The sequence below is a fragment of the Papaver somniferum genome, chromosome 7 (assembly GCF_003573695.1).
Source record: "Papaver somniferum cultivar HN1 chromosome 7, ASM357369v1, whole genome shotgun sequence".
Taxonomy (NCBI): domain Eukaryota; kingdom Viridiplantae; phylum Streptophyta; class Magnoliopsida; order Ranunculales; family Papaveraceae; genus Papaver; species Papaver somniferum.
This window is the reverse complement of record NC_039364.1, coordinates 144,064,682-144,136,770: the sequence shown is the minus strand read 5'-3', so window position 1 is coordinate 144,136,770 and position 72,089 is coordinate 144,064,682. Positions and strand designations below refer to the sequence as shown.

At 42.7% G+C, this 72,089-nt stretch overlaps 1 pseudogene; it reads right to left on the bottom strand.

Annotated features, from left to right (window-relative positions):
- Positions 1-57,307: 57,307 nt before the first annotated feature.
- On the bottom strand, positions 57,308-57,407 carry LOC113300705 (annotated as a pseudogene).
- Between the last annotated feature and the right edge of the window lie 14,682 nt (positions 57,408-72,089).

The following is a 72,089-nucleotide window of genomic DNA, read 5'->3' as shown; positions in this document are numbered from 1 at the left end:
GCTTTACATCTCTAAGGCTATCTCACTTAGTGCATGGTCAGTATATGCACTTTCAACAAAGTACCCCTCCCTATATGTTAACTTGACATTACAACTTGAATTGGGGGACCAAAAATCATTCATAAACTCCCCATTTTACTATTCATGGCCGTTACCATATATTTACGAATAAGCGGCCAAGATGGTTGTCCACTGCCAATTCCAACTCCGATGTTCAGCCATGTTGGTTGTCCATTGCCAACCCGATGTGGAGCCATGTTGGTTGTGTTGGTTGTCCACTGCTAACCCGACGTTCAGCCATGTCGGATGTCCGCTGCCAACCCGATGTGAAGCCATGCTGGCTGTGTTGGCTGTCCGCTGCCAACCCGATCTGCAGCCATGTTGGATGTGTTGGTTGTCCGTGGCCAACCCGATGTCCAGCCATGTTGGCTGTCCACCGCCAACCCAATCTCCAACCATGTTGGCTGAACATTGCCAATGCATTGGCCAAGGGCCAATGTTCCTTTTTCTACTCAACTGAAGCTTTCGATGAAGCTTCATATCGGGTCATGGCGCATCCTTTAGCATGCTCCATGATAAAAAATATGGGGTGTTACATTATCACACCCTTCAAATAATTTTTTCCTCAAAATTCAAAATCAAAGCTATTGTGGACAATCTCTTCGGTTTGGATTCCTGAGCAAAAGTCCTATATCAGATGCTCAGAAATCACGGGTTTCTTCAAGTTATCGTGAACAACAATTTATCCCTTTTGGGAAGACGTCCCATACCGCCTGCCCAGGAATCCAAAAGTGCCCACAACAATACCAAGAATCGCAATTTTCCAGTGCCAAGAGGATATCTCGACCAGATACCCTAGATGGCATCCCATACTACCACCCAGGAATCCCTAAGGTTCACAAGTTGAAAGGTTTCATCCAAATGAAAAACTTCCAGTTTCCCACCTAGCCCAGGCAAACTCACAGTACTTAAACAAGCTCAACTCGATTCGCAAAGTAACTGGCATAACAGTTACAAACTTCTTTCCGCGCAAAATTTGGAATACTATCCAACTTTAAGTTTACATTAAAGAAAATACTCATGGACAAGCACAGACCGTAGTTCATCCCAAGGGACAGAAACTTAAGCCAACTCGTTTGCATGGTCGTGGCCAAGCTATAATAGTAATGGCCTAGTCCGTATAGGACGTTCCGTCAAAATGCATCCAAGTGATGAACACTAGGTCTGCGGCATGGCATAGTGATGACCATGCTTAACACGCTCCATTGGTAAGGATACACATCTATAAATAAGGACTAAGCATCATTTATACTCTTCCGGATAAGGTATGAAGCTTACTTGGTGCATAGTCCGCATAAGCACCATCAACCAACTACCCCTCCTTATATATGTTAATTTGACAGTTTTACAACTCAAATCGGGGGAGAAAAAATCATTCATTAACTCCCCAGGCCATGATGGCTGCACCTTACCATTCTGGCCAACTGTGATGTACGGACGTAATGGCTGTACATTCAGTTCTGGCTCACATGCCAGTTTCAATGTCCGTCCATGACGGCTGAACATTTACTGAGCAATGTCCCGTGCAGGGCCGTGATGGCTGTACTTCCGTCTTTGGCCCATAGGCCACTCCAATGTACAGCCGCGATGGCTTTACATCTCTAAGGCTAACTCACTTAATGCATGGTCTGTATATGCACCTTCAACAAAGTACCCCTCCCTATATGTTAACTTGACATTACAACTTGAATTGGGGGACCAAAAATCATTCATCAACTCCCCATTTTACTATTCATGGTCGTTACCATATATTTACGAATAAGCGGCCAAGATGGCTGTCCACTGCCAATTCCAACTCCGATGTTCAGCCATATTGGTTGTCCATTGCCAACCCGATGTGCATCCATGTTGGTTGTGTTGGCTGTCCACTGCTAACCCGACGTTCAGCCATGTTGGATGTCCGCTGCCAACCCGATGTGCATCCATGATGGATGTGTTGGCTGTCCGCTGCCAACCCGATCTGCAGCCATGTTGGCTGTGTTGGTTGTCCGTTGCCAACCCGATGTCCAGCCCTGTTGGCTGTCCACCGCCAACCCAGTCTCCAGCCATGTTGGATGAACATTGCCAACGCATTGGCCAAGGGCCAATGTTCCTTTTTCTACTCAACTGAAGCTTTGGATGAAGCTTCATATCGGGTCATGGCGCATCCTTTAGCATGCGCCATGCTAAAAAATATGGGGTGTTACATTATCACACCCTTCAAATAATTTTGTCCTCGAAATTCAAAATCAAAGCTATTGTGGACAATCTCTTCGGTTTGGATTTCCTGAGCAAAAGTCCCATATCATATGCTCCGAAATCACGGGTTTCTTCAAGTTATCGTGAACAACAAATTATCCCTTCTGGGAAACCGTCCCATACCGCCTGCCCAGGAATCCAAAAGTGCCCACAACAATACCAAGAATCGCAATTGGCCAGTGCCAAGAGGATATCTCGACCAGATACCCTAGATGGCATCCCATACTACCACCCAGGAATCCCTAAGGTTCACAAGTTGAAAGGTGTCATCCAAATGACAAGATTTTCACACAGTAATGTGTGAAAAAATTTCCAGTTTCCCACCGTCCCTGACGATCATCCAGGTTGCCACTCGTAAGCAGGATGCTAGTCGGGCCTGACAACGCACACCCTTGGACAGTGCCAACGTGTGGGGATGATCAGTCCCATTGTATACCCACCGTCCCATATGGTCTTCCGGATATCCAGTCGTAAGTGGGGTGCCACCTAGGCCAGGAAAACTCACAGTACTTAAACAAGCTCAACTCGATTTGCAAAGTAACTGGCATAGCAGTTACAAACTTCTTTCCGCGCAAAAGTTGGCCTACTCTCCAACTTTAAGTTTACATTAAGGAAAATACTCATGGACAAGCACAGACCGTAGTTCATCCCAAGGGACAGAAAATTAAGCCAACTCGTTTGCATGGTCGTGGCTAAGCTATAATAGTAATGGCCTAGTCCGTATAGGACGTTCCGTCAAAATGCATCCAAGTGATGAACACTAGGTCTGCGGCATGGCATAGTGATGACCATGCTTAACACGCTCCATTGGTAAGGATACACATCTATAAATGAGGACTAAGCATCATTTATACTCTTCCTGATAAGCTATGAAGCTTACTTGGTGCATAGTACGCATATGCACCATCAACCAACTACCCCTCCCTATATATGTTAGTTTGACATTTTTACAACTCAAATCGGGGGAGAAAAAATCATTCATTAACTCCCCAGGCCATGATGGTTGCACCTTACCATTCTGGCCAACTGTGATGTACGGACGTAATGGCTGTACATTCAGTTCTGGCTCACATGCCAGTTTCAATGTCCGTCCATGACGGCTGAACATTTACTGAGCCATGTCCCTTGAAGGGTCGTGATGGATGTACTTCCGTCTTTGGACCATAGGCCACTCCAATGTACATCCGCGATGGCTTTACATCTCTAAGGCTATCTCACTTAGTGAATGGTATGTATATGCACCTTCAACAAAGTACCCCTCCCTATATGTTAACTTGACATTACAACTTGAATTAGGGGACCAAAAATCATTCATCAACTCCCCGTTTTACTATTCATGGACGTTACCATATATTTACGAATAAGCGGCCAAGATGGTTGTCCACCGCCAATTCCAACTCCGATGTTCATCCATGTTGGTTGTCCATTGCCAAACCGATGTGCAGCCATGTTGATTGTGTTGGCTGTCCACTGCTAACCCGACGTTCATCGATGTTGGATGTCCGCTGCCAACCCGATCTGCAGCCATGTTGGCTGTGTTGGCTGTCCGTTGCCAACCCGATGTCCAGCCATGTTGGCTGTCCACCGCCAACCCAATCTCCATCCATGTTGGCTGAACATTGCCAACGCATTGGCCAAGGGCCAATGTTCCTTTTTCTACTCAACTGAAGCTTTGGATGAAGCTTCATATCGGGTCATGGCGCATCCATTAGCATGCTCCATGCTAAAAAATATGGGGTGTTACATTATCACACCCTTCAAATAATTTTGTCTTCGAAATTCAAAATCAAAGCTATGGTGGACAATCTCTTTGGTTTGGATTTCCTGAGCAAAAGTCCCATATCAGATGCTCAGAAATCACGGGTTTCTTCAAGTTATCGTGAACAACAATTTATCCCTTCTGGGCAACCGTCCCATACCGCCTGCCCAGGAATCCAAAAGTGCCCACAACAATACCAAGAATCGCAATTGGCCAGTGCCAAGAGGATATCTCGACCAGATACCCTAGATGACATCCCATACTACCACCCAGGAATCCCTAAGGTTCACAAGTTGAAAGGTGTCATCCAAATGACAATATTTTCACACTGTAATGTGTGAAAAATTTCCAGTTTACCACCGTCCCTGACGGTCATCCAGGTTGCCACTCGTAAGTGGGATGCTAGTCGGGCCTGACAAAGCACACCCTTGGACAGTGCCAACGTGTGGGGATGATCAGTCCCATTGTCTACCCACCGTCCCATATGGTCTTCCGGATATCCACTCGTAAGTGGGGTGCAACCTAGGCCAGGCAAACTCACAGTACTTAAACAAGCTCAACTAAATTCGCAAAGTAACTGGCATAGCAGTTACAAACTTCTTTCCGCGCAAAAGTTGGCCTACTCTCCAACTTTAATTTTACATTAAGGAAATTACTCATGGACAAGTCCACTCCGCATAGTCCCTAGAGTTTTCTCGGAACTTGCTCTGATACCAACTTTGACGGACCGGAAAATTACGCCTTTGGCGCGTTGCCCTGCTTGCCGTAACTTTCCTGATGCGCCATGATGAAGCTACGATCTGAGCCTCTAAGCTAAAAAAAGGAACGTCCATTTGCCCTCGCAGGCATGCTCGTGGAGCATGATGCAGCTAACTTAGCTTCCACACCGTTCCAACTTACCCTTGTTCCGCGAAGGGTTTATTAAGAAAACAAAAACCTTCCTAAAACGGCAAAAACGGCCTTTTGAGGCCCTAAACGATGGAATTTGGCTAAATTCTGGTGACCATGTGGATCTATATATCTTAATCTTTGGGCCGTTTTCCATCAAAATGGACTCCTCTTGAGCTAGATTACGACACTCGGCTTTTTAGCCTATGTCGAACGCCTTGATATGAAGTATGAGCATCCAAGGAATGGAATGCAACTAGCCTCATCAAGTTTGGACACAATCATCTCTTGCATCGAGTTACCGAGCCAGATGATATGAGAGGCCAGAATGTCGCAATCATCTCCCAATTAGATGATATGAGCAGCAAAGTGCTGGACCGTTAATGCGACAACTCATTGTGGCTGCCTATGTACCCTTCCCTACTCTAAAGGGATCAAACACAGACTGTAGTTCATCCCAAGGGACAGAAACTTAAGCCAACTCGTTTGCATGGTCGTGGTCAAGCTATAATAGTAATGGCCTAGTCCGAATAGGATGTTCCGTCAAAATGCATCCAAGTGATGAACACTAGGTCTGCGGCATGGCTCAGTGATGACTGATAGACGCATTTTTGTGTATAATTCGTCCTCAATGTTTCGTATTATTGGTACTTGTTTTTGTCCTTATTATAGTGTTTTGTGTGTTTTTAGGTATTTTTTGGAAATAAACAATTTTGGAAAAATCAGCTCGAAAAGTTGCCCGGGGCAACTTTGAAGGACAATTGTTATTCGGACTCTCACTATTGGTTAAGGGGCACCTCAGTTGGACACCTTCTATTCGCACCCCAGTTCAGGATAGGGGGACACCCTTCCTTCTTCTCAAATTCAAATAAACTTTTTGGAGGGAAAATATTTTTACTCTCTGAAAGATTTTCAATCAACAAAATGAAGGTGTTATAGGGAGATTAAATCGCTGAAAATTTGTGGTATTGTTTCTGGGACTTTAGAAATCTATTGCGAGTGTTGTGGTCGATTAAATTTGGCTAGAATTGGCTAGGGAAGCCACGAACTGGAAACAGGGGAGAACGTGCAGAGAAGAATTATTCACGGGATTTCTTGTGTTTGCGTATGGCTGAGATGATCTGGGAGAGTTATAACTATTGTTTGATGCGTATAAAGTCTAAAAAAGGGAAGAATCAGAGCTGGAAACGCGTGGAGAAAGAAAATATCTCAAAATATTCTCTCTTCACTGCCCGAGTAAAGAAGAATTATTTGGAGTTATTGTGAGGGATTTCAGCGTGCATGTGAGTATATAAAGGCTCTTTGGATCGAGTAGAGGGGCGGTCGAGAGTTGGGAGAAGATAGGAGAGCGCAGGAAGCAGAAATCACGAGTTGAGTTTCTGCTGCTTCTTCCACTGATGAAGGCCAAGAACACGAAGAACGGACTTGCATAGACAGTCTTTCTCCAACAGTGTTTACGACTCAGAGCAGTGGGTCGTAGTGTGGGTCGTAGTTTGGGTATTGCAACAGCATAACATTTGTATCGTTCTTCTTGTAACAGTTGAACAGTGCCTTTGCAACAGTTATTTCTGTTGCAATTTTTCTGTTCAATTGTTTTACTCCCTTTAATCAACTTTTGAGGTTTATACATGTATTTTGAGATTATGATTAATATGAGGAGCTAAACCCCAACACTGGGGCGACGGGGGAAGCCTTAATTCATCCATGTGGTAATTTTATTTAATTCTTTATTTACTTTTTGCACCAATTTTAATTGAATTAAGATTTTAATTAATTATTTGTGATTTCATTTGATGGTTTATGCTTAGTCCTAGGGATTTTTGATATGCCATGCTTAAGAAATACAAGTAATATTTTATAAAATCTATTTTGGCAAAGAATAGAGTTAATATTCATTTTGTTTTGAATTATAATTGCCTAGAATTAATTTCTGAACCATTTAAGAAATGAATTTGGCCGAATTCTAAGCCCCAGTTTCTCGCACCAGTGTTAATATTTTTTGTATATATTTTTATTTTTAAATCTTTACAAGTCCGAGCAACGAACTTTTACTACCACTTTCAAAACTATAACAATGACCATGCTTAACACGCTCCATTGGTAAGGCTACGCATCTATAAATGAGGACTAAGCATCATTTATACTCTTCCGGATAAGCTATGAAGCTTGCTTGGTGCATAGTCCGCATATTCACCATCAACCAACTACCCCTGCCTATATACGTTAATTTGACATTTTTATAACTCAAATCGGGGGAGAAAAAATCATTCATTAACTCCCCAGGCCATGATGGCTGCAACTTACCATTCTGGCCAACTGTGATGTACGGACGTAATGGTTGTACATTCAGTTCTGGCTCACATGCCAGTTTCAATCTCCGTCCATGACGGCTGAACATTTACTGAGCCATGTCCCGTGAAGGGCCGTGATGGTTGTACTTCCGTCTTTGGCCCATAAGCCACTCCAATGTACAGCCGCGATGGCTTTACATCTCTAAGGCTATCTCACTTAGTGCATGGTCCGTATATGAACCTTCAACAAAGTACCCCTCCCTATATGTTAACTTGACATTTTTACAACTTGAATTGGGGGACCAAAAATCATTCATCAACTCCCCATTTTACTATTCATGGCCGTTACCATATATTTACGAATAAGCGGCCAAGATGGCTGTCCACTGCCAATTCCAACTCTGATGTTCAGCCATGTTGGTTTTCCATCGCCAACCCGATGTGCATCCATGTTGGTTGTGTTGGCTTTCCACTGCTAACCCGACGTTCATCCATGTTTGATGTCCGCTGCCAACCCGATGTGCAGCCATGCTGGTTGTGTTGGATGTCCACTGCCAACCCGATATGCAGCCATGTTCGCTGTGTTGGATGTCCGCTTCCAACCCGATGTCCAACCATGTTGGATGTTCACCGCCAACCCAATCTCCATCCATGTTGGCTGAACATTGCCAACGCATTGGCCAAGGGCCAATGTTCCTTTTTCTACTCAACTGAAGCTTTGTATGAAGCTTCATATCGGGTCATGGCGCATCCTTTAGCATGCGCCATGCTAAAAAATATTGGGTGTTACATTATCACACCCTTCAAATAATTTTGTCCTCTAAATTCAAAATCAAAGCTATTGTGGACAATCTCTTCGGTTTGGATTTCCTGAGCAAAAGTCCCATATCAGATGCTCAGAAATCACGGGTTTCTTCAAGTTATCGTGAGAAACAATTTATCCCTTCTGGGCAACCGTACCATACCGCCTGTCCAGGAATCTAAAAGTGCCCACAACAATACCAAGAATCGTAATTGGCCAGTGCCAAGAGGATATCTCGACCAGATACCCTAGATGGCATCCCATACTACCACCCAGGAATCCCTAAGGTTCACAAGTTGAAAGGTGTCATATAAATGACAATATTTTCACACAGTAATGTGTGAAAAAATTTCCAGTTTCCCACCATCCCTGACGGTCATCCAGGTTGCCACTCGTAAGTGGGATGCTAGTCGGGCCTGACAACGCACACCCTTGGACAGTGCCAACGTGTGGGGATGATCAGTCCCATTGTCTACCCACCGTCCCATATGGTATTCCGGATATCCACTCGTAAGTGGGGTGCCACCTAGGCCAGGCAAACTCACAGTACTTAAACAAGCTCAACTCGATTCGCAAAGTAACTGGCATAGCAGTTACAAACTCCTTTCCACGCAAAAGTTGGCATACTCTCCATTTTTAAGTTTACATTAAGGAGAATACTCATGGACAAGTCCACTCCGCACAGTCCCTAGAGTTTTCTCGGAACTTGCTCTGATACCAACTGTGATGGACCGAAAAATTACGCATTTGGCGCGTTGCCCTGCTGGCCGTAACTTCCCCGATGCGCCATGATGAAGCTACGATCCGAGCCTCAAAGCTAGGAAAAGGAACGTCCATTTTCCCTCGCAGGCATGCTCGTGTAGCATGATGCAACTAACTTAGATTCCACACCGTTCCAACTTACCCTTGTTCCGCGAAGGGTTTATTAAGAAAACAAAACCCTTCCTAAAACGGCAAAAACGTCCTTTTGAGGCCCTAAACGATGGAATTTGGCTAAATTCTGGTGACCATGTGGATCTGTAGATCGACATGTCTTGATCGTTGGGTCGTTTCCCATCAAAATGGACTCCTCTAGAGCTAAATTACGACACTCGGGTTTTTAGCCTATGTCGAACGCCTTGATAGGAAGTATGAGCATCCAAGGAATGGAATGCAACTAGCCTCATCAAGTTTGGACACAATCATCTCTTGCATCGAGTTACCGAGCCAGATGATATGAAAGGCCAGAATGTCGCAATGATCTCCCAATTAGATGATATGAGCAACAAAGTGCTGGACCGGCAATGTAGCAACTCATTGCGGCTGCCTACGTACCCTTACATACTCTAAAGGGATCAAGCACAAACCGTAGTTCATCCCAGGGGACAGAAACTTAAGCCAACTCGTTTGCATGGTCGTGGCCAAGCTATAATAGTAATGGCTTAGTTCGTATAGGACGTTCCGTCAAAATGCATCCAAGTGATGAACACTAGCTCTGCGGCATGGCATAGTGATGACCGATATTAACACGCTCCATTGGTAAGGCTACACATCTATAAATGAGCACTAAGCATCATTTATACTCTTCCGGATAAGCTATGAAGCTTACTTGGTGCATAGTCCGTGTATGCAGCATCAACCAACTACCCCTCCCTATATACGTTAATTTGACATTTTTACAAATCAAATCGGGGGATAAAAAATCATTCATTAACTCCCCAGGCCATGATGGCCGCACCTTACCATTCTGGCCAACTCTGATGTACGGACGTAAAGGTTGTACCTTCAGTTCTGGCTCACATGCCAGTTTCAATGTCCGTCCATGACGGCTGAACATTTACTGAGCCATGTCCCGTGAAGGGCCGTGATGGCTATACTTCCGTCTTTGGCCCATAGGCCACTCCGATGTACAACCGCGATGGATTTACATCTCTAAGGCTATCTCACTTAGTGCATGGTCCGTATATGCACCTTCAACAATGTACCCCTCCCTATATGTTAACTTGACATTTTTACAACTTGAATTGGGGGACCAAAAATCATTCATCAACTCCCCATTTTACTATGCATGGTCGTTACCATATATTTACGAATAAGCGGCCAAGATGGCTGTCCACTACCAATTCCAACTCCGATGTTCAGCCATGTTGGTTGTCCATTGCCAACCCGATGTGCAGCCATGTTGGTTGTGTTCGATGTCCACTGCTAACCCGACGTTCAGCCATGTTGGATGTCCGCTGCCAACCCGATGTGCAGCCATGCTGGCTGTGTTGGTTGTCCGCTGCCAACCCGATGTGCAGCCATGTTGGCTGAGTTGGCTGTCCACTACCAACCCGATGTCCAGCCATGTTGGCTGTCCACCGCCAACCCAATCTCCAGCCATGTTGGCTGAACATTGCCAACGCATTGGCCAAGGGCCAATGTTCTTTTTTCTACTCAACTGAAGCTTTGGATGAAGCTTCATATCGGTTCATGGTGCATGATGCGCCATGCTAAAAAATATGGGGTGTTACATTATCACACCCTTCAAATAATTTTGTCCTCGAAATTCAAAATCAAAGCTATTGTGGACAATCTCTTCGGTTTGGATTTCCTGAGCAAAAGTCCCATATCAGATGCTCAAAAATCACGGGTTTCTTCAAGTTATCGTGAGAAACAATTTATCCCTTCTGGGCAACCGTCCCATACCACCTGCCCAGGAATCCAAAAGTGCCCACAACAATACCAAGAATCGCAATTGGCCAGTGCCAAGAGGATATCTCGACCAGATACCCTAGATGGCATCCCATACTACCACCCAGGAATCCCTAAGGTTCACAAGTTTAAAGGTGTCATCCAAATTACAAGATTTTCACACACTAATGTGTGAAAAATTTCCAGTTTCCCACCGTCCTTGACGGTCATCCAGGTTTCCACTCGTAAGTGGGATGCTAGTTGGGCCTGACAATGCACACCCTTGGACAGCGCCAACGTGTGGGGATGATCAGTCCCATTGTCTACCCACCGTCCCACATGGTATTCCGGATATCCACTCGTAAGTGGGGTGCCACCTAGTCCAGGAAAACTCACAGTACTTAAACAAGCTCAACTCGATTCGCAAAGTAACTGGCATATCAGTTACAAACTCCTTTCCGCGTAAAAGTTGACCTACTCTCCAACTGTAAGTTTACATTAAGGAAAATACTTATGGACAAGTCCTTTCCGCACAGTCCCTAGAGTTTTCTCGGAACTTGCTATGATACCAACTGTGACGGACCGGAAACTTACGCCTTTGGCGCGTTTCCCTGCTGGCCGTAACTTCCCCGATGCGCCATGATGAAGCTACGATCCGAGCCTTAAAGCTAGGAAAAGTAACGTCCATTTGCCCTCGCAGGCATGCTCGTGGAGCATGATGCATCTAACTTAGCTTCTACACTATTCCAACTTACCCTTGTTCCGCGAAGGGTTTATTAAGAAAACAAAAACCTTCCTAAAACGGAAAAAACGGCCTTTTGAGGCCCTAAACGATGGAATTTGGCTAAATTCTGGTGACCATGTGGATCTATATGTCTTGATCTTTGGGCCGTTTTCCATCAAAATGGACTCCTCTTGAGCTAGATTACGACACTCGGCTTTTTAGCCTATGTCGAACGCCTTGATAGGAAGTGTGAGCATCCAAGGAATGAAATGCAACTAGCCTCATCAAGTTTGGACACAATCATCTATTGCATCTCCGAGTCAGATGATATGAGAGGCCAAAATGTCGCAATCATCTCCCAATTAGATGATATGAGCAACAAAGTGCTGGACCGGCAATGGTGCAACTCATTGCGGCTGCCTACGTACGCTTCCCTACTCTAAAGGGATCAAGCACAGACCGTAGTTCATCCTAAGGGACAGAAACTTAAGCCAAATCGTTTGCATGGTCGTGGCCAAGCTATAATAGTAATGGCCTAGTCCGTATAGGACGTTCCGTCAAAATGCATCCAAGTGATGAACACTAGGTCTGCGGCATGGCATAGTGATAACCATGCTTAACACGCTCCATTGGTTAGGCTACGCATCTATAAATGAGGACTAAGCATCATTTATACTCTTCCGGATAAGCTATGAAGCTTACTTGGTGCATAGTCCGTATATGCACCATCAACCAACTACCCCTCCCTATATATGTTAATTTGACATTTTTACAACTCAAATCGGGGGAGAAAAAATCATTCATTAACTCCCCAGGCCATGATGGCTGCACCTTACCATTCTGGCCAACTGTGATATATGGACGTAATGGTTGTACATTCAGTTCGGTCTCACATGCCAGTTTCAATGTCCGTCCATGACGGCTGAACGTTTACTGATCCATGTCCCGTGAAGGGCCGTGATGGCTGTACTTCCGTCTTTGGCCCATAGGCCACTCCAATGTACAGCCGCGATGGCTTTACATCTCTAAGGCTATTTCACTTAGTGCATGGTCCGTATATGCACCTTCAACAAAGTACCCCTCCCTATATGTTAACTTGACATTTTTACAACTTGAATTGGGGGACCAAAAATCATTCATCAACTCCCCATTTTACTATTCATTGTAGTTACCATATATTTACGAATAAGCGGCCAAGATGGCTGTCCACTGCCAATTCCAACTCCGATGTTCATCCATGTTGGTTTTCCATTGCCAACCCGATGTGCAGCCATGTTGGTTGTGTTGGATATCCACTGCTAACCCGACGTTCAGCCATGTTGGATGTCCGCTGCCAACCCGATGTGCAGCCATGCTGGCTGTGTTGGATGTCCGCTGCCAACCCGATCTGCAGCCATGTTGGTTGTGTTGGCTGTCCGCTGCCAACCATATGTCCAGCCATGTTGGTTGTCCACCGCCAACCCAATCTCTAGCCATGTTGGCTGAACATTGCCAACGCATTGGCCAACGGCCAATGTTCCTTTTTCTACTCACCTTAATCTTTGGATGAAGCTTCATATCGGGTCATGGCGCATGATGCGCCATGCTAAAAAATATGGGGTGTTACATTATCACACCCTTCAAATAATTTTGTCCTCGAAATTCAAAATCAAAGCTATTGTGGACAATCCCTTCGGTTTGGATTTCCTGAGCAAAAGTCTCATATCAGAAGCTCAGAAATCACGGGTTTATTCAAGTTATCGTGAACAACAATTTATCCCTTCTAGGCAACCGTCCCATACCGCATGCCCAGAAATCCAAAAGTGCCCACAACAATACCAAGAATCGCAATTGGCCAGTGCCAAGAGGATATCTCGACCAGATACCCTAGATGTCATCCCATACTACCACCCAGGAATCCTTAAGGTTCACAAGTTGAAAGGTGTCATCCAAATGACAAGATTTTCACACAGTAATGTGCGAAAAAATTTCCAGTTTCCCACCGTCCCTGACGGTCATCCAGGTTTCCACTCGTAAGTGGGATGCTAGTCGGGCCTGACAACGCACACCCTTGGACAGTGCCAACGTGTGGGGATGATCAGTCTCATTGTCTACCCACCGTCCCATATGGTCTTCCGGATATCCAATCGTAAGTGGGGTGCCACCTAGGCCAGGCAAACTCACAGTACTTAAACAAGCTCACCTCGATTCGCAAAGTAAATGGCATAGCAGTTACAAACTCCTTTCCGTGCAAAAGTTGGCCTACTCTCAAACTTTAAGTTTACATTAAGGAAAATACTCATGGACAAGTCCACTCCCCAAATTCCCTAGAGTTTTCTCGGAACTTGCTCTGATACCAACTGTGACGGACCGGAAAATTACGCCTTTGGCGCGTTGCCCTGATGGCCGTAACTTCCCCGATGCGCCATGATGAAGCTACGATCCGAGCCTCAAATCTAGGAAAAGGAACGTCCATTTTCCCTCGCAGACATGCTCGTGGAGCATGATGCAGCTAACTTAGCTTCCACAACGTTCCAACTTACCCTTGTTCCGCGAAAGGTTTATTAAAAAAACAAAAACCTTCCTAAAACGGCAAAAACGGCCTTTTGAGGTCCTAAACGATGGATTTGGCTAAATTTTGGTGACCATGTGGATCTATAGATCGACATGTCTTGATCTTTGGGCCGTTTTCCATCAAAATGGACTCCTCTTGAGCTAGATTACGACACTCGGCTTTTTAGCCTATGTCGAACACCTTGATAGGAAGTATGAGCATCCAAGGAATGGAATGCAACTAGCCTCATCAAGTTTGGACACAATCATCTCTTGCATCGAGTTACCGAGCCATATGATATGAGAGGCCAGAATGTCGCAATCATCTCCCAATTAGATGATATGAGCAACAAAGTGCTGGACCGGCAATGCTGCAACTCATTGTGGCTGCCTACGTACCCTTCCCTACTCTAAAGGGATCAAGCACAGACCGTAGTTCATCCCAAGGGACAGAAACTTAAGCCAACTCGTTTGCATGGTCGTGGCCAAGCTATAATAATAATGGCCTAGTCCGTATAGGACGTTCTGTAAAAATGCATCCAAGTGATGAACACTAGGTCTGCGGCATGGCATAGTGATGACCATGCTTAACACGCTCCATTGGTAATGCTACGCATCTATAAATGAGGCCTAAGCATCATTTATACTCTTCCGGATAAGCTATGAAGCTTACTTGGTGCATAGTCCGCATATGCACCATCAACCAACTACCCCTCCCTATATATGTTAATTTGACATTTTTACAACTCAAATCGGGGAAGAAAAAATCATTCATTAACTCCCCAGGCCATGATGGCTGCACCTTACCATTCTGGCCAACTGTGATGTACGGACGTAATGGCTGTACATTCAGTTCTGGCTCACATGCCAGTTTCAATGTCCATCCATGACGGCTGAACATTTATTGATCCATGTCCCTTGAAGGGTTGTGATCGTTGTACTTCCGTCTTTGGCCCATAGGCCACTCCAATGTACAGCCGCGATGACTTTACATCTCTAAGGCTATCTCACTTAGTGCATGGTCCGTATATGCACCTTCAACAAAGTACCCCTCCCTATATGTTAACTTGACATTTTTACAACTTTAATTGGGAGACCAAAAATCATTCATCAACTCCCCATTTTACTATTCATGGCCGTTACCATATATTTACGAATAGGCGGCCAAGATGGCTGTCCACTGCCAATTCCAACTCCGATGTTCAGCCATATTGGTTGTCCATTGCCAACCCGATGTGCAGACATGTTGGTTGTGTTGGCTGTCCACTGCTAACCCGACGTTCAACCACGTTGGATGTCCGCTGCCAACCCGATGTGCAGCCATGCTGGCTGTATTGGCTGTCCGCTGCCAACCCGATCTGCAGCCATGTTGGCTGTGTTGGTTTTCCGCTGCCAACCCGATGTCCAACCATGTTGGCTGTCCACCGCCAACCCAATCTCCTGCCATGTTGGATGAACATTGCCAACGCATTGTCCAAGGGCCAATGTTCCTTTTTCGACTCAACTGAAGCTTTGGATGAAGCTTCATATCGGGTCATGGCGCATCCTTTAGCATGCGCCATGCTAAAAAATATGGGGTGTTACATTATCACACCCTTCAAATAATTTTGTCCTCGAAATTCAAAATCAAAGCTATTGTGAACGATCTCTTCGGTTTGGATTTCCTGAGCAAAAGTCCCATATCAGATGCTCAGAAATCATGGGTTTCTTCAAGTTATCGTGAACAAAAATTTATCCCTTCTGGGCAACCGTCTCATACCTCCTGCCCAGGAATCCAAAAGTTCCCACAACAATACCAAGAATCGCAATTGGCCAGTGCCAAGAGGATATCTCGACCAGATACGCTAGATGGCATCCCATACTACCACCCAGGAATCCCTAAGGTTCACAAGTTTAAAGGTGTCATCCAAATGACAATATTTTAACACAGTAATGTGTGAAAAAATTTCCAGTTTCCCACCGTCCCTGACAGTCATCCAAGTTGCCACTCGTAAGTGGGATGCTAGTCGGGCCTGACAACGCACACCCTTGGACAGTGCCGATGTGTGGGGATGATCAGTCCCATTGTCTACACACCGTCCCATATGGTCTTCCGGATATCCACTCGTAAGTGGGGTGCCACCTAGGCCAGGCTAACTCACAGTACTTAAACAAGCTCAACTCGATTCGCAAAGTAACTGGCATAGCATTTACAAACTCCTTTCCGCGCAAAAGTCGGCCTACTCTCCAACTTTAAGTTTCCATTAAGGGAAATACTCATGGACAAGTCCGCACAGTCCCTAGAGTTTTCTCGGAAATTGCTCTGATACCAACTGTGACAGACCGTAAAATTACGCCTTTGGCGCGTTTCCTCGCTGGCCGTAACTTCCCCGATGCGCCATGATGAAGCTACGATCCGAGCCTAAAATCTAGGAAAAGGAACGTCCATTTTCCCTCGCATGCATGCTCGTGAAGCATGATGCAGCTAACTTATCTTCCATACCGTTCCAACTTACCCTTGTTCCGCGAAAAATTTATTAAGAAAACAAAAACATTCCTAAAATGGCAAAAACGGCCTTTTGAGGCCCTAAACGATGCAATTTGGCTAAATTCTGGTGACCATGTGGGTCTATAAATCACATGTCTTGATCTTTGGGTCGTTTTCTATCAAAATGGACTCCTCTTGACCTAGATTACGACACTCGGGTTTTTAGCCTATGTCGAACGCCTTGATAGGAAGTATGAGCATCCAAGAAATGGAATGCAACTAGCCTCATCAAGTTTGGACACAATCATCTCTTGCATCGAGTTACCGAGCCAGATAATATGAGAGGCCAGAATGTCGCAATCATCTCCCAATTAGATGATATGAACAACAAAGTGTTGGACCGGCAATGCTGCAACTCATTGCGGTTGCCTACGTACCCTTCCCTACTCTAAAGGGATCAAGCAAAAACCGTAGTTCATCCCAACGGACAGAAACTTAAGCCAACTCGTTTGCATGGTCGTGGCCAAGCTATAATAGTAATGTCCTAGTCCGTATAGGACGTTCCGTCAAAATGCATCCAAGTGATGAACACTAGGTCTGCGGCATGGCATAATGATGACCATGATTAACACGCTCCGTTGGTAAGGATACGCATCCATAAATGAGGCCTAAACATCATTTATACTCTTCCGGATAAGCTATGAAGTTTACTTGGTGCATAGTCCGCATATGCACCATCAACCAACTACCCCTCCCTATATATGTTAATTTGACAATTTTACAACTCAAATCGGGGGAGCAAAAATCATTCATTAACTCCCCAAGCCATGATGGCTGCACCTTACCATTCTGGCCAATTATGGTGTACGGACGTAATGGATGTACATTCAGTTCTAGCTCACATGCCAGTTTTAATGTCCGTCCATGACGGCTGAACATTTACTGAGACATGTCCCGCGAAGGGCCGTGATGGTTGTACTTCCGTATTTGTCCCATAGGCCACTCCAATGTACAGCCGTGATGGCTTTACATCTCTAAGGCTATCTCACTTGTTGCATGGTCCATATATGCACCTTCAACCTAGTACCCCTCCCTATATGTTAACTTGACATTTTTACAACTTGAATTGGGGGACCAAAAATCATTCATCAACTCCCCATTTTACTATTCATGGTCGTTGCCATATATTTACGAATAAGCCTCCAAGAATGCTGTCCACTGCCAATGCCAACTCCGATGTTCATCCATGTAGGTTGTCCATTGCCAACCATATGTGAAGCCATGTTGGTTGTGTTGGTTGTCCACTACTAACCCGACGTTCAGCCATGTTGGATGTCCGCTGCCAACCCGATGTGCAGCCATGCTGGATGTGTTGGATGTCCGCTGCCAACCTGATCTGCATCCAATGTTGGTTGTTCGCTGCCAACCCGATGTCCATCCATGTTGGCTGTCCGCCGCCAACCCAATCTCCAGCCATGTTGGCTGAACATTGCCAACGCATTGGCCAAGGTCCAATGTTCCTTTTTCTACTCAACTGAAGCTTTGGATGAAGCTTCATATCGGGTCATGGCGCATCCTTTAGCATGCACCATGCTAAAAAATATGGGGTGATACATTATCACACCCTTCAAATAATTTTGTCCTCGAAATTCAAAATCAAAGCTATTGTGGAAAATCTCTTCGGTTTGGATTTTCTGAGCAAAAGTCCCATATCAGATGCTCAGAAATCACGGGTTTCTTCAAGTTATCGTGAACAAAAATTTATCCCTTCTGAGCAACCGTCCCATATAGCCTGCCCAGGAATCCAAAAGTGCCCACAACAATACCAAGAATCGCAATTGGCTAGCGCCAAAAGGATATCTCGACCAGATACCCTAGATGGCATCTCATACTACCACCCAGGAATCCCTAAGGTTCACAAGTTGAAAGGTGTCATACAAATGACAAGATTTTAACACAGTAATGTGTGAAAAAATTTCCAGTTTCCCACCGTCCCTGACTGTCATCCAGGTTGCCACTCGTAAGTGGGATGCTAGTCGGGCCTGACAACGCACACCCTTGGACAGTGCCAACGTGTGGGGATGATCAGTCCCATTGTCCACCCACCGTCCCATATGGTCTTCCGGATATCCACTCGTAAGTGGGGTGCCATGTAGGCCAGGCAAACTCGAAGTAGTTAAATAAGATCAACTCGATTCGCAAAGTAACTGGCAGAGCATTTACAAACTCCTTTCCGCGCAAAAGTTGGCCTACTCTCCAACTTTAAGTTTTCATTAAGGAAAATACTCGTGGACAAGTCCACTATTGCACAGTCCCTAGAGTTTTCTCGGAACTTGCTCTGGTACCAACTGTGACAGACCGGAAAATTACGCCTTTGGCGCGTTGCCCCGCTGGCCGTAACTTCCCCGATGCGCCATGATAAAGCTACGATCTGAGCCTGAAAGCTAGGAAAAGAAACGTCCATTTTCCCTCGCAGGCATGCTAGTGGAGCATGATGCATCTAACTTATATTCCCCACCGTTCCAACTTACCCTTGTTCCACGAAGGATTTATGAAGAAAACAAAAACCTTCCTAAAACGGCAAAAACGGCCTTTTGAGGCCCTAAACGATGGAATTTGGCTAAATTCTGGTGACCATGTGGATCTAAAGATCAACATGTCTTGATCTTTGGGCCATTTTCCATCAAAATTGACTCCTCTTGAGCTAGATTAAGACACTCGGGTTTTTAGCCTATGTCGAACGCCTTGATAGGAAGTATGAGCATCCAAGGAATGGAATGCAACTAGCCTCATCAAGTTTGGACACAATCATCTCTTGCATCGAGTTACCGAGCCAGATGATATGAGAGGCCAGAATGTCGCAATCATCTCTCAATTAGATGATATGAGCAACAAAGTGTTGGACCGACAATGCTGCAACTCATTGCGGCTGCCTACGTACACTTCCCTACTCTGAAGGGATCAAGCACAGACCATAGTTCATCCCAAGGGACAGAAACTTAAGCCAACTTGTTTGCATGGTCGTGGCCAAGCAATAATAGTAATGGCCTAGTCCGTATAGGACGTTCCGCCAAAATGCATCCAAGTGCCGAATACTAGGTTTGCGACATGGCATAGTGATGACCATGCTTAACACGCTCCATTGGTAAGGCTACGCATCCATAAATGAGGCCTAAGCATCATTTATACTCTTCCGGATAAGCTATGAATCTTACTTGGTGCATAGTACGCATATGCACCATCAACCAACTACCCCTCTCTATATATGTTAATTTGACATTTTTACAACTCAAATCGGGGGAGAAAAAATCATTCATTAACTCCCCAGGCCATGATGGCTGCACCTTACCATTCTGGCCAACTGTGATGTATGGACGTAATGGTTGTGCATTCAGTTCTGGATCACATTCCAGTTTCAATGTGCGTCCATGACGGTTGAACATTTACTTAGCCATGTCCCATGAAAGGCCGTGATGGTTGTACTTCCGTCTTTGGCCCATAGGCCACTCCAATGTACTGCCGTGAAGGCTTAACATCTCTAAGGCTATCTCACTTGGTGCATGGTCCGTATATGCACCTTCAACTTAGTACCCCTCCCTATATGTTAACTTGACATTTTTACAACTTTAATTGGGAGACTAAAAATCATTTATCAACTCCCAATTTTACTATTCATGGCCGTTCCATATATTTACGAATAAGCGTCCAAGATGGCTGTCCACTGACAATGCCAACTCCGATGTTCAGCCATGTATGTTGTCCATTGCCAACCCGATGTGCAACAATGTTGGTTGTGTTGGATGTCCACTGCTAACCCGACTTTCAGCCATGTTGGATGTCCGCTGCCAACCCTATGTGCAGCCACGCTGGCTGTGTTGGCTGTCCGCTGCCAACCCGATCTGCAACCATGTTGGCTGTCCGCTGCCAACCCGATGTCCAGCCTTGTTGGCTGTCCGCCGCCAACCCAATCTCCAGCCATGTTGGCTGAACATTGCCAACACATTGGCCAAGGTCCAATGTTCATTTTTCTACTCAACTGAATCTTTGGATGAAGCTTCAAATCGGGTCATGGTGAATCATTTAGCATGCGCCATGCTAAAAAATATGTGGTGTTACATTATCACACCCTTCAAATATCTTTGTCCTCGAAATTCAAAATCAAAGCTATTGTGGACAATCTCTTCGGTTTGGATTTCCTGAGAAAAAGTCTCATATCAGATGCTCACAAATCACGGGCTTCTTCAAGTTATCGTGAACAAAAATTTATCCCTTCTGAGCAACCTTCCCATACCGCCTGCCCAGGAATCCAAAAGTGCCCACAACAATACCAAGAATCGCAATTGGCCAGTGCCAAAAGGATATCTCGACCAGATACCCTAGATGGCATCCCATACTACCACCCAGGAATCCCTAAGGTTCACAAGTTGAAAGGTGTCATCCAAATGACAAGATTTTAACACGGTAATGTGTGAAAAAATTTCCAGTTTCCCACCGTCCCTGACTGTCATCCAGGTTGCCACTCGTAAATGGGATGCTAGTCGGGCCTGACAACGCACACCCTTGGACAGTGCCAACGTGTGGGGATGATCAGTCCCATTGTCTACCCACCGTCCCATATGGACTTCCGGATATCCAATCGTAAGTGGGGTGCAACCTATACCAGGCAAACTCAAAGTACTTCAATAAGATCAACTCGATTCGCAAAATAACTGGCAGAGCATTTACAAACTCCTTTCCGCGCAAAAGTTGGCCTACTCTCTAACTTTAAGTTTCCATTAAGGAAAATACTCGTGGACAAGTCTACTCTGCACAGTCCCTAGATTTTTCTCGGAACTTGCTCTGGTACCAACTGTGACGGACCGGAAAATTACGCCTTTGGCGCGTTGCCCCGCTGGCCGTAACTTCCCCGATGCTCCATGATAAAGCTACGATCCGAGCCTCAAAGCTAGGAAAAGGAATGTCAATTTTCCCTCGCAGGCATGCTAGTGGAGCATGATGCAGCTAACTTAGCTTCCACACCGTTCCAACTTACCCTTGTTCCGTGAAGGATTTATGAAGAAAACAAAAACCTTCATAAAACGGCAAAAACGTCCTTTTGAGGCCCTAAACGATGGAATTTGGCTAAATTCTGGTGACCATGTGGACCTATAGATCGACATGTCTTTATCTTTGGGTCGTTTTCCATCAAAATTGACTCCTCTTGAGCTAGATTACAACACTCGGGTTTTTAGCCTATGTCGAACGCCTTGATAGGAAGTATGAGCATCCAAGGAATGGAATGCAACTAGCCTCATCAAGTTTGGACACAATCATCTCTTGCATCGAGTTACCGAGCCAGATGATATGAGAGGCCAGAATGTCGCAATCATCTCTCAATTAGATGATATGATCAACAAAGTGTTGGACCTGCAATGCTGCAACTCATTGCGACTACCTACGTACCCTTCCCTAATCTAAAGGGATCAATCACAGACCGTAGTTCATCCCAAGGGACAAAAACTTAAGCCAACTCGTTTGCATGGTTGTGGCCAAGCTATAATAGTAATGGCCTAGTCCGTATAGGACGTTCCGTCAAAATGCATCCAAGTGATGAACACTAGGTCTGAGGCATGGCCTAATGATGACCATGCTTAACACACTCCATTGGTAAGGCTACGCATCCATAAATAAGGCCTAAGCATCATTTATACTCTTCCGGATAAGCTATGAAGCCTACTTGGTGCATAGTCCACATATGCACCATCAACCAACTACCCCTCCCTATATATGTTAATTTGACATTTTTACAACTCAAATCGGGGGAGCAAAAATCATTCATTAACTCCCCAGGCCATGATGGCTGTACCTTACCATTCTGGCCAACTGTGATGTACGGACGTAATGGCTGTACATTCAGTTCTGGCTCACATGCCAGTTTCAATGTCCGTCCATGACGGCTGAACATTTACTGAGCCATGTCCCGTGAAGGGCCGTGATGGCTGTACTTCCGTCTTTGGCCCATAGGCCACTCCAATGTACAGCCGTGATGGCTTTACATCTCTAAGGATATCTCACTTGGTGCATGGTCCTTATATGCACCTTCAACCAAGTACCCCTCCCTATATGTTAACTTGACATTTTCACAACTTGAATTGGGGGACCAAAAATCATTCATCAACTCCCAATTTTACTATTCATGGTTGTTGCCATATATTTACGAATAAGCGGCCAAGATGGTTGTCCACGGACAATGCCAACACTGATGTTCAGCCATGTAGGTTGTCCCTTCCCAACCTGATGTGCATCCATGTTGGTTGTGTTGGCTGTCCACTGCTAACCCGAAGTTCTGCCATGTTGGATGTCCGCTGCCAACCCGATGTGCAGCTATGCTGGCTGTGTTGGCTGTCCGCTGCCAACCTGATGTCCAGCCATGTTGGTTGTCCGCCGCCAACCCGATGTCCAGCCATGTTGTCTGAATATTGCCAACTCATTGGCCAAGGGCCAATGTTCCTTTTTCTACTCAACTGAATCTTTGGATGAAGCTTCATATCGGGTCACGGCGCATCCTTTAGCATGCGCCATGCTAAAAAATATGGGGTGTTACATTATCACACCCTTCAAATAATTTTGTCCTCGAAATTCAATATCAAAGCTATTGTGGACAATCTCTTCGGTTTGGATTTCCTGAGCAAAAGTCCCATATCAGATGCTCAGAAATCACGGGTGTTTTCAAGTTATCGTGAAAAAAAATTTACCCCTTCTGAGCAACCGTCCCATACCGCCTTCCCAGGAATCCAAAAGTGCCCACAACAATACCAAGAATCGCAATTGGCCAGTGCCAAGAGGATATCTCGACCAGATACCCTAGATGGCATCTCATACTACCACCCAGGAATCCCTAAGGTTCACAAGTTGAAAGGTGTCATCCAAATGACAAGATTTTAACACAGTAATGTGTGAAAAAATTTCAATTTTCCCACCGTCCTTGACGGTCATCCAGGTTGCCACTCGTAAGTGGGATGCTAGTCGGGCCTGAAAACGCACACCCTTGGACAGTGCCAACGTGTGGGGATGATCAGTCCCATTGTCTACCGACCGTCCCATATGGTCTTCCGGATATCCACTCGTAAGTGGGGTGCCACCTAGGCCAGGCAAACTCAAATTACTTAAATAAGATTAACTCGATTCGCAAAGTAACTGGCAGAGCATTTACAAACTCCTTTCCGCGCAAAAGTTGGTCTACTCTCCAACTTTAAGTTTCCATTAAGGAAAATACTCGTGGACAAGTCCACTCTGTACAGTCCTTATAGTTTTCTCGGAACTTGCTCTGGTACCAACTGTGACGGACCGGAAAATTACGCCTTTGGCGCGTTGCCCCGCTGGCCGTAACTTTCTCGATGCGCCATGATGAAGCTACGATCCGAGCCTCAAAGCTAGGAAAAGGAACGTCCATTTGCCCTCGCAGGCATGCTAGTGGAGCATGATGCACCTAACTTAGCTTCCACACCGTTCCAACTTACCATTGTTCCGCGAAGGATTTTTTAAGAAAACAAAAGCCTTCCTAAAACGAAAAAAAACGGTCTTTTGAGGCGCTAAACGATGGAATTTGGCTAAATTCTGGTGACCATCTGGAACTGTATATCCACATGTCTTGATCTTTGGGTCGTTTTCCATCAAAATTGACTCCTCTTGAGCTAGATTACGACACTCGGGTTTTCATCCTATGTCGAACGCCTTGATAGGAAGTATGAGCATCCAAGTAATGGAATGCAACTAGCCTCATCAAGTTTGGACACAATCATCTCTTGCATCGAGTTACCGAGCCAGATGATATGAGAGGCCAGAATGTCGCAATCATCTCCCAATTAGATGATATGAGCAACAAAGTGTTGGACCGGCAATGCTGCAACTCATTGCGGTTTCCTACGTACCCTTCCCTACTCTAACGGGATCAAGCACAGACCGTAGTTCATCCCAAGGGAAAAAAACTTAAGCCAACTCGTTTGCATGGTCGTGGCCAAGCTATAATAGTAATGGCCTAGTCCGTATAGGACGTTCCGTCAAAATGCATCCAAGTGATGAACATTAGTCTGAGGCATGGCATAGTGATGACCATGCTTAACACGTTCCATTGGTAAGGCTACGCATCCATGAATGAGGACTAAGCATCATTTATACTCTTCCGGATAAGCTATGAAGCCTACTTGGTGCATAGTCCACATATGCACCATCAACCAACTACCCCTACCTATATATGTTAATTTGACATTTTTACAACTCAAATCGGGGGAGCAAAAATCATTCATTAACTCCCCAGGCCATGATGGTAGCACCTTACCATTCTGGCCAACTGTAATGTACGGACGTAATGGCTGTACATTCAGTTCTAGCTCACATGCCAGTTTCAATGTCCGTCCATGACGCCTGAACATTTACTGAGCCATGTCCCGTGAAGGGCCGTGATGGCTGTACTTCCGTCTTTGGCCCATAGGCCACTCCAATGTACATCCGTGATGGATTTAAATCTCTAAGGCTATCTCACTTGGTGCATGGTCCTTATATGCACCTTCAACCAAGTATCCCTCCCTATATGTTAACTTGACATTTTTACAACTTGAATTTGGGGACCAAAAATCATTCATCAACTCCCAATTTTACTATTCATGGCCGATGCCATATATTTACGAATAAGCGGCCAAGATGGATGTCCACTGACAATGCCAACACCGATGTTCATCCATGTAGGTTGTCCATTGCCAACCCGATGTGCAGCCATGTTAGTTGTGTTGGCTTTCCACTGCTAACCCGACGTTCAGCCATGTTGGATGTCCGCTGCCAACCCGATGTGCATCCATGCTGGCTGTGTTGGCTGTCCACTGCGAACCCGATCTGCAACCATGTGGGCTGTACACTGCCAACCCGATGTCCAGCCATGTTGGCTGTCCGCCGCCAACCCAATCTCAAGACATATTGTCTGAACATTGCCAACGCATTGCCCAAGGGCCAATGTTCCTTTTTCTACTCAACTGAAGCTTTGGATGAAGATTCATATCGGGTCATGGCGCATCCTTTAGCATGCGCCATGCTAAAAAATATGGGGTGTTACATTATCACACCCTTCAAATAATTTTGTCCTCGAAATTCAAAATCAAAGCTATTGTGGACAATCTCTTCGGTTTGGATTTCCTGAGCAAAAGTCCCATATAAGATGCTCATAAATCACGGGTTTCTTCAAGTTATCGTGAACAAAAATTTATCCCTTCTGAGCAACCGTCCCATACCGCCTGCCCAGGAACCTAAAACTGCCCACAACTATACGAAGAATCGCAATTGGCCAGTGCCAAGAGGATATCTCGACCAGATATCCTAGATGGCATCCCATACTACCACCCAGAAATCCCTAAGGTTCACAAGTTGAAAAGTGTCATCCAATGAAAAGATTTTAACACAGTAATGTGTGAAATAATTTCCAGTTTCCCACCATCCTTGACTGTCATCCAGGTTTCCACTCGTAAGTGGGATGCTAGTCGGCCCTGACAACGCACATCCTTGGACAGTGCCAACGTGTGGGGATGATCATTCCCATTGTCTACCGACCGTCGCATATGGTCTTCCGGATATCCACTCGTAAGTGGGGTGCCACCTAGGCCAGGCAAACTCAAAGTACTTAAATAAGATTAACTCGATTCGCAAAGTAACTGGCAGAGAATTTACAAACTCCTTTCCGCGCAAAAATTGGCCTACTCTCCAACTTTAAGTTTCCATTAAAGAAAATACCCGTGGACAAGTCCACTCTGCACAATCCCTAGAGTTTTCTCCGAACTTGCTCTGGTACCAACTGTTACGGACCGGAAAATTACGCCTTTGGCGCGTTTCCCCACTGGCCGTAACTTTCCCGATGCGCCATGATGAAGCTACGATCCGAGCCTCAAAGCTAGGAAAAGGAACGTCCATTTGCCCTCGCAGGCATGCTAGTGGAGCATGATGCACCTAACTTAGCTTCCACACCGTTCCAACTTACCATTGTTCCGCGAAGGATTTTTTAAGAAAACAAAAGCCTTCCTAAAACGAAAAAAAACGGTCTTTTGAGGCGCTAAACGATGGAATTTGGCTAAATTCTGGTGACCATCTGGAACTGTATATCCACATGTCTTGATCTTTGGGTCGTTTTCCATCAAAATTGACTCCTCTTGAGCTAGATTACGACACTCGGGTTTTCATCCTATGTCGAACGCCTTGATAGGAAGTATGAGCATCCAAGTAATGGAATGCAACTAGCCTCATCAAGTTTGGACACAATCATCTCTTGCATCGAGTTACCGAGCCAGATGATATGAGAGGCCAGAATGTCGCAATCATCTCCCAATTAGATGATATGAGCAACAAAGTGTTGGACCGGCAATGCTGCAACTCATTGCGGTTTCCTACGTACCCTTCCCTACTCTAACGGGATCAAGCACAGACCGTAGTTCATCCCAAGGGAAAAAAACTTAAGCCAACTCGTTTGCATGGTCGTGGCCAAGCTATAATAGTAATGGCCTAGTCCGTATAGGACGTTCCGTCAAAATGCATCCAAGTGATGAACATTAGTCTGAGGCATGGCATAGTGATGACCATGCTTAACACGTTCCATTGGTAAGGCTACGCATCCATGAATGAGGACTAAGCATCATTTATACTCTTCCGGATAAGCTATGAAGCCTACTTGGTGCATAGTCCACATATGCACCATCAACCAACTACCCCTACCTATATATGTTAATTTGACATTTTTACAACTCAAATCGGGGGAGCAAAAATCATTCATTAACTCCCCAGGCCATGATGGTAGCACCTTACCATTCTGGCCAACTGTAATGTACGGACGTAATGGCTGTACATTCAGTTCTAGCTCACATGCCAGTTTCAATGTCCGTCCATGACGCCTGAACATTTACTGAGCCATGTCCCGTGAAGGGCCGTGATGGCTGTACTTCCGTCTTTGGCCCATAGGCCACTCCAATGTACATCCGTGATGGATTTAAATCTCTAAGGCTATCTCACTTGGTGCATGGTCCTTATATGCACCTTCAACCAAGTATCCCTCCCTATATGTTAACTTGACATTTTTACAACTTGAATTTGGGGACCAAAAATCATTCATCAACTCCCAATTTTACTATTCATGGCCGATGCCATATATTTACGAATAAGCGGCCAAGATGGATGTCCACTGACAATGCCAACACCGATGTTCATCCATGTAGGTTGTCCATTGCCAACCCGATGTGCAGCCATGTTAGTTGTGTTGGCTTTCCACTGCTAACCCGACGTTCAGCCATGTTGGATGTCCGCTGCCAACCCGATGTGCATCCATGCTGGCTGTGTTGGCTGTCCACTGCGAACCCGATCTGCAACCATGTGGGCTGTACACTGCCAACCCGATGTCCAGCCATGTTGGCTGTCCGCCGCCAACCCAATCTCAAGACATATTGTCTGAACATTGCCTTCCACTCGTAAGTGGGATGCTAGTCGGCCCTGACAACGCACATCCTTGGACAGTGCCAACGTGTGGGGATGATCATTCCCATTGTCTACCGACCGTCGCATATGGTCTTCCGGATATCCACTCGTAAGTGGGGTGCCACCTAGGCCAGGCAAACTCAAAGTACTTAAATAAGATTAACTCGATTCGCAAAGTAACTGGCAGAGAATTTACAAACTCCTTTCCGCGCAAAAATTGGCCTACTCTCCAACTTTAAGTTTCCATTAAAGAAAATACCCGTGGACAAGTCCACTCTGCACAATCCCTAGAGTTTTCTCCGAACTTGCTCTGGTACCAACTGTTACGGACCGGAAAATTACGCCTTTGGCGCGTTTCCCCACTGGCCGTAACTTTCCCGATGCGCCATGATGAAGTTACGATCCGTGCCTCAAATCTAGGAAAAGGAACGTCGATTTGCCCTCGCAGGCATGCTAGTGCAGCATGATGCAGCTAACTTAGCTTCCACACCGTTCCAATTTACCCTTGTTCCGCGAAGGATTTATTGAGAAAACAAAAACCTTCCTAAAACGGCCTTTTGAGGCCCTAAACGATGGAATTTGACTAAATTCTGGTGACCATGTGGATATATAGATCGACATGTCTTGATCTTTGGGTCGTTTTCCATCAAAATTGACTCCTCTTGAGCTAGATTACGACACTCGGGTTTTTAGCCTATGTCGAACGCCTTGATAGGAAGTATGAGCATCCAAGGAATAGAATGCAACTAGCCTCATCAAGTTTGGACACAATCATCTCTTGCATCTAGTTACCGAGCCAGATGATATGAGAGGCCAGAATGTCGCAATCATCTCCCAATTAGATGATATGAGCAACAAAGTGTTGGACCGGCAATGTTGCAACTCATTGCGGCTACCTACGTACCCTTCCCTACTCTAAAGGGATCAAGCACAGACCGTAGTTCATCCCAAGGGACAAAAACTTAAGCCAACTCGTTTGCATGGTCGTGATCAAGCTATAATAGTAATGGCCTAGTGTGTATAGGACGTTCCGTCAAAATACATCGAAGTGATGAACACTAGGTCTGCGGCATGGCATAGTGATGACCATGCTTAACACGCTCCATTGGTAAGGCTACGCATCCATAAATGAGGCCTAAGCATCATTTATACTCTTCCGGATAAGCTATGAAGCCTACTTGGTGCATAGTCCACATATGCACCATCAACCAACTACCCCTCCCTATATATGTTAATTTGACATTTTTACAACTCAAATCGGGGGGAAAAATCATTCATTAACTCCCAAGGCCATGATGGATGCACCTTACCATTCTAGCCAACTGTGATGTACGGACGTAATGGCTGTACATTCAGTTCTGGCTCACATGCCAGTTTCAATTTCCGTCCATGACGGCTGAACATTTACTGATCCATGTCCCGTGAAGGGTCGTGATGGATGTACTTCCGTCTTTGGCCCATAGGCCACTCCAATGTACAGCCGTGATGGATTTACATCTCTAAGGCTATCTCACTTGGTGCATGGTCCGTATATGCACCTTCAACCAAGTACCCCTCCCTATATGTTAACTTGACATTTGTACAACTTGAATTGGGGGACCAAAAATCATTCATCAACTCCCCATTTTACTATTCCTGGCCGTTGCCATATATTTACGAATAAGCGGCCAAGATGGTTGTCCACTGACAATGCCAACACCGATGTTCAGCCATGTAGGTTGTCCATTTCCAACCCGATGTGCATCCATGTTGGTTGTGTTGGCTGTCCACTGCTAACCCGACGTTCTGCCATGTTGGATGTCCGCTGCCAACCCGATCTGCAGCCATGTTGGCTGTCCGCTACCAACCCGATGTCCAGCCATGTTAGATGTCCGCCGCCAACCTAATCTCCATCCGTGTTGGCTGACCATTGCCAACGCATTGGCCAAGGGCCAAAGTTCCTTTTTCTACTCAATTGAAGCTTTGGATAAAGCTTCATATCGGGTCATGGCGCATCCTTTATCATGCGCCATGCTAAAAAAATATGGGGTGTTAAATTATCACACCCTTCAAATAATTCTGTCCTCGAAATTCAAAATCAAAGTTATTGTGGACAATCTCTTCGGTTTGGATTTCCTGTGCAAAAGTCCCATATCAGATGCTCAGAAATCAAGGGTTTCTTCAAGTTATCGTGAACAAAAATTTATCCCTTCTGTGCAACCGTCCCATACCGCCTTCCCAGGAATCCAAAAGTTCCCACAACAATACCAAGAATCGCAATTGGCCAGTGCCAAGAAGATATCTCGACCAGATACCCTAGATGGCATCCCATACTACCACCCAGGAATCCCTAAGGTTCACAAGTTGAAAGGTGTCATCCAAATGACAAGATTTTAACACAGTAATGTGTGAAAAAATTTCCAGTTTCCCACCGTCCCTGACGGTCATCCAGGTTGCCACTCGTAAGTGGGATGCTAGTCGTGCCTGACAATGCACACCCTTGGACAGTGCCAACGTGTGGGGATGATCAGTCCCATTATCTACCCACCGTCCTATATGGTCTTCCGGATATCCACTCGTAAGTGGGGTGCCACCTAGGCCAGGAAAACTCACATTACTTAAATAATATCAACTCGATTCGCAAAGTAACTAGCATAGAATTTACAAACTCCTTTCCGCGCAAAAGTTGGCCTACTCTCCAACTTTAAGTTTTCATTAAGGAAAATACTCGTGGACAAGTCCACGACGCACAGTCCCTAGAGTTTTCTCGGAACTTGCTCTGATACCAACTGTGACGGACCGAAAAATTACGCCTTTGGCGCGTTGCCCCGCTGGCTTTCCCGATGCGCCATGATGAAGCTACGATCCGAGCCTCAAATCTAGGAAAAGGCACGTCCATTTGCCCTCGCAGGCATGCTCGTGGAGCATGATGAACCTAACTTAGCTTCCACACCGTTCCAACTTACCCTTGTTCCGCGAAGGGTTTATTAAGAAAACAAAAACCTTCCTAAAATGGCAAAAACGGCCTTTTGAGGCCCTATACGATGGAATTTGGCTAAATTCTGGTGACCATGTGGATTTATAGATCGACATGTCTTGATCTTTGGGCCGTTTTCCATCAAAATGGACTCCTCTTGAGTTAGATTACGACACTCGGGTTTTTAGCCTATGTAGAACGCCTTGCTATGAAGTATGAGCATCCAAGGAATGGAATCCAACTAGCCTCATCAAGTTTGGACACAATCATCTCTTGCATCGAGTTACCGAGCCAGATGATATGAGAGGCCAGAATGTCGCAATCATCTCCCAATTAGATGATATGAGCAACAAAGTGCTGGAGCGGCAATGTTGCAACTCATTGCGGCTGCCTACGTACACTTCCCTACTCTAAAGGGATCAAGCACAGACCGTAGTTCATCCCAAGAGACAGAAACTTAAGCCAACTCGTTTGCATGGTCGTGGCCAAGCTATAATAGTAATGGCCAAGTCCGTATAGGACGTTCCGTCAAAATGCATCCAAGTGATGAACACTAGGTCGGCGGCATGGCATAGTGATGACCATGCTTAACACGCTCCATTGGTAAGGCTACACATCCATCAATGAGTCCTAAGCATCATTTATACTCTTCCGGATAAGCTATGAAGCTTACTTGGTCCATAGTCCGCATATGCACCATCAACCAACTACCCCTCCCTATATATGTTAATTTGACATTTTTACAACTCAAATCGGGGGAGCAAAAATCATTCATAAATTCCCCAGGCCATGATGGCTGCACCTTACCATTCTGGCCAACTGTGATGTACGAACGTAATGGTTGTACATTCAGTTCTGGCTCACATGCCAGTTTCAGTGTCCGTTCATGACGGCTGAACATTTACTGAACCATGTCCCGTGAAGGGACGTGATGGTTGTACTTCCGTCTTTGGCCCATAATCCACTCCAATGTACAGCCGTGATGGCTTTACATCTCTAAGGCTATCTCACTTGGTGCATGGTCCGTATATGCACCTTCAACCAAGTACCTCCTCCCTATATGTTAACTTGACATTTTTACAACTTGAATTGGGGGACCAAAAATCATTCATCAACTCCCCATTTTACTATTCATGGCCGTTGCCATATATTTACGAATAAGCGGCCAAGATGACTTTCCACTGACAATGCCAACTCCGATGTTCAGCCATGTTGGTTGTCCATTGCCAACCCGATGTGCAGCCATGTTGGTTGTGTTGGTTGTCCACTTCTAACCCGACGTTCAGCCATCCTGGATGTCCGCTGCCAACCGGATGTGCAGCCATGCTGGCTGTGTTGGCTGTCCGCTGCATACCCGATCTGCATCCATGTTGGTTGTTCTCTGCCAACCCGATGTCCAGCCATGTTGGCTATCCGCCGCCAACCCAATCTCCATCCATGTTGGCTGAACATTTCCAACGCATTGGCCAATGGCGAAAGTTCCTTTTTCTACTCAACTGAAGCTTTGGATGAAGCTTCATATCGGGTCATGGCGCATCCTGTAGCATGCGCCATGCTAAAAAATATGGGGTGTTACATTATCACACCCTTCAAATAATTTTTTCCTCGAAATTCAAAATCAAAGCTATTGTGGACAATCTCGTCGGTTTGGATTTCCTGAGCAAAAGTTCCATATCAGATGCTCAGAAATCACGCGTTTCTTCAAGTTATCGTGAACAAAAATTTATCCCTTCAGAGCAACCGTCCCATACCGCCTGCCCAAGAATCCAAAAGTGCCCACAACAATACCAAGAATCGCAATTGGCCAGTGCCAATAGGATATCTCGACCAGATACCCTAGATGGCATACCATACTACCACTCAGGAATCCCTAAGGTTCACAAGTTGAAAGGTGTCATCCAAATGACAAGATTTTAACACAGTAATGTGTGAAAAAATTTCCAGTTTCCCACCGTCCCTGACGGTCATCCAGGTCGCCACGCGTAAGTGGGATACTAGTCGGGCTTGACAATGCACACCCTTGGACAGTGCCTACGTGTGGGGATGATCAGTCCCATTGTCTATCCACCGTCCCATATGGTCTTCCGGATATCCACTCGTAAGTGGGGTGCCACCTAGGCCAGGCAAACTCACAGTACTTAAATAAGATCAACTCGATTCGCAAAGTAACTGGCATAGCATTTACAAACTCCTTTCTGCGCAAAAGTTGGCCTACTCTCCAACTTTAAATTTCCATTAAGGAAAATACTTGTGGACAAGTCCACTCTGCACAGTCCCTAGAGTTTTCTCAGAACTTGCTCTGGTACCAACTGTGACGGACCGGAAAATTACGCCTTTGGCGCGGTGCCCCGCTGGCCGTAACTTCCCCGATGCGCCATGATGAAGCTATGATCCGAGCCTCAAAGCTAGGAAAAGGAACGTCCATTTGCCCTCATAGGCATGCTCGTGGAGCATGATGCAGCTAACTTAGCTTCCACACCGTTCCAACTTACCCTTGTTCCGCGAAGGATTTATTAAGAAAACAAAAACCTTCCTAAAACGGCAAAAATGGCCATTTGAGGCCCTAAACGATGGAATTTGGCTAAATTCTGGTGACCATGAGGATCTATAGATCGACATGTCTTGATCTTTGGGACGTTTTCCATCAAAATGGACTCCTCTTGAGCTAGATTACGACACTCGGATTTTTAGCCTATGTCGAACGCCTTGATAGGAAGTATGAGCATCCAAGGAATGGAATGCAACTAGCCTCATCAAGTTTGGACACAATTTATGCGTGTCGTAACCACAACAAATTAATCGATATATTTCCCACTGATTAAATAAATAATATAGCGGTAGTAAGAGATCGTTCCCACGGAGAGCTGTGTAATTGATAGGTTATTTGAAATATCAAGATAAAGTAAATAGCAAAAGGGGGTTTTGGTTGTAAGATAAATATAAAGAAAATAATAAATAAAAGAGATGATTAAGGAATCCTTCGCCGTTATCAAGCGATTACTGGATTAGAATACTTATCTATCTTCCGTTAGAACCATTCATCACCAACCGTAGAATAGCAGGTACGCTTTGCTATCCCCAAAACTCCTTGTATCACCGATAACAGGTACGGTTAGTCACCAGATTCTATCCAACTGAGCCGCCTTGAGGTACGCTTACAAGGTGTAACTCAACCGAATGCTTTAGGGTTTGTGAATTTAGGTTTGATTCCAGCAGTTAAACTCAGTACGCTCAATTCACTTACTGGTGTTGTTTCCACACACAATTGCTTTACAGAATCCCTCTGTAAGGTCTCATGTTTTCCACTTGTGTAGGAGATGCGCGACAATTACGGATCGCTCAACTCGCTACTAGCAATAGAATGATTAACAGACTAATCTAGCATGCACTCCAAACCAATCTAAGAATCAATCATGAACCCTATATATAATGAAAACAAACGATGATGATTAAAACTTCAAATAGATTTATATAATAATAAAGGTTCACGCTAGAACATTGAATTCATCCTTAACCGATAGAAATTAGTTACACATAGATTTACTAAAACCCACAAAAATATAAGAAGAAAGAAGAAGAAAATAGATTGGTTTCCCCCTAAAGGGTAAACTCTAAAATATGGATTAAGAACCTCTCTCCTCTCTCTTTATTTTTCTTTGTCTCTAAAGTTGTGTCTCCTCTACTCGGCTGTTCATCCTTATATAGGCTTCAAATTACGACAAATTCTTGATTGATAAGGATGTAAAGTCGGTCAACTGCGTTTCGTACGCTGGAGAAAACATGTGCTGATGATTCGTTGTAACACGGACCTTTGTAGTATAATATACACGGCTTCTGTTTTGCTGATAATTCAGTAGGGCTTGTGTGAGCCATTGATTCACTAACACCCATCCATCTGTGATACTTCCTTGTTATACCAAACTTTTATTTTTCCCATTCCGCGTTAAATCTTATCATTACTCGGAATTCTTCTCCATATTCATCTCATCAGTAAACCCATCTTCTCAACTAGTTTCTCGGTCACGAAACTCACTGCATCATTAGCTCCGTATCCTGTTCAAATTCGATATCTTTCTGCCACATGTTCCCTGTCTGGCTCGAGGTCCAAATCTACCAAGCTCGAGAAACCAATTCTTTCTAATCAACTTATCATGAACAACAACACCGATGTCCCGCTTCTTCATTTCTTTATTGCCAACGGCAGCATCAAAACCCGAGTCATAACTGATTTGAATCCCAGCTCGAGTTCTGCTCCATCTTGACCTTATTTCATCGTGAATGGGAGCATCATCGCCTTCTCGTCACCATTATGATGATCACTGCCAATGAGTTATCATCTTCTGCTCATCTCTTATCCGTCACAGCAAAGCCCGAGCATCACTGCTTCTCTGTTCTTCAATCGCCGGTGATGCTCAAACTCCATCAACAGCTCCTTCTTACCACTGCCAATGGCAGCAACTACTCTTTCATCTCTTCACAGCACCATCAACTCATTCCCAGCAGCATCGAAATCATCACGAACAAAGGCCAGCACCGGCACAAGCCCCATCCTTTCTGTTTCATCTCAATCACCATGAGCTTCTACATCAAGACAGCGTTCTGTTTCGAGCTCAGGTGTCATGGTTGGTAGCAACAGAAACCTCAAGTTTATCATCACAGGCAACTCGAGAATCAGTCATCGACCCATCTCATTTAATAGCAACCCAATGATCTTCTCGAGCTCCGAACCCATATCCTTTAGTCTCTGATCAACTCCATCGATCACCACTTCCCTGTTAATCTTCTGTACGGCAACATGAGATTGGCCGGCAAACTCATCGTGTTCTGTTGAGGGAAAGAAGATGATGGTGGAAGCCCTGAACTGAATGGCCTGCTATCCTAAACACTATTTGAATTCTAACTTCCCCTCAGTAAATGACATGACTTCCTTTAGCAGTTCCTTTGAAACAGTCACCCCTTAACAGGATGACTGCCCCTTAACGTACAATGGGATGTTAATAGCACTTCCCTTTAAAATGACCATATTACCGTTATAAACTTCCAAGTTCTTGTTTTGTTCGTAACTTCTTCATACGAACTCAGAAAGACTTCGTTCTTTCGTCGTTGACTTCATCTTCCTGTCCTCTACAAAATGATGACTAGAAATCCTCCATTTGAACAAGTTTCACAGGGTCTTTGGCCCTTCTCCACTTGTAGATAGCTTCTTTTATTGCACAATTAAGTGACAATTCACTTCTTTTGGATGATTCACCTAACAAAACACAAATAAGAGAAAACAATCATAATATACAATAATTTGCAAGAAAACCAACAAATACTAGCATGGAATTAACACCAAATATATGAGAAATTTGCACTTATCAACATCATCTCTTGCATCGAGTTACCGAGCCAGATAATATGAGAGGCCAGAATGTTGCAATCATATCCCAATTAGATGATATGAGCAACAAAGTGCTAGAGCGGAAATGCTGCAACTCATTGCGTCTGCCTACGTACCCTTCCGTACTCTAAAGGGATCAAGCACATACCATATTTCATCCCAAGGGACAGAAACTTAAGCCAACTCGTTTGCATGGTCGTGTCCAAGCTATAATAGTAATGGCCTAGTCCGTATAGGACGTTCCGTAAAAATGCATCCAAGTGATGAACACTAGGTCTGCGGCATGGCATAGTGATGACCATGCTTAACATGCTCCATTGGTAAGGCTACGCATCCATAAATGAGGCCTAAGCATCATTTATACTCTTCCGGATAAGCTATGAAGCTTACTTGTTGCATAGTCCGCATATGCACCATCAACCAACTACCCCTCCCTATATATGTTAATTTGACATTTTTACAACTCAAATCGGGGGAGCAAAAATCATTCATTAACTCCCCCAGCCATTATGGCTGCACCTTACCATTCTGGCTAACTGTGATGTACGGACGTAATGGTTGAAGATTCAGTTCTGTCTCACATGCCAGTTTCAATGTCCGTCCATGACGGCTGAACATTTACTGAGCCATGTCCCGTGAAGGGTCGTGATGGTTGTACTTCCGTCTTTGGCCCATAGGCCACTCCAATGTACATCTGTGATGTCTTTACATCTCTAAGGCTATCTCCCTTGGTGCATGGTCCGTATATGCACCTTCAACCAAGTACCCCTCCCTATAAGTTAACTTGACATTTTTACAACTTGAATTGAGGGACCAAAAATCATTCATCAACTCTCCATTTTACTATTCATGGCTGTTGCCATATATTTACGAATAAGCTGCCAAGATGGCGGTCCACTGCCAATGCCAACTCCGATGTTCAGCCATGTAGGTTGTCCATTGCCAACCCGATGTGTAGCCAAGTTGGTTGTGTTGGCTGTCCACTGCTAACCCGACGTTCAGCCATGTTGGATGTCCGCTGCCAACCCGATCTGCATCCATGTTGGCTGTCCGCTGCCGACCCGATGTCCAGCCATGTTGGCTGTCCGCCGCCAACCCAATCTCCAACCATGTCGGTTGCACATTGCCAACACATTGGCCAAGGGCCAATGTTCCTTTTTCTACTCAACTGAAGCTTTGGATGAAGCTTCATATTGGGTCATGGCGCATCCTTTAGCATGCACCATGCTAAAAAATATGGGGTGTTGCATTATCAAACCCTTCAAATAATTTTGTCCTCGAAATTCAAAATCAAAGCTATTCTGGACAATCTCTTCGGTTTGGATTTCCTGAGCAAAAGTCCCATATCAGATACTCAGAAATCACGGGTTTCTTCAAGTTATCGTGAAAAAAAATTTATCCCTTCTGAGCAACCGTCCCATACCGCCTGCCCAGGAATCCAAAAGTTCCCACAACAATACCAAGAATCGCAATTGGCCAGTGCCAAGAGGATATCTCGACCAGATACCCTAGATGGCATCCCATACTACCACACAGGAATCCCTAAGGTTCACAAGTTGAAAGGTGTCATCCAAATGACAAGATTTTAACACAGTAATGTGTGAAAAAATTTCCAGCTTCCCACCGTCCCTGACGGTCATCCAGGTTGCCACTCGTAAGTAGGATGCTAGTCGGGCCTGACAACGCATACCCTTGGACAGTGCCAACGTGTGGGGATGATCAGTCCCATTGTCTACCCACCGTCCCATATAGTCTTCCGGATATCCACTCGTAAGTGGGGTCCCACCTAGGCCAGGAAAACTCACAGTACTTAAATAAGATCAAATCGATTCGCAAACTAACTGGCATAGCATTTACAAACTCCTTTTTGCGAAAAATTTGGCCTACTCTCCAACTTTAAGTTTCCATTAAGGAAAATAGTCGTGGACAAGTCCACTCTGCACAGTCCGTAGAGTTTTCTCGGAACTTGCTCTGGTACCAACTGTGACGGACCGGAATATTACGCCTTTGGCGCGTTGCCCCGCGGGACGTAACTTCCCCGATACGCCATGATGAAGCTACGATCCGAGCCTCAAAGCTAGGAAAAGGAACGTCCATTTTCCCTCGCAGTCATGCTCGTGGAGCATGATGCAGCTAACTTAGCTTCTACACCGTTCCAACTTACCCTTGTTCCGCGAAGGATTTATTAAGAAAACAAAAACCTTCCTAAAACGGCAAAAATTGCCTTTTGAGGCCCTAAACGATGAAATTTGGCAAAATTCTGGTGTCCATTTGGATCTATAGATCGACATGGGCCGTTTTCCATCAAAATGGACTCCTCTTGAGCTAGATTACGACACTCGGGTTTTTAGCCTATGCCGAACACCTTGATAGGAAGTATGAGCATCCAAGGAATGGAATGCAACTAGCCTTATCAAGTTTGGACACAATCATCTCTTGCATAGAGTTACCAAGCCAGATGATATGAGAGGAAAGAATGTCGCAATCATCTCCCAGTTAGATGATATGAGCAACAAAGTGTTGGAGGGACAATGCTGCAACTCATTGTGGCTGCCTACGTACCTTTACCTACTCTAAAGGGATCAAGCACAGACCGTAGTTCATTCCAAGGGACAGGAACTTAAGCCAACTCGTTCGCATGGTCGTGGCCAAGCTATAATAGTAATGGCCCAGTCCGTATAGGATGTTCCGTCAAAATGCATCCAAGTGATGAACACTAGGTCTGTGGCATGGCATAGTGAAAACCATGCTTAACACGCTCCATTGGTAAGGCTACGCATCCATAAATGAGGCCTAAGCATAATTTATACTCTTCCGGATAAGCTATGAATCTTACTTGGTGCATAGTCCGCATATGCACCATCAACCAACTACCCCTCCCTATATATGTTAATTTGACAATTTTTCAACTCAAATCGGAGGAGCAAAAAATCATTCATTAACTCCCCAGGCCATGATGGCTGCACCTTACCATTCTGGCCAACTGTGATATACGGACGTAATGGTTGTACATTCAGTTCTGGCTCACATGCCAGTTTCAGTGTCCGTCCATGACGGCTGAACATTTACTGAGCCATGTCCCATGAAGGGACGTGATGGTTGTACTTCCGTCTTTGGCCCATAGGCCACTCCAATGTACAACCGTGATGGCTTTACATCTCTAAGGCTATCTCACTTGGTGCATGGTCCGTATATGCACCTTAAACCAAGTACCCTCCCTATATGTTAACTTGACATTTTTACAACTTGAATTGGGGGACCAAAAATCATTCATCAACTCCCCATTTTACTATTCATGGCCGTTGCCATATATTTACGAATAAGCGGCCAAGATGGCTGTCCACTACCAATGCCAACTCCGATGTTCCGCCATGTAGGTTGTCCATTGCCAACCCGATGTGCAGCCATGTTGGTTGTGTTGGTTGTCCACTGCTAACCCGACAATCAGCCATGTTGGATGTCCGTTGCCAACCCGATCTGCAGCCATGTTGGCTGTGTTGGCTGTCCGCTGCCAACCCGATGTCCAACCATGTTGGTTGTCCGCCGCCAACCCAATCTCCAGCCATGTTGGCTGAACATTGAAAACGCATTGGCCAAGGGCCAATGTTCCTTTTTCCACGCAATTGAAGCTTTGGATGAAGCTTCATATCGGGTCATGGCGCATCCTTTAGCATGCTCCATGCTAAAAAATATGGGGTGTTACATTATCACACCCTTCACTTAATTTTGTCCTCGAAATTCAAAATCAAAGCTATTGTGGACAATCTCTTCGCTTTGGATTTCCTGAGCAAAAGTCCCATATCAAATACTCAGAAATCACGGGTTTCTTCAATTTATCGTGAACAAAAAGTTATCCCTTCTGAGCAACCGTCCCATACCGCCTGCACAGTAATCCAAAAGTGCCCACAACAATACCAAGAATCGCAATTGGCCAGTGCCAAGAGGATATCTCGACCAGATACCCTAGATGGCATCCCATACTACCACCCAGGAATCCCTAAGGTTCACAAGTTGAAAGGTGTCATCCAAATGACAAGATTTTAACACAGTAATGTGTGAAAAATTTCCAGTTTCCCCCTGTCCCTGACGGTCATCCAGGTTGCCACTCGTAAGTGGGATGCTAGTCGGGCCTGACAACGCATACCCTTGGACAGTGCCAACGTGTGGGGATTATCAGTCCCATTGTCTACCCACCGTCCCATATGGTCTTCCGGATATCCACTCGTAAGTGGGGTGCCACCTAGGCCAGGCAAACTCACAGTACTTAAATAAGATCAACTCGATTCGCAAAGTAACTTGCATAGCATTTACAAACTCCTTTTTGCGTAAAATTTGGCCTACTCTCCAACTTTAAGTTTCCATTAAGGAAAATACTCGTGGACAAGTCCACTCTGCACAGTCCCTAGAGTTTTCTCGGAACTTGCTCTAGTACCAACTGTGACGGACCGGAATATTACGCCTTTGGCGCGTTGCCCCGCGGGCCGTAACTTCCCCGATGCGCCATGATGAAGCTACGATCCGAGCCTCAAAGCTAGGAAAAGGAACGTCCATTTTCCCTCGCAGGCATGCTCGTGGAGCATGATGCATCTAACTTAGCTTCTACATTGTTCCAACTAACCCTTGTTCCGCGAAGGATTTATTAAGAAAACAAAAACCTTCCTAAAACGGCAAAAATTGCCTTTTGAGGCCCTAATCGATGAAATTTGGCAAAATTCTGGTGACCATGTGGATCTATAGATCGACATGGGCCGTTTTCCATCAAAATGGACTCCTCTTGAGCTAGATTACGACACTCGGGTTTTTAGCCTATGCCGAACACCTTGATTGGAAGTATGAGCATCCAAAGAATGGAATGCAACTAGCCTCATCAAGTTTGGACACAATCATCTCTTGCATCGAGTTACCGAGCCAGATGATATGAGAGGCCAGAATGTCTCAATCATCTCCCAGTTAGATGATATGAGCAACAAAGTATTGGAGCGGCAATGCTGCAACTCATTGCGGTTGCCTACGTACCTTTCCCTACTCTAAAGGGATCAATCACAGACCGTAGTTCATCCCAAGGGACAGAAACTTAAGCCAACTCGTTTGCATGGCCGTGGCCAAGCTATAATAGTAATGGCCTAGTCCGTATAGGATGTTCCGTGAAAATGCATCCAAGTGATGAACACTAGGTCTGCGACATGGCATAGTGATGACCATGCTTAACACGCTCTATTGGTAAGGATATGCATCCATAAATGAGGCCTAAGCATAATTTATACTCTTCCGGATAAGCTATGAATCTTACTTGGTGCATAGTCCGCATATGCACCATCAACCAACTACCCTCCCTATATATGTTAATTTGACAATTTTTCAACTCAAATCGGGGGAGAAAAAATCATTCATTAACTCCCCAGGACATGATGGCTGCACCTTACCATTCTGGCCAACTGTGATGTACGGACGTAATGGTTGTACATTCAGTTCTGGCTCACATGCCAGTTTCAGTGTCCGTCCATGACGGCTGAACATTTACTGAACCATGTCCCGTGAAGGTCCGTGATGGTTGTACTTCCGTCTTTGGCACATAGGCCACTCCAATGTACAACCGTGATGGCTTTACATCTCTAAGGCTATCTCACTTGGTGCATGGTACGTATATGCACCTTCAACCAAGTACTCTCCCTATATGTTAACTTGACATTTTTACAACTTGAATTGGGGGACCAAAAATCATTCATCAACTCCCCATTTTACTATTCATGGTCGTTGCCATATATTTACGAATAAGCGGCCAAGATGGCTGTCCACTGCCAATGCCAACTCCGATGTTCAGCCATGTAGGTTGTCCAATGCCAACTCAATGTGCAGCCATGTTGGTTGTCCACTTCTAACCCGACGTTCATCCATGTTGGATGTCCGCTGCCAACACGATGTGCAGCCATGCTGGCTGTGTTGACTGTCCGCTGCCAACCCGATCTGCAGTCATGTTGCTGTGTTGGCTTTCCGCTGCCCACCCGATGTCCAGCCATGTTGGCAGTCCACTTCCAACCCGATGTGCATCCATGTTGGCTGTGTTGGTTGTCCGCTGCCAACCCGATGTCCAGCCATGTTGGCTATCCGCCGCCATCCCAATCTCCATCCATGTTGGCCAAGGGCCAATGTTCCTTTTTCTACTCAACTGAAGCTTTGGATGAAGCTTCATATCGGGTCATGGCGCATCCTATAGGATGCTCCATGCTAAAAAATATGGGGTGTTACATTATCACACCCTTCAAATAATTTTGACCACGAAATTCAAAATCAAAGTTATTGTGGACAATCTCTTCGGTTTGGATTTCCTGTGCAAAAGTCCCATATCAGATGCTCAGAAATCACGGGTTTCTTCAAGTTATCGTGAACAAAAATTTATCCCTTCTGAGCAACCGTCCCATACTGCCTTCCGAGGAATCCAAAAGTGCCCACAACAATACCAAGAATCGCAATTGGCCAGTGCCAAGAGGATATCTCGACCAGATACCCTAGATGGCATCCCATACTACCACCCAGGAATCCCTAAGGTTCACAAGTTGAAAGGTGTCATCCAAATGACAAGATTTTAACACAGTAATGTGTGAAAAAATTTCCAGTTTCCCACCGTCCCTGACGGTCATCCAGGTTTCCACTCGTAAGTGGGATGCTAGTCGGGCCTGACAATGCACACCCTTGGACAGTGCCAACATGTGGGAATGATCAGTACCATTATCTACCCATCGTCCCATATGGTCTTCCGGATATCCATTCGTAAGCGGGGTGCCACCTAGGCCAGGAAAACTCACAGTACTTAAACAAGATCAACTCGATTCGCAAAGTAATTGGCATAGAAGTTACAAACTCCTTTCCGCGCAAAAGTTGGCCTATTCTCCAACTTTAAGTTTCCATTAAGGAAAATACTCGTGGACAAGTCCACTCCGCACAGTCCCAAGAGTTTTCTCGGAACTTGCTCTGATACCAGCTGTGACGGACCGGAAAATTACACCTTTGGCGCGTTGCTCCGCTGGACGTAACTTCCCCGATGCGCCATGAAGAAGCTACGATCCGAGCCTCAAATCTAAAAAACGAATGTCTATTTTACCTCGCAGGCATGCTCGTGGAGCATGATGCAGCTAACTTAGCTTCCACACCGTTCCAACTTACCCTTGTTCCGCGAAGGATTTATTAAGAAAACAAAAACCTTCCTAAAACGGCAAAAACGGCCTTTTGAGGCCCTAAACGATGAAATTTGGATAATTCTGGTGACCATGTGGATCTATAGATTGACATGTCTTGATATTTGGGCCGTTTTCCATCAAAATGGACTCCTCTTGAGCTAGATTACGACACTCGGGTTTTTAGCCTATGTCAAACGCCTTGATAGGAAGTATGAGCATCCAAGGAATGGAATGCAACTAGCCTCATCAAGTTTGGACACAATCATCTCTTGCATCGAGTTACCGAGCCAGATGATATGAGAGGCCAGAATTTCACAATCATATCCTAATTAGATGATATGAGCAACAAAGTGCTGGACCGGCAATGCTGCAACTCATTGCGGTGGCCTACGTACCCTTCCCTACTCTAAAGGGATCAAGCACAGACCGTAGTTCATCCCAAGGGACAGAAACATAAGCCAACTCGTTTGCATGGTCGTGGCCAAGCTATAATAGTAATGGCCTAGTCCGTATAGGACGTTCCGTCAAAATGCATCCAACTGATGAACACTAGGTCTGCGGCATGACATAGTGGTGACCATGCTTAACACGCTCCATTGTTAAGGCTACGCATCTATGAATGAGGACTAAGCATCATTTATACTCTTCCGGATAAGATATGAAGCTTACTTGGTGCATAGTCCGCATATGCACCATCAACCAACTACCCATCCCTATATATGTTAATTTGACATTTTTACAACTCAAATCGGGGGAGCAAAAATCATTCATTAACTCCCCCAGGCCATGATGGCTGCACCTTACCATTCTGGCAAACTTTGATGTACGGACGTAATGGCTGTACATTCAGTTCTGGCTCACATGCCAGTTTCAATGTCCGTCCATGACGGCTGAACATTTACTGAGCCATGTCCCGTGAAGGGCCGTGATGGATTTACTTCCGCCTTTGGCCCATAGGCCACTCCAATGTATATCCGTGATGGCTTTAAATCTCTAAGGTTATCTCACTTGGCGTATGGTCCGTATATGCACCTTCAACCAAGTAACCCTCCCTATATGTTAACTTGACATTTTTACAACATGAACTGGGGGATCAAAAATCATTCATCAACTCCCCATTTTACTATTCATGGGCGTTGCCATATATTTACGAATAAGTGGCCAAGATGGTTGTCCACTGCCAATGCCAACTCCGATGTTCAGCCATGTAGGTTGTCCATTGCCAACCCGATGTGCAACCCTGTTGGTTGTGTTGGCTGTCCACTGCTAACCCAACGTTCAGCCATGTTGGATGTCCGCCTCCAACCCGATGTGCATCCATGCTGGCTGTGTTGACTGTCCGCTGCCAACCCGATCTGCAGCCATGTTGGTTGTGTTGGCTGTCCGCTGCCAACCCGATGTCCAGCCATGTTGGATGTCCGCCGCCAACCCAATCTCCAGCCATGTTGGCTGAACATTGCAAACGCATTGGCCAAGGTCCAATGTTCCTTTTTCTACACAACTGAAGCTTTGGATGAAGCTTCATATCGGGTCATGGCGCATCCTTTAGCATGCGCCATGCAAAAAAATATAGGGTGTTACATTATCACACCCTTCAAATAATTTTGTCCTCGAAATTCAAGATCAAAGCTATTGTGGACAATCTCTTCGCTTTGGATTTCCTGAGCAAAAGTCCCATATCAGATGCTCAGAAATCACGGGTTTCTTCAATTTATCGTGAACAAAAAGTTATCCCTTCTGAGCAACCGTCCCATACCGCCTGCCCAGGAATCCAAAAGTGCCCACAACAATACCAAGAATCGCAATTGGCCAGTGCCAAGAGGATATCTCGACCAGATACCCTAGATGACATCCCATACTACCACCCAGGAATCCCTAAGGTTCACAAGTTGAGAGTTGTCATCAAAATGACAAGATTTTAACACAGTAATGTGTGAAAAAATTTCCAGTTTCCCACCGTCCCTGACGGTCATCCAGGTTGCCACTCGTAAGTGGGATGCTAGTCGGGCCGGACAACGTACACCCTTGGACAGTGCAAACGTGTGGGGATGATCAGTCCCATTGTCTACCCACTGTCCCATATGGTCTTCCGGATATCCACTCGTAAGCGGGGTGCCACCTAGGCCAGGCAAACTCACAGTACTTAAGCAAGATCAACTCGATTCGCAAAGTAACTGGCATAGCAGTTACAAACTCCTTTCCGCGCAAAAGTTGGCCTACTCTCCAACTTTAAGTTTTCATTAAGGAAAATACTCGTGGACAAGTCCACTCCGCACAATCCCTAGAGTTTTCTCGGAACTTGCTCTGATATCAATTGTGACGGACCGGAAAATTACGCCTTTGGCGTGTTGCCCCGCTGGCCGTAACTTCCCTGATGCGCCATGATGAAGCCATGATCCGAGCCTCAAAGCTAGGAAAAGGAACGTCCATTTTCCCTCGCAGGCATGCTCGTGGAGCATGATGCAGCTAACTTAGCTTCCACACCGTTCTAACTTACCCTTGTTCCGTGAAGGATTTATTAAGAAAACAAAAACCTTCCTAAAACGGCAAAAACGGCCTTTTGAGGTCCTAAACGATGGAATTTGGCTAAATTCTGATGACCATGTGGATCTATAGATCACATGCCTTGATCTTTGGGCCGTTTTCCATCAAAATGGACTTCACTTGAGCTAGATTAAGACACTCGGGTTTTTAGCCTATGTCGAATGCCTTGATAGGAAGTATGAGCATCCTAGGAATGGAATGCAACTAGCCTCATCAAGTTTGGACACAATCATCTCTTGCATCGAGTTACCGAGCCAGATGATATGCGAAGCCAGAATGTCGCAATCATCTCCCAATTAGATGATATGAGCAACAAAGTGATGGACCGGCAATGCTGCAACTTATTGCGTCTGCCTACGTACCCTTCCATACTCTAAAGGGATCAAGCACAGACCGTAATTCATCCCAAGGGACAGAAACTTAAGCCAACTCGTTTACATGGTCGTGGCAAAGCTATAATAGTATTGGCAGGACGTTCCGTCAAAATGCATCCAAGTGATGAACACTAGGTCTGCGGCATGGCATAGTGATGACCATGCTTAACACGCTCCATTTGTAAGGCTACGCATCTATAAATGAGGCCTAAGCATCATTTATACTCTTCCAGCTAAGCTATGAAGCTTACTTGGTGCATAGTCCGCATATGCACCATCAACCAACTACCCCTCCCTATATATGTTAATTTGACATTTTTACAACTCAAATCGGGGGAGCAAAAATCATTCATTAACTCCCCAGGCCATGATGGCTGCACCTTACCATTCTGGACAACTGTGATGTACGGACGTAATGGCTGTACATTCAGTTCTGGCTCACATGCCAGTTTCAATGTCCGTCCATGACGGCTGACATTTACTGAGCCATGTCCCGTGAAGGGTTGTGATGGTTGTATTTCCGTCTTTGGCCCATAGGCCACTCCAATGTACAGCCGTGGTGGCTTTACATCTCTAAGGCTATCTCACTAGGAGCATGGTCCGTATATGCACCTTCAACCAAGTACCCCTCCCTATATGTTAACTTGACATTTTTACAACTTGAATTGGGGGACCAAAAATCATTCATCAATTCCACATTTTACTAGTCATGGTCGTTGCCATATATTTACGAATAAGCGGCCAAGATGCCACTGCCAATGCCAACTCCGATGTTCAGCCATGTAGGTTGTCCATTGCCAACCCGATGTGCAGCCATGTTGGTTTTGTTGGCTGTCCACTGCTAACCCGACGTTCAGCCATGTTGGATGTCCGCTGCCAACCCGATGTGCAGCCATGCTGGCTGTGTTGACTGTCCGCTGCCAAACCGATCTGCAGCCATGTTGGCTGTGTTGGCTGTCCGCTGCCAACCCGATGTCCAACCATGTTGGTTGTCTGCCGCCAACCCAATCTCCAACCATGTTGGCTGAAACTAATTACAAATTAGAAATATATGTACCCCGTTTAAACTAGATAGTTAATATAACACTTATTAGGTGTTAGACGTAAAAAGACGAGGATGTAATATACACAATAGAAGACTCGATATGTTAATTATCCTTGTATCGAAATTATCTTTAGTCTAACAAATGATCCAGTAAATCTCTAAAATGGAACAAGTATACATGAAGTAGTGATAATAGTATTCGGATACTTAGTGTAATATTAGAATTAAAAGAAAATAAATTCGTATATGAATAGGATCCTTCTTCGTAAATAGATTCAATCATCTTTTGAAATGGAAAATTAGTGTGACGATCTTAAACTGTTAGAATTTAAACTAGTATTATATTAAACATAATTTAAATTAAAATCTCAATAACAAATATATAGCGATAAATTAATGATTAGGGTTAAATATCTATGAAAAATTATGCCTATGTACGATTAAGTTTTGTAAAGTTAACTAATAACAAATTAGAATTATGTGTTTTGCGTTCAAACCGGATGGATAATATAAGACTTATTAGGTAGGATTAAGATCGTGAGGTCGTATGATGCATACAATAAAGACTAAACTTGTTAACGACCTTATACCTGGATTTTCTTTAGTCCAATAAATGATCATTGAATCACTAAATTATACACATGAACTGATAATTATAATACTTGAATGCTTAGTACAAAATTAAACTTAAAGGAGAATAAAGTTTCTCTATGAATAAGATACTTATTATTAATACCAAAATCTAAAGACTATTAAGATATATTAAAATTTCATGCAGGCTCAAATTTAGATCATATTAAATTACCAATTCCAATATTTAACAAGATAGAGTATATGGATTCAATATGAATAAATAAAATCTAATATATCAATCTTTTCGTGAATGTAGGATTATATTTAGAAGATTAAGGCTTAGTGTACCAACTGGACTATTAACTTAAGAATAATGAAAATAGTAGAATAATTAAGACTAGAATTTACGATTAGATAGGCGAATAATAACACTATATAATACTCATTATTATAAAATTTAAGCTTATTATAAATATCATTTGGATAATAATTATAGGATAGCAATATAAAAATGTAATTCTTATTAATAGTACACCTTAAGGATTACTTAGCGATGAAAAAAATTTAAGGAAACAAAGTTAGATCAAATTGAATCTTGTATTAATAATAAAAATTAATCTTGGCATTATAATTAATTACGATTAACTTTTATCAGTTTAAGAAATAAGAAATAAATGTAATAATACTAATAAAATTGTTAATACCAAACAACTATGAAAAATTATTAGCAGTTTATTTATATCAAGTCACATAATGGTATTACAGCAAAGTTAAAAATATCGGATATTATAAATTAACCTGAAATCGAATTTGGATTACATATTATTGATAAATAAATAAATAAATTCAGATGATTAAACTGTTTAAAATGATGTAACCTATTTATATAAATTATGAAGCAAAATTTTTAAGCTAAATTAGTTGAAATAGAATTTAGAGATTGATTAGTCATAATAAGTTAGCATTTAATTAATCCAGCACTGGGGAATAGTGAAGGTTGTGTTTTATCTGTTCGTAAGAAGTCATTGTTGGGATTGACCAACCTTGACAGGGCAACTGCATTCAGAGATGACCGATCATTGGAAAATACTGTAAATTAATTTAGAAAACCTATAGATGTAAGTTCGCTTAGAAAGATTCGTAGGATTCTTCCTTGAAGTTAGAGACAGATATCTTATAAAATAGAAATTAGTTTAAGAAAAAAAAAAGACTTCCTCATTTGATAGTTACAAAAATTAGTATGGTTGAACCTAGAGCCACAAATTTTAGTTGTAGAAAGCCATATAAGTTTGTGCTTTGTTTTATGTTTATGCTTAGACAAGAGATGGAATTATTCTATAAGGTGGGGAGTTTGAAGACCAGAAGGATGACTTTATTTTCGAGGATGAAAATGTATAAGGTGGGGAGAATGTAAAGAACCTCAAGCTCGTCAACGCTATTAAACTAGTCAAGAGACGTCTCAGCCGTTAATTACTCGATTAGTGTAACTCGAACGTTAATTATTAGAAATTAATATAACAACGATCTAGATACGAAACTAGTACCGTTAGATAGAACTCGAGAAGTTACGCAGAACGGACTACCCGAACGTGTCATTCAGATACCGAAAAGAAGAAGATTTCATCAGATATGTATGGAGGGCAAAGATGTCTTTTTATGGGTGCTTTAATCAATTTTGTTGGTCTTATCCCCAGCCGGTTCGAGAAGAGCTCATTCTCTTCTTCTTCTTCTCTTTCCTTCTTCCCATGTTCTTCTTCTTCTGCGAGTTTTAGAGAATCAAATAGAAGTTTTGTAATCGACAAAGGGTGGAGAAGATCATGCAGTAGTCAGTGGTGATGGTGGTGGTGATTGTTGTTGATTCAGAATCGAAGGAGGAAGTAAATCAGTGAGTTAGGGTTTCTGCACGTTGTACTGGAATTTGAATTGATTAAAGATTGAGAAAATTTAGATAGCAACTGAAGATGGGTTTCGAGAGATTGAGTAGAAGAAGAAGAAGATTGTTACGTTAATTTGAAGATTAGGTTTCAGAGAAGAAAAGTAATTCGATAATTAGGGTTTGGAGATTTAGGTTTGTTTTGAATGGATTTGGTTAGTAATTGAGTTATTAACAGTTGTGAGACGAAGGGCTTGATGTTTAATTGAAGTTCAGAGTCGTTCTGTTGATTCAATCCAAAGTTAGGGTTTTATAAGAAGTTCAAAAAAGAACCAGAACATGAAGTTGATAATTTAGAAGAATGATTAAAGGTGGGTTTGTCATGAATTTGGAGATAAGGTTAAAATATAACTTGAATCGATTGTTATGGTTTTGAGATTGATAGTTTAAAGTTGTTGATGGAGTTCAGGTTTGATTGTGTTTATGAGAAGGTGATGAAGCTGCTACGGATGTTGATTGAACTTTGAGGTTAACTCAGATGGAGAGGTAGGTTGAATTGATTAAGAACCGGGGAGTTGGGTTTGTCCGTGAGAACCAGATAGGATGAGGAAGATTGTTGGGGATGTTGTTAGTATTGAGATGAGTGGATGAACAAAATCAAGTGAAGAAGGAATTGAATCTAATTGTATGAGTAACGCATTTGAGGTAATTATTTATTGAGATGATGTATCCCAGTTCAGTTGTATTGTGTGAATATTTGTATTTGATAATAGAATTGAGAACTGGGATGTATGTATGTTGAATTGAAGTTCAGTATGCTAGAATTGGAGTTGTTATGGTTTGGGTGTTTGAGTAGATGATGTATGAATGGGGGATACAGGTAGTGATGGTGTTATTATTGTTGTTGTGGTGTTGTGGAATGCATGGAAGGAGTTGGAAGTATGTTAATAGAGGATATGTGTAGATGCATGTTAATATTTTGGAGATGATAATAATATTGAGTTGGCAGAGTCAAGATAATGATGTTCCAATAGCAGTTTAGTTGTGTTAGTGGTTTGAGATGATGGTTGTCTGTGTTTTGAAGTTGCAGGGGATATGAGTGATCTGCTGAAGTTATGCAGTGCAGTTTGTGGTTGTAATGGATCTGAATTAGGTTATATGAAGTACATAGAGTTTGGGTTATGAACTAAGTTGAGGTTCAGTTATGAGTTAGACCTGCAAGTGGTTGTAGTTGAGTATTGGAGATAGTTGAGGATTGTAATGTGTTTACGAATGTTTTACTCAGATACAGATGGTGTTATGGTTATTTTTTAAGATTGTAATTGCAAGGGTTGGATACAACTTAGGATATTTGTAGTGGTAGATGTGTAGCTTGATGATAGTCTCTTTGGAAGCCTGCTGCTACTGCAAATGCAGGTAAACTGAATTATCAGTTGTACTTGAATTATGAAGTTTTGATTTGAGAATGTGTATTGCTGAGAACTTTGGTTGTCGATAGTTATAATTGAATTGTTATAGATAGTGTTGTTGTTTATAAATAGAGAGGAATGAAGTTTGTAATAGGGTTGGCCTATAGATTTTGTTGTTGTTGCACCATGATGGTGCAGCAGAATGTTTTCCTGAGCAAGGGCCTTGGTTTATATAACCTGAATCAGTCTTGTGGACTGAGTTGACTCACCGAGTTCCCTGTCTTGACCCAGTTGATTAGATTTTAGACTTTGACTATTTGACCCTGGACTTTGACCCTACCTTGGACGTTGACTGTTAGTTGACCCTTGACCATTAGTGACCATTAGTTGACTTTAGTGGACTTGGGGATTAGTGCAGTTTTCTTAATTAGCTGTTTTGGACCTCTTATGGTCCGAATTAGACTTTGGGTTCTTCTACAAAGTTGTAGATATTCATGAGACTTAGTTAATGGATTATAGAACTAACCTAATTGAATTAGTAAACCTTAGTTATACTTAAGATAGAGAATCAAAAGGTGTGAACTCATAAATGGACTTAGAATCATTAGATAGACTTGTATGATTCTTGTCTGATCCATTTTGGCTAGATTCTTAGACTTCTTGTGTGATTAACAGTTAGTCTATATTAACATTGAATGATTCAAAGAATGAACTAGCGGATCGTGGATCTCGAGGTAAGCGTGGATTGTCATCAAAAGAGGTGGGAATTTATATTGAGCTCTTTTGTGATTATTGTTGTTTTCTTTTACAAAATTCTATGTTTAACAAATTCATGCATAGTCTGATTGTGTATTCCATGCATTGTTTTATTTTAGACTCTGAAAGTACTGTTGATTCTTTTAATCTTTTCATTGTTTGGAAAGGAATTGTAATGCCTTGTTTGTCTTTATGAATTGTTTAAGAAATAAGAATTTCCATTTGATTGTTTGGAAATGAGAATTTCCATCTGTGGTATATAGGGTACTGCTCCTTCATTTACTGGTGCCGGACGAGTCACCATATTATTATCTAGGTGCGGGACGAGTCACCATATTATTATCTAGGTGCTGGACGAGTCACCATATTACACATTGTTTAGAAGGAGTTAGTTTCATATACATTATTGTTTACTTCTGTGAAATCGGTTGTGTTTAATGTTTAGGGAAAACAAGAATTGTTTTCAATCATTTCCAATGATTGCATGAAAGTTAAATGTTATTTCTACGGGGCACCCCTTTTAGGGATGATGTGCTCACCCATTCCCACTTTCACTTTCAGAGACAGATCAGAGTTGCGCAGCGAAAGCTTCAAGGGTCGAGTTCGTTAGTTGTTTTCTGCTATGTTTATTATGTTGCATATTATATTTGTGAACCAAACGACTTTGTATATGTATCATTTGGGAGAATTTCTTGTATATATATATATTTCTGAGTGGGGCTAGTTTTGGGTTAAGTTTTTATAGAAGATTTTTTAATTGAATGCTTAATTATTTGATTTAGATTCGTAGTGCCTCTTTATTTAGTTAATCTCTTGAATTAGTCAGTTGCTAGCTTTAGGGGAATTACATTTGTCCTTGGGACGGAAGTTTTCATGCGTTAGGTGGCGAACTTGTACGGCTGAGATCTGCATCTCGGATGGAAGGGTAGCCGTTGATTGTTGCAACCCTTCGTTTGGCAGCCAGCGACATGGTGGTAGGGCCGCATGGCTTTGGCATGTTTTAGGCGCGGCCAAAATTAGGGTTTTGGCATAAACCGTGATGTTTGGCCTTGGGCCGAAAGTTGCCATGTGTTAGGTGGCGAACTTGTACGGCTGAGATCTGCATCTCATATGGAAGGGTAGTCGTTGATTGTTGCAACCCTTCGTTTGGCAGCCAGCGGCATGGTGGTAGGGCCGCATGGCTTTGGCATATTTTAGGCGCGGCCAAAATTAGGATTTTGGCATAAACCGTTATGTTTGGCCTTGGGCCGGAAGTTACCATGCGTTAGGTGGCGAACTTGTACGGCTGAGATCTGCATCTCAGATAGAAGGGTAGCCGTTGATTGTTACAACCCTTCGTTTGGCAGCCAACGGCATGGTGGTAGGGCCGCATGGCTTTGGCATGTGGTGCGGCCGACATGCCTTGGCGCGGAGATGTGGCTGGCATGGTCGGCATGCCTTGGCGCGAAGATGTGGCTGGGATGGCATGCTTTTGGCATAGTGGAGCGGATGGCATGGTCAGCATGCCTTGGCGCGAAGATGTGACTGGCATGGCATGACTTTGGCACAGTGGTGCGGCTGGCATGGTTGGCATTTCTTGGCGCGGAGATGTGGCTTGCATGGCATGCCATTTGCACAGTGGTGCGGCTGGCATGGTTGGCATGCCTTTGGCGCGGAGATGTGGCTAGCATGGCATGCCATTAACACGGTGGTGCGGTTGGCATGCCTTTGGCGCGGAGATGTGGCTGGCATGGCATTCCATTGGCACGGTGGTGCGGATCGCATGGTTGGCATGCCTTTGGCGCGGAGATGTGGCTGGCATGGCATGCCTTTGGCACAGTGGTGCGGCTGGCATGGTTGGCATGCCTTGGCGCGGAGATGTGGCTGGCATGCATGCCATTGGCACGGTGGTGCGGCTGGCATGGTCGGCATGCCTTTGGCGCGGAGATGTGGCTGGCATGGCATGCCATTGGCACGTTTGGCTAGCATGCGCGGCTGGCATGTGTAGAGATGATGCTAGTCAGTTGATAGACACATTTTTGTGTCTGATATAATCTCAATTGTATATATTGTTAGTGCTCGATTTTGTATTTATTATGGCTTTTTGTGTCTTTATAGGTGTTTTTGGACAAATAAACATGCGTAGAAAAATTGGCTCGAAAAGTGGTATTTGCGCTCGTGGGAGAAATTACTAGGCGGACTCTCAGTTTGGATAAGGGGCACTCAATTGATAAGGGGCACCTCACCGCTACTTGCACCCCATACCTGCTATTTACACCCCATGTCTAATGGCACCCTATTCTGGTTAGGGGGATTCCCATCTTCATCACAGTTTTGGCGGGAAAACACGTCTTCCACCTGCGAACTTCTGCATAACTTCCTGGGTCGATTTTGACGACATTTTATCAGGTTTTATTTGTTGATATGGGTTGGTTGGGCCTGGTCTGGTCAAACAGGGATGGTATAGGATTTAGATACGCAGAAAAACAAGTTTTCATGCATATCTAGGCGAATCAGGCCATCAGGGAAAGTCAAAGTATATCGGGTTTATTTTGTTGGCTTGGTAAATTACGTGAAACTTGGGAGAGTGTATAAACGGCTGGGATTATATTCTGCTATTTGGGAAGAGTTTGGATGAGAAAGGAAATTGCGTAAAGAAAACAGGGGAGAAGAAAAAGTCTCGGATATGGTTCTATTTTTGGAGTTTACGTGTAAAAAGGGAGAGAATATCCTGTTGTGGGATTTACTACGAGGTTTAGAAGTGTTTGGACCAATCAGACTCTTTTAGAGACGTACCAAAAGAAAAATAAAAATAAAAAAATACCGAGGATTTTGCTGTAAGGAAAGAAAGAAAAAGGCGAAGATTTGGAGTTATTATCGACATGTGGGCTATAAAAGGAGTTGTGATAGCTCATAGAAGACTGACGTACACTTTGGGGAAGTTTAGAACATAATAGAGCACAAAAACACCAAGTTGCAGAGATACAGGCGAGAGGAAGAATAAGAACTCAGAACATCAGTAAGAGACAGTCGCAGAATCCGTGGCCTTTTCTTTCAAATTCAATAAGTTTGTCACAATTTCTGTAACAATTATTCAGAGTTCGCAACATTTTTGTGTTAGGGTACTTCTTAATAGTGGTTCGTAACAATTATATGCGTTACAAACACGTTGTTTTATACCTTCTCTTCTTTTTAATCAACTTTTGAGCAACAAACATGTATTTTGAGCAAGTGATTAATATGAGGAGCTAAACCCCATTTCTGAGGCGATAGAGGAAGCTATTTTTCCAACAAAAATTGGTATATTCTTATTTATTTATTTATCGCAATTATTTTTATGATTGTTTTGCCTTGAGTGAAAATTGTTTGAATGATTCTTGTTAAGAAATTGTTATTTCTTTTGATATAGCATGCTTGGACCTAGGTTTTTGATGTTCTATGCTTCGGATTTACACTTGTTATTTTGAGAATCTACTTGTTGCAATAGTTTAGAATCAAATTGAACGAAAAAATTGCATGAATATAAATATTGGATTAAATCACTTTGAACTTGGAAAATAGTGGAATCTTAGCCTCAGTGTTCTTTTAATATTGATATCAACTTTGATTGAGTTTGCTGTAATTTTTAGTGAGTTTTCTATTTTAATATTAGAATTTAAGTCTAACTAATATCTTTCGAAAGTCTGAGAATCGAACCACTTTTACCACTATCTACAAAACACATCAATTTTTGGCGCCGCCGACGCGGACTGGTTTTTAGGGTTTTATATTTATTTATTTTTTATTTTTTCTGTTCTTTTTTGTTCTTTTTTATGTTTTTGGGTATTTATCTTGTGTCTACAGGTTCTGGATCATAAAGAAAATTGAGCCAAAGAGTTTGGTGATTTCATAAAGACTTGGAGCTAAAGATTAAAGCAAAAAGAACAGAAAAGAAGACAATTTTATTTTAGAAAATTTTAGTTTAGGGTTTGTTTATTTTCTTTTAGAAAAAAAAAAAACTGTATTAGGGTTTATTATTTTTGTAATTTTTCTTTTCTTTTTGGACTTTGGACTTTGGGACATTTTTTTTTATTACCCTACGGAAGGGTACTTTAAATATAAACTGTTTGCGGAGAAGGGGAACAATTACGATATTGTCTCTGCACCTTGGGTTTGTACACTAGACTTCGGAGTCAGTGGCCCGAGTCGACTACAACCGATTCATCCCCCGTCTGGAACGGGAGGTAAGATTCTAAGCACTCGCGAATCCCCTGTCAGCGAGTTACTGGACTCCTTCGTATGCATATATGTTGAGGACTGAATACGGACATTTATTTTTCTAGTAAAGGGCAAGGCCTGGCCATACAAGATAAGGGTTCGGATTTCATCACCGTTTTCTTCTTGCCCGCTTTAGGAACACGTAACCTACGCGAACCTAAGCCTAAAATTTTGACTAGAACGAGACCGATAGGGTAACGAGCTTAACAGGAAAGTCATTCGAAAAATATTGGTTACTCTTTTAAGCATACTTCGAAGTTCTTGACGGTTTCTGTAAGTTGAATGCGTGACTGCGACGCCTTGTAATACCGGTGAGGCCTTGGGTATCAAAGCTCCATCGAGTTTCCCTCGCCTCTGTTCAACTTACGTTAACTCGGATTGATTCCAGATGGGTTTGCTTAAATTGTAATGAATTCCCGTTCGAAGGATTAGAAGCTGGTCTAGGAACAATATAAGTGGAGCCATCATGATTTTTGTTTGCTAGAAATCAATAGGTTTGATTTGGTTGAGTCGGCCTTGATCTGTGTTTGCTTACCCTTCCAATTTAGAAAATTCTATTATATGCCTGAACGTAAAAGAAACGCACTAGGTAGATTTGTTAAAGAGAAACCTAGTAGTTCGAAGCGTCTCGATTACCTTAATCTAGAGAGTCCGACTTTTGAAGAGTCTGTTTTTGAACATCCTTTGACTGAGGAAAGAATCCTTGTTGCTCCGATAGCACCAGAAATGGCAACTTTGAAATCTTTGTTGAATACAACTAGGACTGCTCGTCCCTCATGTATCAGGTTAGATGAGACGGAAGCAACTTATGAACTTAAACCTGGGACCTTACAGCTGCTCTCAATATTTTTAGGGAAAGAAAATGAAAACCCCTATTTCCATGTTAGGCACTTTGAGGAAATTTGTAGTACCCTCAGGATTAGAAACTTAGATGATGATGCTTTGAAACTTAGGTTATTCCCCTTTTCCCTGAAAGATAAAGCTAAATCGTGGCTATATAATTTGGCTTCTGGGTCAATCGAAACGTATGAAAAACTTACATCTGCCTTTTAAACAAGTTTTTCCCTAGGCACAAAACATCGTCTATTAGGACGCAAATCTGCACGTTTTCTCAACAGGAGGGAGAAACTTTGTATAAGTATTTGGAAAGGTTCAATGATTTACTAGCCCAATGTCCTCATCATGGTTTAGAGAAGGTTAGGTTAGTTCAGATCCTTTATGAGGGTTTAGATTATCCCACCACAACCACAGTAGAATCTATGTGTACTAGTGGATTTGAGAACCAAACAGTTGATGACGCGATGACATATTTGCATGAAGTCACCGAAAAACCCAACAATGGGAAAGTAGTAGGGGACCCCAGAAAACAATTCTTCTTAGCAGAGGAAACGTTAATAGGGTAGAAGGAGGCTATGAGTCAGATGCCAAAATTACTGCTATAGAGAAAAGGTTAGAAGATTTTGAAGTGGGTAACACTAGTGGTAGATTGGAGCCTCTTTGGGAAGGCCAGAATAATGAAGAGCAAGCCAATGCTCTATATAATAACACTAGGTTTGATAATTGTCAGAAGTTTGACCCATATTCAGAAACCTATAATCCTGGTTGGAGGAACCATCCGAACTTTTCATGGTCTAAGGGCCAGAGTCAGGGTCAGTCTAATAATTCTAATGCTCCCCCAGGTTTTGGCTACACTAGGAATACATCAGGCCTAGAAAATAAAACGACTAGCTTAGAGGAATCTATTAAGATGTTAGCAAGAACTCAGGAAATGTTAGCACAGAGCCATGTTAGCTTTCAACAGGAAACCAAGCAGAATTTTCAAACTAATGCTCAGAGCCTTGCTAAGTTAGAACTTCAAGTCGGCCAAATAGCTAAGACCTTAAGTGAGAGAGATAATTGTAGGTTCCCTAGTCAGAATAATCCCAATCCTAGAGGAGTTCATGAAGTAGGTACAAAACCATCGAATCAATTGAATGCTATTAGAACCCTTAGGAGTGGTAGAATAGTAGACAATCAGGTAACCATGCCCGATAGTGAACATATTGTAGTTCACCCCTCAGAATCTCACCTCTCAGGACCATTAGCTGAAGAGACTGATAAAGTTTCTGATGATGTGAATTTGGTTCCTGAAAGGTCTGATTTTATGCCTAGAGCACCATTTCCTCAGCTATTAGTACCAACAAAGAAGGAATCGAACTTTAATGAAATAGTGGAGGTTTTTAAGCAAGTCACCATAAACCTTCCTTTATTAGATGCAATTAGGAAAATTCCTGCTTATGCCAAGTTCCTTAAGGATATGTGTACGCGAAAGCGAAAACTTAGCGTCCATAAGAAAGCCTTTTAGCTAGTCACGTAAGTTCAATCATTCAGAACACCACAACTCCAAAGTAAAAAGACCCAGGTTCTCCTACCATTGCTTTCAAAATAGGTAACTTCCGGGTAGAAAAATATTTACTTGACTTAGGAGCCAGTGTGAACTTACTGCCATTCCATGTATACTTACAGCTAGGACTTGGTGAAATGAAACCTACTCAGATGACACTGCAGTTAGTTGATAGGTCTGTTAAAATCCCTTGAGGTGTTATCGAGGATGTTCTTATTGAGGTCGACAAGTTTATTTATCCAGTGGATTTTGTGGTCCTAGATACCCAACCTGTCCCTTACCCAGAGAACCAGATACCTGTGATTTTAGGTCGCCCATTTTTAGCTACGTCTAATGCGATCATTAAATGTCGAAATGGTGTGATGAGTTTATCTTTTGGTAATATGACTATGGAGATGAACATTTTTAATGTCAGTAAGCAACCTCATGAGCTAGATGACACAGGTTTTGAAGAGGTGAACATGATAGAAGCCTTAGTTCAGGGGTCATTACCAAACATTTTGTCTGAAGACCCATTAGAAAGTTGTTTATCCCATTTTGGTTTAGATTTTGATGACTGTAGCACTATTAAACAGGTGAATGATCTATTAGATTTTACCCCTGTGTTAGACACTGATAGATGGAAATCTAGGTTCGAACCGTTACCAGTTTCTAAGACTACCCTAATTCCTTCTTTAGAAGAGCCCCCAAAGTTGGACCTTAAACCACTACCCGATACTCTAAAGTATGTGTTTTTAGGCCCATCTGAGACTTTACCTGTGATTGTAGCTTCCGATTTGGATAGTGATCAGTAAAGTAGGCTAGTAAATGTACTTCAAGATAATAAGGAAGCTTTAGGGTGGACTATAGCAGACATTAAGGGTATAAGTCCTACTGTGTGTATGAATTAGATTCATTTAGAGGAAGACTCCAAATCTTCTAGGGAGATGCAACGTCGACTGAACCCTAACATGAAAGAGGTAGTTCGAAAAGAGGTGCTTAAGTTGTTAGATGCGGGTATTATTTACCCAATTTCAGACAGTAAGTGGGTCAGCCCTGTTCAGGTTGTCCCCAAGAAATCAGGTATCACTGTAGTCCAGAATGATAATAATAAATTAATCCCAACCCAAGTGACCACGAGATGGCGTGTGTGTATTGACTATAGGAAATTGAACAAGGTCACAAGGAAGGATCACTTTCTCCTTCCCTTCATCGACCAGATGCTAGAGAGATTAGCTGGACATAGTCACTACTGCTTTTTAGATGGCTACTCCGGTTATAATCAGATCGTTATTTCCCCAGAAGACCAAGAGAAAACCACTTTTACCTGTCCCTTTGGTACCTTTGCGTATAGACGCATGCCTTTCGGGCTTTGTAATGCCCCTGCGAATTTTCAGCGTTGCATGATGAGCATATTTTCTGACATGGTAGAACGGTTTTTAAAGGTCTTTATGGATGATTTTTCAGTGTTTGGTTCATATTTTGATGAGTTCTTGCATCATTTGACATTAGTGTTGACTAGGTGTAAGGAAAAGAGTTTAGTGCTTAATTGGGAAAAATGCCATTTCATGGTTGAATCAGGAATTGTCTTAGGGCACATCGTTTCTTCAAAGGGTATAGAGGTAGACAAAGCCAAAATTGACCTTATTAAGACTCTACAATTAGGTCATTCTTAGGGCATGCAGGTTTTTACCGTCGATTCATTAAGGATTTTAGCTTGATTTCTAGACCTCTTTGCAATTTGCTTGCAAAAGATGTTAAGTTTGTCTTTGATGATGCTTGCTTAAAGGCTTTTGATAAGCTTAAAACTTTACTCACTACTGCCCCGATAGTCCAGTCACCTAACTGGAACCTACCCTTTGAAATTATGTGTGATGTTTCAGATTATGCTATAGGCGTTGTACTAGGTCAGCGAGAAAACAAATTACTCCATGTGATTTACTATGCTAGCAAAACTCTGAATGATTCCCAGATGAACTATACAACTACCGAGAAGGAATTGCTATCCATCGTGTTTGCCTTGGATAAGTTTAGATCCTATTTATTAGGTTCTAAGATCGTAATATATACTGATCATGCTGCTTTGAAATACCTTTTGTCTAAGAAGGATACCAAACCTAGATTGATTAGATGGATCCTTTTGTTACAAGAATTTTGTCCAGACATTAGAGACAAAAAGGGTGCATAGAATGTAGTAGCAGACCACTTGTCTAGGCTAGTTATTAGTTCCCCTAATAATTCCCTTCCTATAAGGGACAGTTTTCCTGATGAACAATTGTTCTCTCTTTCCCAATCACCTTGGTATGCAAATATAGTGAATTATCTTGTTACTGGTCGAATGCCTCAACATTGGGGCAAGCAAGATCGTTCTAGGTTATTTTGGGACGATCCTTATCTGTTTAAGTATTGTCCGAAATAGATTATTAGGAGATGTGTATCTGAGAGTGACCAGTCTAGTATTATCTCCTTTTGTCATGAACATGCATGTGGGGGTCATTTTAGTGCTAAGAAGACTGATGCTAATATTTTGCAGTGTGGATTTTACTGGCCTTCGTTATTTAAAGATTCCCATAGTCATTGTGTTTCTTGTGAGCGTTGCCAGAAGTTAGGAACCATTTCCCGAAGAAATATGATGCCTTTGAACCCTATTTTAGTGATTGAGGTCTTTGATGTGTGGGGCATTAATTTTATGGGTCCATTTCCTATTTCGTTTGGCTATCTTTAAATACTTGTCGTTGTAGACTATGTGTCTAAGTGGGTTGAGGCGGTTCCTTGTAAAACGAATGACCACAGGGTCGTAGTCCAGTTTTTGAAAGAGAATATACTTACACGTTTTGGTACGCCGCGAGCTATAATTAGTGATGGAGGTTCACACTTTTGTAATAGACCATTTGCTCTTTTAATGAAACAATACGGTATTACCCATAAAATAGCAACCCCATATCACCCTCAGACTAGTGGTCAGGTAGAGGTTTACAATAGGGAAATTAAACGTATTCTAGAGAAAACATTTAATCCAAATAGGAAAGACTGGTCGTCGAGGCTTACTGATGCCTTATGGGCTTACCGTACTGCGTCTAAGACACCCATTGGAATGTCACCTTATCGTTTAGTGTTTGGAAAGGCATGTCACCTACCTGTTGAGTTAGAGAATCGAGCCTATTGGGCTATTAAGAACTTAAACTTTTCACTTGACAAGGCAAGAGCTCAAAGAAATCTCCAGCTCAATGAGTTGGACAAGATTCATAGAGATGAATACGATAGTGCTAAGAAGTATAAGAACAAAATAAAACTTGTGCATGATAGGAATATTTTACGAAAGTCATTTTCTCCAGGTCAAAAAGTTCTTCTATATGACACTCGGTTGCATCTATTCCCCGGGAAGTTGCGCTCTCCGTGGACCGGTCCTTTTGTGGTCCGTACTGTTTTTCCTCATGGCGCTGTTGAGATTGAGATACCAGATGGTAGTAGTTCTTCGAAGGTTAACGGTTAGCGATTGAAGCCCTTTTTAGAGCCTTTTCCTACAGGTGATGTTGAGGAGGTCCCTCTGGAGGACCCCGTTTACCTTGATTGACCATCGAGGCGATTTTGTATGTTGTATAATATTTTTATAGGTTTTTGGTTACACTTCACCCAGGTACCATCTTTCCGACTTCTCTCTTTACTATTTCCTCATGTTACATATTTTTTTTGGTACTGATCTTTAATTAGAAACATTGAGGACAATGTTAGATTTAAGTTTGGGGGTGGGGTAGAACTTTTTGTTACCTTTTCGTTGCAATAAATAAACTCCAGATCCTAGAAATTTATCCTTATTAAGGATGGCACTAACCAATCTAAGTGGATGGAAGCATTTTGGTTGTAGGAGTTGAGGAACCAATCTGACTAGATGGCAACATCTAAAGAGTCTATTCATAAAAGCACATAGCTCAGGTGTTAGAAATAACATGATAGTTTCACCATATCTCGTTGAGTCCTTTTCACTTATGTTTTTATTTTGTTTTGTTTTTAAACTATGTTTCTCTGAGTGATTAGGTGGGGCTCATGATTCAAGTTGTTACCAATGCTAGGGTGAACTAGAGTGATTGAGATACCAAAAAAAAAAAAAAAAAAAAGAAGAGAGATACTGAGACCAGACCAACTGGAATAAATTCAATAAAGTCGACCACTGGAACCCTTGTATATGCCAGTTGTGTTGACCTAGAGTTAGGATTATCAATCACTGGTTCCCTTGTATATGCCAGTGTGTTGATATTAGTCAGACTAGTATCTCAGTCCATTAGGATAGGTTCATTTTGGCGGAGGCCTTCAGACAGATATGAGAAACACCGTTCACTTAGTAAACATCAAAACCATCTATGTTTTTCTCTATATCCATCTTCTTGATCTATCCATGTGATTACTTTTGACAATAAGGAAGTTGATGTCGATAGTGCGACTATCTGAGTAGAGCTCTGTCACTTATATATGAATTTTAGTATGCTTGAGTGCGAACTCGTGTACAACAATTGGAATTTCGCATCAGGGTACTTCCTCATGTAGTCAATAAGTATGCCAACCAAGGAGATTCTTTAGTGCATTCCAAGGTTCTGTGCAGAAAGCTAGGGTCTGGAGTATAAAGGTTTTCTGGGTATACCTCTGGTAAGCCCTCCGGAGACAACACTCCTCCGCTAGAGACACCTAGGGGTTTAAAGGCTTATTGCATACGCTAAATGCAATCGACGATGCCTGCGACAGTGAGTTAGGATTTTATTTCTATTTTATTTTTACTCGAGGACTAGCAAATAATAGGTTTGGGGGTTTTGATAGACACATTTTTGTGTCTGATATAATCTCAATTGTATATATTGTTAGTGCTCGATTTTGTATTTATTATGGCTTTTTGTGTCTTTGTAGGTGTTTTTGGAGAAATAAACATGCGTAGAAAAATTGGCTCGAAAAGTGGTATTTGCGCTCGTGGGAGAAAATTACTATGCGGACTCTCAGTTTTGATAAGGGGCACTCAGTTGATAAGGGGCACCTCACCGCTACTTGCACCCCATACCTTCTATTTACACCACATGGATAATGGCACCCTATTCTGGTTAGGGGGCTTCCCATCTTCATCACAGTTTTGGCGGGAAAACACGTCTTCCACCTGCGAACTTCTGCAACTTTCTGGGTCGATTTTGACGACATTTTATCAGGTTTTATTTGTTGATATAGGTTGGTTGGGCCTGGTCTGGTCAAACAGGGATGCTATAGGATTTAGATACGCAGAATAACAAGTTTCCATGCATATGTAGGCGAATAAGGCCATCAGGGAAAGTGAAAGTATATCGGGTTTATTTTGTTGGCTTGGTAAATTACGTGAAACTTGGGAGAGTGTATTAACGGTTGGGATTATATTCTGCTATTTGGGAAGAGTTTGGATGAGAAATGAAGTTGCGTAAAGAAAACAGGGGAGAAGAAAAAGTCTCGGATATGGTTCTATTTTTGGAGTTTACGTGTAAAAAGGGAGAGAATATCCTGTTGTGGGATTTACTATCAGGTTTAGAAGTGTTTGGACCAATCAGACTCTTTTAGTGACGTACCAAAAGAAAAAGAAAAAGAAAAAAATACCGAGGGAAAGAAAGAAAAAGGCGAAGATTTGGAGTTATTATCGACCTGTGGGCTATAAAAGGAGTTGGGATAGCTCACAGAAGACTGACGTACACTTTGGGGAAGTTTAGAATATAACAGAGCACAAAAACACCAAGTTGCAGAGATACAGGCGAGAGGAAGAAAAAGAACTCAGAACATCAGTAAGAGACAGTCGCAGAATCCGTGGCCTTTTCTTTCAAATTCAATCAGTTTGTCACAATTTCTGTAACAATTATTCAGAGTTCGCAACATTTTTGTGTTAGGGTACTTCGTAATAGTGGTTCGTAACAATTATATTCGTTACAAACACGTTGTTTATACCTTCTCTTCTTTTTAATGAACTTTTGAGCAACAAACATGTATTTTGAACAAGTGATTAATATGAGGAGCTAAACCCCATTTCTGAGGCGATAGAGGAAGCTATTTTTCCAACAAAAAGTGGTATATTCTTATTTATTTATTTATCGCAATTATTTTTATGATTGTTTTGCCTTGAGTGAAAATTGTTTGAATGATTCTTGTTAAGCAATTGTTATTTCTTTTGATAGAGCATGCTTGGACCTAGGTTTTTGATGTTCTATGCTTCGGATTTACACTTGTTATTTTGAGAATCTACTTGTTGCAATAGTTTAGAATCAAATTGAACGAAAAAATTGCATGAATATAAATATTGGATTAAATCACTTTGAACTTGGAAAATAGTGGAATCTTAGCCTCAGTGTTCTTTTAATATTGATATCAACTTTGATTGAGTTTTCTATAATTTTTAGTGAGTTTTCTATTTTAATATTAGAATTTAAGTCTAATTAATATCCTTCGCAAGTCTGAGAATCGAACCACTTTTACCACTATCTACAAAACACATCATCAGTACCGAGGGTTATGTCGTGGTATATAGCGTATATAAAAAAAGGTACCCCAATAATTTTTACGTAGGCATGTTGAATGATTCAATAAAAGTGCTGATGAGTGCTAAAAAGTGCATATTTCTATATCTTTTTATTGGCATTTAACTCATCTTTTGTGCACTAACGCTCCATTTTATCCCATATTCTGTGTTTTCGTTGTTTTCAAGAATAAATATTTTTATTAATTAATTTTGCATTTTTAGGTTGTAAATAAAGTTTGGATGAATTGCGGAGCGAAAAGAGCAGAAAAGTAGTGAAAAGTCGGGAGGAATTACGCAAGGAAGCCGCGAGGAATGTTGTGCACAAGACCAAAAGGCTAGAAATGGGCTTAACAAGGAAGAATTGTTCTTAAAGAAGATATGGGCTTGGCATACCCAAGGTCCAAAACCCTTACCCAAACCTATTTCCATTATCCATACCCGTTTCCTTCGCCAGCCGTCAGATTGGATCACATATGAATCCAATGGTCGCACCATCGCCAGTACATCAAAGTTTGATGTTCCTGTCTAACACTTTAGCACCTAACTCCATCTCAGACAGTCAGTTTTGATGTATCTCAGATCCAACGGTCGCTCCACTCCCATTTCCTTCTCGCCGTTGGATAATTCTCTCATCTTTTCATCCATCGTCTTTCACCATCTGAGCATCAAAATACGATGGGTCCGCTCAATACTCTATAACCCTAACCTATTTACCCTAAATCAAACATCCCCTAAGAGAAACTCTATCGAGTTCTCTTCCTTCTTCTTCCCCTCTTCTTCACAGCGACCATCACCACCACCATGTCCGCCACCAACTCCGTTCAACCACCTCCATCAATGTACCCCATCAATCATCCACCCCCGCCATCACTAAAGGACACCACCATGATACCCTCTAGCTCCTTCTCTCTCAACCCTTTTATCTTTTCAAAAACAGTGAACCTAGAAACTAGGTTTGAGAGAAACGAAGTTAGTGAAATCAAACCACCAATTACGGAAGAGGTGAAGCAATAGAAGAATGGGTCGAGACCATTGATTGATTTCAGAGATTAGGTAAAGGTCAATTTCGGATTTTTTGTGTAACCCTAAATTTTATATTTTGGGGATTTTTGGATATTTGGTTTGCATGTATAAATAGGGTTCTTGGGTGTTGTTTTTGGGCATGCCTGGGCTAGCCAGTGCTTCACCCAAGAGGACTGGAATAGCCAGTGCCTCAAGGGTTAGTTCTTAATTTAAATTATTTTGTAAATTTCAATTGCATTTCTTCACCATGTCTAGTATGTTCTAATTTACTTGCTAGGGATTAGATGAAACTCTTGATTGCATGCTAGGATAGTTAATATACATGTTGTTGTTCTTGTGATGTTTAAACTGAAGTAGGACTGATAATTAGCCATTTGAGCTAATTCACCTGTGATCAGCTGTGTTGTAAGAAGACAGCTGATGCTAGGGGTGAAGTTAGTGATAGTGGTTAAGAATTCAGTCCATTTGAAGGGTTGTGCTTAATTGCCTTAGAGTTGATAGTTAACTGGTTGAGCAAACAAGCCTGTGATCTGTTGTGCTGTAAGAAGACAGTTGATGCTAGGGGTAAGTTAGTGAGATTAGTTAGTAAATCACTCATTGTAGTCTTCCATGAAAGAACAAGACATAGCTTTCATAAGAACTTCCTTAGTTTAGGATCAAGATGTGGATTCAAAACCTAGTGTTTCCTTGTTTCACATTATATCTGTAGCTGTAATCTTTGCTCATTGCCCTTGGCTCACTGCCTTGGTTTGTTTGTCTTTGTTTCATTGTTTCTTTGTTTCTTTTGCCACTGTTACTCACTGCTTCACTTTGTTCACTGCCACCTTCACATTGCCATTGTTTTAGTCCATTTTCACTATTTTGCATTTAGATAACTAGCTTAAAAACTTCAACTATACACCCTAGTCCCTGGGGAGATGACCTGTTCTTGCACATACACACTACAAAGAAAACTGTGCACTTGCAGTTTAACATGTAGGCCTTTATGTCTCCCCTTATCCTTTGCTCTTGTTTCTTATACAATACCTGGCCTACCAAGTTTTTGGCGCCGTTGCCGGGGACTGGTGTTGTGTAGTTGAGAAAAAAAATTGTGCTCTTGCTTTTCTGTTTTCAAACTTAGCTGTAACCTTAACTTAGTATAACTGTTTTAGCTCTTTTTGTGTTTTTAGCTTTTTAGCTGCAACTTTGACTTGGCCTTAGTGTCTCTAACTTATCCTTAGTGTCTTTAGCTGCATCTTTAACTTAGCTGTAAGCATATTGCATCACTGCATCATCTGCATTTCAGCTGTAACTTAGTTCTGCATTCATCTTGCATTTGCATCTGTGTCTGCCATCATAACTTGCATTCCTGCATCCTTGCTCTGCAGCCTTGCTGCATCTGTAGCATTGCCCTGTGGCTTTGCTCATTGCACCTGTAGCCTAGCACCTGTAGCCTCATAAACCATGCATCTACAGCTGCAAACTGCACTGCTTTATGAAGTTTTCCATTTTTCCCTGCCTTTTCTGTGTACTGATCACACACAATGAGTGTCAGGTAGTTGGTGCTGCTGCTGCCTGTCTGCTGTGATGATGCTGAGGTGCTAAGCTGAGTTTGTGCTGCTGTTGTAGTTGGTGCTTCTGATGTTTTCTGTGTTGTTGTTGCTGCTGCTGTGTTGCTACCTCCTACTGCTGCTGCTTCTTCTTGTTGTTGTTGTTGCTGATGAGCCTCTGGTGCTCTTGCTGAAGTTGTTGTTGCTGTGAACCAAGCCCAACTGGGCTGTGCAACTGCAATTACTGAGCAGCTGGGCTGTGCTAACTAGTAAGCCTAAACCCATCAGTAAACCCAATTTTTGGGCTTGTAATTTTAAGACTGAATGATGGGCTTGTAGTTTAACTAAACTGTGGGCCTGTATTTAAGCTGAACTGTGGGCTTATTTTGTTTCTGAACTGTGGGTTTCAACCCTGAAATTTGAATTTCTGAACTCTGGGCTTGACCCAATTGGAAAAACAATTTTTAATCCCAACTGGGCCTCGAATTTTGGCTATTCTGTTAGCCCAAAACCAAACTGAAACTGAACTTCTGGGCTCCTGAACCCAAACAGTTGGACCTCTTCTTTTTCAAAACCTTTTGCTGGGCTCAATTCAAACTAATTCGTTGGGCTTCACTTCACACAAGTTGTGGGTTGTTTTCAAATTTCTAGTGAGCTGTGCATTCTTCCACCAATGTGGGCTTGCTCCCGATTTTAAAACCAAATTTTTCTTTTCAAAACCCATTAAAAACCAAATGTTTTTCTCCCACAAAAACCAAAGTTTTCCAAATATTTCCCTAAAAACCAAAATTTTTCTTTTTCCCATCAAAACCAAATGTCTTCCGATAAAACCAATTTTTTCCCAAAAAGTCCAATCCCATTAAAAACCAAATTTTCTTGTATAGAATCTAGCAGATAGTTTCTTAGTTAAATCTTTTGTACATATTTTACTAATCCAATGTGACTCTTAACTGAAATATGTTGGATTTTTGCCTTGAATAACGGAGTTCTAATTTTGCTTTCGCCGTCAAATCGGGTATTCTCTTTCCTTTTTCTCTACTCAGCATAATCCTCTTCGTATGTTATAATTGTTTTCATATTTTGAAACATTGAGGACAATGTTTAGTTTAGGTTTGGGGGTATGGTATAGATACCACGATCACATGTTATAATTGAAAATAGAACTCCTTCTTTTTGAAAAAATTAAAAATAAAAAAAAATCATAAAAAAAAATCATAAAAATGGAGCTCATTTACCTTGAAATGTTGACTCTTGTGCATGTATGTAAACATAAGGATTCTTAGTCTAGATATTTAGGCACCCTGATTCTAGCACAATTCACATGTGATAAGAAACTTGCACACGCACAATCTACCAATACATGTATAGCCTCGATCTTCAAGGTGTTTGATAGGAAGTTAGATTGCCAATCTCTTTAGAATACTGAATGAGACTTGACTAGCTTGTTCTTTGGTTGGCTGGGATAGAAGTTGGAGGATACGTTAAGAAAAGCAACCATAGAATTTGACCGGATGCATTCGATAAGGGCCACCTCTTGCTAAGAGTCATGTAATTATGTTTTTCTTTTTGTTCATGTATCAAAAGTGTCACTATGTTGTAAAGATCAAAGTTATTTCTTCAACAAAAAAAAAATCAGAAAAATTCAGAAAAATCAAAAAAATATCAAAAAAATATCAAAAAAAAAATAATATCAAGTATTTATTTATTCCATGTTTTGTCATGTTAAAGACAATAGTTCTCTCTTGTTCCAAAAATAAAAGAGAGTAATCAATGTAAATAAGAGTTATGTAAAGAGTCATCTTTTTGTTGTAAATAGTCTTGTAATAAGCAAGGAGAGTGCAGCCATCAATGTATAACGCAGGTAAACTGAAATATCACCAACTCATTGGATGAACATTCACAATTCTCGTAAAGCCGGACAGCTAGCTTGGCTTAGAATTCGGTTCTTAGCCTAAAAACTATCTCTTGGTGATTAGTAGTCATAACTTCAGGTCATTCTAGAAACATGTGTAGATACACTTTACACTCTTATCACGTGTCTTTATTTGTTATCAGTGCTAGGATTGTGCCTTTGATAGCTAGATTGACATCTCCATTTTGATGTGAGCTTCTACTGTCTTGCACATGTCACATTTCATGGAATCTGAGCTTATATTTTGTCCTAGAACTTTGTAGGTACGTTCTAAGCAAACCTTCACGAGACTTCAACTCGTCCACTAGGGACACTTAGTGGTTTAAAAGGCTTATTGCATTCGCTAAATGCAATCGAGAGACCAGCGACAGTGGTATAGTTAGGATTTCCTTAGTTTTGTTTTACTTGAGGACAAGTAAAATTCAGGTTTGGGGGTATTTGATGAGTGCTAAAAAGTGCATATTTCTATATCTTTTTATTGGCATTTAACTCATCTTTTGTGCACTAACGCTCCATTTTATCCCATATTCTGTGTTTTCGTTGTTTTCAAGAATAAATATTTTTATTAATTAATTTTGCATTTTTAGGTTGTAAATAAAGTTTGGATGAATTGCGGAGCGAAAAGAGCAGAAAAATAGTGAAAAGTCGGGAGGAATTACGCAAGGAAGCCGCGAGGAATGTTGTGCACAAGACCAAAAGGCTAGAAATGAGCTTAACAAGGAAGAATTGTTCTTAAAGAAGATATGGGTTTGGCATACCCAAGGTCCAAAACCCTTACCCAAACCCATTTCCAATATCCATACTCGTCTCCTTCGCCAGCCGTCAGATTGGATCACATCTGAATCCAATGGTCGCACCATCGCCAGTACATCAAAGTTTGATGTTCCTGTCTAACACTTTAGCACCTAACTCTATCTCAGACCGTCAGTTTTGATGTATCTCAGATCCAACGGTCGCTCCACTCCCATTTCCTTCTCGCCGTTGGATAATTCTCTCATCTTTTCATCCATCGTCTTTCACCATCTGAGCATCAAAATAAGATGGGTCCACTCAATACTCTAGAACCCTAACCTATTTACCCTAAATCAAACATCCCCTAAGAGAAACTCTATCGAGTTCTCTTCCTTCTTCTTCCCCTCTTCTTCACAGCAACCATCACCACCACCATGTCCGCCACCAACTTCGCTCAACCACCTCCATCATTGTACCCCATCAATCAGCCACCCCCGCCATCACTAAAGGACACCACCATGATACCCTCTAGCTCCTTCTCTCTCAACCCTTTTATCTTTTCAAAAACAGTGAACCTAGAAACTAGGTTTGAGAGAAACAAAGTTAGTGAAATCAAACCACCAATTACGGAAGAGGAGAAGCAATAGAAGAATGGGTCGAGACCATTGATTGATTTTAGAGATTAGGTAAAGGTCAATTTCGGATTTTTTGTGTAACCCTAAATTTTATATTTTGGGGATTTTTGGATATTTGGTTTGCATGTATAAATAGGGTTCTTGGGTGTTGTTTTTGGGCATGCCTGGGCTAGCCAGTGCTTCACCCAAGAGGACTGGAATAGCCAGTGCCTCAAGGGTTAGTTCTTAATTTAAATTATTTTGTAAATTTCAATTGTATTTGTTCACCATGTCTAGTATGTTCTAATTTACTTGCTAAGGCTTAGATGAAACTCTTGATTGCATGTTAGGACAGTTAATATACATGTTGTTGTTCTTGTGATGTTTAAACTGAAGTAGGACTGATAATTAGCCATTTGAGCTAATTCACCTGTGATCAGTTGTGCTGTAAGAAGACAGCTGATGCTAGGGGTGAAGTTAGTGATAGTGGTTAAGAATTCAGTCCATTTGAAGGGTTGTGCTTAATTTCCTTAGAATTGATAGTTAACTGGTTGAGCAAACAAGCCTGTGATAAGCTGTGTTGTAAGAAGACAGTTGATGTTAGGGGTAAGTTAGTGAGATTAGTTAGTAAATCACTCATTGTAGTCTTCCATGAAAGAACAAGACATAGCTTGCATAAGAACTTCCTTAGTTTAGGATCAAGATGTGGATTCAAAACCTAGTGTTTCCTTGTTTCACATTGTATCTGTAGCTGTAATCTTTGCTCATTTCCCTTGGCTCACTGCCTTGGTTTGTCTTTGTTTCACTGTTTCTTTGTTTCTTTTGCCACTGTTACTCACTGCTTCACTTTGTTCACTGCCACCTTCACATTGCCATTGTTTTAGTCCATTTTCACTATTTTGCATTTAGATAACTAGCTTAAAAACTTCAACTATACACCCTAGTCCCTGTGGTGATGACCTGTTCTTGCACATACACACTACAATGACAACTGTGCACTTGCAGTTTAACATGTAGGCCTTTCTGTCTCCCCTTATCCTTTGCTCTTGTTTCTTATACAATCCCTGGCCTACCAAGTGCTAGTGGTCATAGTGACGCCATGTCAGATGTAAGGTTTTACGATTTTAACCCTAAGCTAAAAACCACCATCAACCCTAGGCGCGGCCATGCTTTAGTGGCGGTGGAAGA